Source organism: Poecilia reticulata, chromosome 11 (assembly GCF_904066995.2).
Source record: "Poecilia reticulata chromosome 11, P_reticulata-male-v2, whole genome shotgun sequence".
Lineage (NCBI taxonomy): Eukaryota > Metazoa > Chordata > Actinopteri > Cyprinodontiformes > Poeciliidae > Poecilia > Poecilia reticulata.
In genome coordinates, this window is record NC_088840.1 from 22,698,471 (window position 1) to 22,749,279 (window position 50,809).

The following is a 50,809-nucleotide window of genomic DNA, read 5'->3' on the forward strand; positions in this document are numbered from 1 at the left end:
AAATCAGGGGAACTCTACCAACATTAAATTTCAATATACATGCAACCTACATTAGGATTTTATTAAGATTTTTTCCAATAAATTATCTTGCCATATATTGTGTTGCTTTAAATGTCACAAAGTTTATTGAAAAAGAACATAATAAAATGAAGATTAGTTAAAAAAAAAACCAAACTTATTTACAAATACAATTTTTTTTTTTTACAAAAATATCATGACCAACGCTAAACTACAGAGCTACGCTGTGCTCCAAACACTATAGAGAGCTCATAAATAAATGAAGCAAACTATGTATGGTCATCATCGCTTTGAAATCTCAAAGACACAACAAAGACGTTCTTCAAAAACAAAAAAGAAGTTTATATTTAATTGCAGGCAGCCATCATCATCATCATCAATGTCAGAGAAGCCAGTAGGTAAAGTTAAAAAAATACAACTTTGTATGTACATAGAAAAGGGTTGGTTTTGCAAAGCTTATAAAAATAACTAACACAAACAGCTGGTCTCAGGTTGAAGGAGAAGTGGGGGGTGGCAGGCAGCTGAGAGAATACATGTGATCGATCCGAGTACAGTGAAGTTCAGCAACACGAACCGGACCAACATGTGTTTGGCTTCAGGGGATTCAAATCCAACATAACTGTAAACTCCTTCATGTTCAAAAGGTTCCTGTAGGTGCGCATGAATTTCATTTATTGAGTTTTTACTAACTGATTGAGAGAAAATTCAGTTTTTTTGCAAGAAAAAGCCAAAACAGTCCTAAATGAGGTTAGTAGTACTTCATTTTACTGCAGGATTGTTCCACAACTTGTTTTTTTACAAACCGTAAAGTTGTAAACAGGTTGTTCTGCTTCAGTTTGTGGTGGTAACCATCTGTAAACTTAACTGAGATGAGAAAGTTGATGCCCTTATACAGATTTCACAGAGACGCACCGATCGAGTTGGAATCAGCCAATATCTCCTCAATAAGCTCTGATCAGCAGATCTGTTCTATTCTTTACATCAAATTGTAGAACCATTTTTTGGTTGAGAAATGATTAACCACAAACATGTCATTTGCAGTTTAGCAATAATTAAATTACACATTTTCACTTGTATGAGTCAAAAAAAAAGAGAAATTGGTCAAAATCTGAACCTGAAATAGCAAGGGAGAGCCTGATCAGTGCATCTCTAACGTCAACCATTTTGATAAAAATCACAACAAAACAACGAGTTTCAACACAAACCACAAATCATACTGCAAAAACACAAAATCATAAGTATCTGTATCTGTTTTAGTGTATATATTCCAGAAGACTTGAAATAAAACAAAACAAAATTACAAATAACTTTTCAGCAAGATACAATTAATTAATATAGATGAAAAAGAACCAATTCCACTGGCAAATTATTTCATTTATAAGAAAAGTATCTTAATATAAATGAAATAATCTGCCAATTGAACTAGTACTTTTATTAATCAATATTTTGCTCAAACATTACATTTTCCTTCTTTAAAGTGTACTTGGATGTTTGGACTAGAAACTAGACCAAACTTAGTTGGTAGGATTTTGTGTTTTTGCAGTGTAATCAAGCTTAGAGCCAACATCCAGACCCTCCTGAAGCCTCAAACATTCATGCATCAGGCCTTCAGAAACACTGTGCTGCTGTTTGTCACAGAGCTGGTTCCAAACCAGAACCGCAGACAACGCTGCAGAATTGGATGAAGATCAAAGATTAGGTGGAGAATGCACGGACAAAAGGAAGACATCAAGTATTTTTCAGCTTCTCGAGGGAAAACCTTCTCCTTTACTGCCTGTAACAGTTGATCTGGGTTCACCTTTAATATACACAACAGTTTAGGGCTAACCTTTTGACAGTTTGTTGGTCTACTGCACAGAAGACGACTGAATAACTCGAGGTTTAATTAAAATGTTTTAACTGTCTGAGTGGGTTTTCTGTTAGGATAAACATGTAATAAAATATCTGTGTAACTGCTAAGTTAGTATGGTATTAAATAATTTAATATTGCAATATAATGGGTTCAATCATGGCAAAAACATAAAAATCTTACCAAGTAGTTTTGGTCTAGTTTCTGGTGCAAATATCTTGGAACACTTGAAATAAGACAAAATTAAGTTACAAGTAACTTTTCAGCAAAACTTAGTAGCTTGTTTTAAGTCAGTAATCCCTTTTTATTACTTTTTATTGATGAAAATGTTCTAGTTCCACGGGCAAGAGGGACTAAAGCCGTTACCTAGCAACCTTAGCCCAGCCCAGCCCGTTACTTAGCAACCAGTTTTAGTTCCACCGGCAGATTATTTCACTTATAACAGGATATTTTTCCATGTTAAAAGTAAAATAATCTGCTAGTGAAACTTGTATTTTTCATCAATATCAAACCAGCTCTTAAATCTTTTTTAAAAAGTTATTTAAAAGTTAGTTTTGTTTAGTTTCAAAACAAAACTAACACAAGAAACTAGACCAAAACTAAAACTACCTGGTAAGATTTTGTGTTTTTGCGGTGATGACAGATCTGAATTTCATGTTGAATATGATGAAATCCCCTCCAAATGCACCAAACATGAAGATCACATTACAAGGAATCACTGCAGTGTCTCGATAATCGCTCAGTTATGGCCACACCAGGTCAGCTAACTTTGGGATTCACTAAATTAAACGACAAAAACAGAACATAATACATGTTTTAGAAAAAAAACAAAAACAAAAGGGTCTGATGGAATAGTTATTGGCCTTCAAAAAGAAGACATACTTAGAGAGTATTAGGGCCACGTTAAGAAATTATAATAAAAATTAAAATTACGAGTATAAAATCATAGGATAAGGAGAATAAAGTCAAAATAACAAGAGCATAGAGTTGAAAGAAAAGGATAGTCATAAAATTACAAGATCAAAGTCTTAATGGTCCAAGAATGAAATTATACTACATGAATTAAGTCAAAATAATATGAGAATAAAGTCCTAATATGAGAACAATTCATATTATTACAAGAACTAAATCAAAATAATATGAGGATAAATTCTAAATCATGACAATAAAGTCATATTACCACAATAAAATGGTAATATGACTTTATACTTTTATTATTTAGACTTTATTCTCAGGTGATTTTAAATCTATTCCTGTACAACTTTCTCATATTATTTCATCTTTATTCCTGTATTATTTCACATTTATTTTTGTATAATTTTGACTTTATTCTTGTCATATGAGTTTAATCTTATATTATGACAGTTGTATTATTTCAGCTTTATTCACATAATGTTTTGACTTTAATCTTGTGATTTTATATATTTTTATTTCCTAGCGTGGCTCTGATTCTCCGATGTTCAAACTTGAATTAGGCCAAACTGAAGGTCTAAGTTTCTGTTGAGTCACATTTCGAATAGGGAAGAGGGATGTAGTTCTATCAGGAACAGAAACGTTCGCCTCCATGCCGAATCGCTCCCACATTTCCTCACACTGAACTTCGCAGACGGATGACAACGTAAAGCAAACGCGACATGAAGGTCCATGTCAGCTCATGCATCTTTTCCCTTTCTGTTGGATTGCATCGAAGCGACGGTCAGCTGATCTGTCAGCATCCGGTCATTCTGGGGCTTAAGATGAAGCAGAGCTGGACTTTCCTGGCCGGTCCGTCTCTCTGTAAGGAATCCATCTTGACTCGGATGCTCTGTATTTCCTGTAGTGAGTCAGCTGCTTCCCTCCGTCTCAGTTAAATGAGTCCAATCAGCCGCCTCCTGTTACGATGCGTCTCCTCCTGCGTTAGGAGCTGACCTGCGTCGCCTCGCCGCCCGTCTCCACCAGCGTCACCTGACCTTCCTCCCCTTCCATGATGATTCCCCCTTCCTGCAGTACCACCATCTCTCCCTCCTCCTCCACTACGCCGACGGCGCCCTCCTCCTCGTCCTCCCCTCCCACCACCTCCTCCGGGCTGGCAGCGTTGGCGCCGGCCGCGGCGTTGCCGTTGCTGGTGTTGGCCTGACTCTGGGCCATGGCCTCCAGCTTCATGCGGTACTCCTCGGCTTCCTGCTCCTTACGGAGGAGCTGCTGCCGGTACTCCTGAGCCTTCCTGTTAGCTTCCTGCAGCTGTCTCTGCAGCAGCTCCTGAAGAGCGAAGAAGAAGAAACGTTTACAATGAAAACAGACAAAATAGAGAACCGAACCAACCAGTAAATCCCATCAGAACCAGATAATCCAAAGTTTGTTTTCCGTTTCTTTTTTAATTTCTCCACATTCACCAGTCAGTCAGTTCTGGTGTTCCACATGGTGCTGTACTTGGGCAAGTTTGATTTAGCCTTTAATATCTCCAAAATGCATTTATTCATAACTGAAATATTCAATTTAGCAGCTCGTGATCCAATTAGAATTTTTTATTGAACATAATTTAAATAACACACATCCAGATGAATCTTGTTTATTAGATTAAGGAAGTTTTTACACCTGATAGTTCAGTAGAGAGCCAAATTAATTACAAGAACCTGTTCCCCCCTCCTCTCCTGTGGGGGAGCTGTACCAAGAGCTACTGAAGGAAACGGCATGAAAACCTCTGAAGAAGACAAGAACTCAACTTCCTTCTTCTGCAGAGGATCACGTTACATTGCTTAGCCAATCAGAGCTGCGGAGGAGCCCTGATTGAAGGAGTTCCACTCTTTTTACCAAATTCTATAGTCTAAATCTACTCCTTAGTCGGATCTTTTTGGGGTTGCTACTGCCTCTAGTGGCGAGGGGGTGGTAACACAGCTAATATAATTACATTACTAAATCAGAATACCGCAAAGTATGTTGTGGGGGGGGGGGGGGGGGAGATAAGAAGAAGGGTTCGGTGAATGCGCATATGAAACTGGGGGGTTCGGTACCTCAAAAAAGGTTAAGAACCACTGCCCTAGACGCTTGCGTTAGTTTTTATTGTATTTACCCAGAATTCCCTGCTTTACAATAAAATATCTGGAGGGACATTTTGATCACTCAATTAAATTAGATCACCTCAAACAGACAGATGTGAGTGTAAATAAATGTCTTTTACTTTGCAATAACCCTGTGTTAAATGTAATTCAGCTACGTAAACAGGAAGTACTCACAGTCTCTCCTGTGTCGTTGTGATTGTTGGTCACCTCCAGCTTCCTCTTCCTGGAGGGTGGAGGCTGCGGCTCCTCTGTTACCACCTCCTCCGTCACCGTGTTGGCCGGCACTGCGAGCACTGACAGAAAAAAGAACAAACCAATAATTATCGGCACACAAACCGTCCTGCAGCCTCCAGCCCTCAGCCTGGGACTTACTCTGCTGTCCGTGCTGCATCGTGACAAAGAAGGGCTGGGACATCCCCCCCGTGGTCTGAAGGTTGCCATGTTGGTCCGTTACGATTGTGATGACCCGCTGACCACTCTCATTCACCACCGCGGCATGCTGGATGTTGGAGTCCAGAGCGCTAGCTGCCATCGCCTCCTCCGACTCTCCTGCAGAGCAAAAACATTTCAGAGAGAGAAATCGCTTCAGCTGGAGGCCCCGACATTACAACCAGCTGAAATAAATATTTATACATTTGAAACTTTAAATCAAAAGGTCAAGAAAATATTTCTAAAAATTTACATCAAGCAAATAAAGTAGCCCGAATTTTTTCCTGCACGAAATAGATTTTACTAGTTATTGTCATTGCACAAAGGCAACAATGTACAATGAGTACGTATAAAAAAATACTGAAAAACACAAAATACAAGCGTTACTGGTACAGATAAATAATAAAATACACATAAATCTAGACTAAATATAAAATAATATATTGATATATGAGACAAAAATCTAACAAAGATTTAGCACATTTCTGTATTAAAAATCTAGTTTTCAGTTTGTTCTTAACTTAATTAAATAAATTGATTAAAAACAGGATTTCAGTCACTTTCTTTCAAAACGCCTGCTATAATTAGCCAAGTTTAATAAATTAAATGAAAGATGATTTGGGCTCAGCAAAGTCGACATTTCAGTAAAAGTTTATAGTTCTGTTAATCATAAAAGCTTCTAACACAAAGACAAATACTTTGTGTCGTACTTTACATTTTCTACTGTAGGAAACCTTGAACACCCCCGATGAAAACTTTTTCTCATGTTTTCATGTCACAGTAACAAACTTCACTCCTTGGCCTGAGAAGGCTTCAGTTCCTCGTCTTCTCCAGGTCAGAGTATTTAAACGCCGTTGAACTGTGGCGTTTCTGTTCTCACCTGCGCTGGCCTTGTTCAGCAGCTCCGCCAGATTCACCACGCCCCCAGGGATGGCGGGAATTCCCTGGATTATGAACTGCGGTTGGTTGGTGGTGCTGCTCGTCTCCACGTTCATGCTCACCTGGTTCATGTTAACCTGGTTCTGCATGCTCTCCTGTAAGCAGACACCAGCAAACATCTGGCTAATTAGCTCCTACAGTGGATTCATTTAAAATTATTCTGTTGGTGCAGATCTTAAGTTGGCACTTTGATGCGGCATCCAGCAGAAAGAGTAAATGTTTAAGATGCTTTGCAGCTGCAGTGATAATTAAAAGCAACTTAATTTGGCAGAAGAAGGCAAAGCTGACTGGATGTCGCAGTTCCTCTCACCTGCAGCATCAGCATCAGCTCCGTGTTCTGGATGTCGGCTGCGATGTCGAACGGCGTCTTGTCGAATTTGCTGCGCGCGTGGACGTCGGCGCCGTGTTTGATGAGGGTGTCGCACACGCCGTGGTGTCCGTGCTGCGCCGCCCAATGGAGGGCCGTCATCTTCAGCATGTCTTTGGCGTTGATGTCCGCACCACTCTGAAGCAGGTTTACCAAAAACGATTTAAAACATTAATTCACATGAATTTATCTGGTCGTCTGCATTTAGAGCAAAGAGTGAAAGTCTTGATGCAACGTTTAGTCGTTTCACACAAACTTTCATGTGATCATTAAAGACTTTTGCTCTTTTTAACTACTTCACAATCATGTTTAAGATTTTATTGTTTGTCTTGTCCTCCACTTCATATTTACTACTTTTAAAGTTTTAGTGGTTTTACATAACTATATAACTAGATTCATTGCTTACAAACTGTTTGTTTTTAATTGCTTTACTGCTTATAAACTAGCTGTTTCATTTTTTAAAAACTAGTTGAATTACTGTTTATAAATTGGTTCATCTATTGCTTATAAACTCGTTATTTTATTGTTTATTCTTTTTAATTTTTAGCATTATCTGTTCCGTCCACTGTTCTGTCTATATACGTTAAACGCACTCTCAGAGTCCAAAAACACAATTCTGTCCAACTATTTTCTGGTCTTTGAATCCACTTGGTGATGTCATAAAGGTAAAGAAAAGATGGCCGACTGAAACAAACTGCAGCCAGTCGGTCCTGAAGTCCCACCCTGATCAGCAGCTCTACGATGACTGTGTGTCCCTCAGCAGCTGCCATATGCAGTGGGGTCCTGTCCACTTTGGTTCGGGCGTCTCTGCTGACGCCAGCTCTCAGCAGGACGTCGGCGGTGGAGTAGTGGCCGTGCTGGGCGGCCAGGTGGAGAGGCGACGTCCCCAACTGTGGAGAAAGAAGAAGAGGAAGAATAAGACGAAGAAGTCACATGCAGATTAAATAACTGTGACGTCACCGCAGTGACTAAACTGGCTGCTTCAGCTGGTCGGTGTGGAAAAGTGAGATCAAAAGCACAAAAAGAGACAAAAGTCATTAAAGTAAATGTTGTTGTAACAGAACAGAATGAATTTAATAAGTTTCTGTTTTGAACAACCTGAACTCTGTATTACATTCTTAATATTAAGATCAAAGTATTCAACTCTTTTCTCCATTTGGTTCCTCAGAAAATATGAAAAAATACATTTAAAAAATTAGTTTTCTGGTGTTTGACTTAAAATTCCAGTAAAATTAGGGCTGAAACAATTATTTGTGATTAACCAATTACTAAAATAATTGTTTACCGATTTAAAAATAAATAAATAGCTAAAAAAATCTGCTACAATTGATAATCGAGTGACAAAAGGTGCCTAAACTTTTTGTCAATCTGTTAATCCAAAAATTATTCAATCAATCTACAAATGATTAAACGTTCACTACAGGAATGCTACGTTATTGCATTTATGCAATAAAGTTTTTATTTTCTTATTTAAAAGAGGAACTGAGTTATTTGTCTGTTTGCATTTTTAATGCATTTCTAATATTGTATTAAAAATTCTTAGAGGCTAAATGAAAAATGTGCCAAATGTTTTTTTTTTATCTGATTAACTGCCCAAATAATCGATTACTAAAATAATTGTTAGTTGCAGCTCTGAATAAAATACATTAAAGTCTGTGGTTGGAAATGACAAAATGATAAAAAAGCTTTACTTTTATCGAGTCATTGCATAATTTAGAGGTAGAACAGATTATTGTAAATTAGTTTTGTGGGCGTCTCACCCAGTCGGTGGTGAACGGCGCTCCGTTGGCCATCAGGTTTCGGACCTCGTCGTCGTTTCCTTTCCTTGCTGCTTCCAGCAGCCGCTTCCCCAGATCCACCAGCGACATCTAACACACATCAGAGCAGCAGCTCATAAAAAACACTTCCAATGCTTATCCTCGTCCAAAATACAGATTTTAGATTAGCAGCATGAGCCACATTCTGTAAATTACTAAATGAATTCTGATGAGGCTCATTTGTCAGATTAAAAGCCTTTTGAACAATTTTTCTAGCAAAGTTTATTGGTCTGATGTAATATCTAATATTAAATGTTGTGTTTTCATTAGCCGTAAGGAGAAAACCATCATAATTAACAAAAATAAAGGGTTGAAAACATCAGTCTGTGGCGTACCTTTCAATAATAATGTAATTTATTGAACATTTATTGAACTGTATTTTCAGTTTATGTTGTGGCTAAAAACATGAAAATGAAACACAGGCAGTGATGGCTACATGAATAAAAACCAAAAATAACTCCAAACTATAACATCTCACTTCTATTAAAAGATACTCATTTAGTTTTTAAGACAGGAAAATGAATTAAGAGCAGTTTAGAAATAGATTAAAGTAAAAACAGTTGCTTTTTTCCAAAAATGTAAAACCTAATCAGTTTTTAAATGGTTACAACAATGGTTTTAATGGTTCGCAAATGTTTTGGGATTTAGTTTCACACATTATCCACATAAACTGATTTATTTATGTCTGAAAATATTCTTTTAATGCTGATGAAAGCTTATAATCTTTAATGATGCCTTCCTTAAGTTCGGTGTGAATATTTAACTAAGCCTAAGAGGATTTATTTATTAAACACCAAAACATAATTAACCTAATTTTATTTCATTGAAACACTCCACAAAAAAAAGTTAAAAATTTATTTAAAAAAAGAAGGGTGTGTTAGCTTCCCCCTCCATTCACTGTAACGGGGTTTCAAAGCTAAATATGTGTCCATTATCGGACAAAACCCCGCCTTTCAGTAACAAACTGCATTTACAACAAAATAAAAACTTGTGCAGTTTCTATAATTTAGTTTAAAAAATAAAAATTGAACAACTTTTCGGGTTCGTGAGCAAATTTATAAAAGCAAATTATGGTCTTATAAACAGGACCACGCATACATAATCATATGTGTCCGATTATGGAATTACTCGCATTCAAGCATTAGCCTATTACCTTCCTTTTTGCTAAAACTATACAGAAACAACACCTTAAGAATCAAAGTGGGACCATTTTGTAAAACGAGTTATTAGTTTGAGGACCTTCTGTGAGTTTATAATGATAATTTAATATTTTTGTAACTGTTAAAAGTCCCGTCCGATAATGGAACTCCTGCGAACAAACAGTATTTGTTATTGCGAAACAGCGGAGCGGGACGAGACTCTGTCTCCGGGGCCGAGGAGCCATTTTACGCGCCTTCACGGCCAGAAAATAGACCGCCATGTGCCACGTACCCCCGTCCCCCCATCTAAGCTGCTTTCTACGGCATTCTACATATAAACATCTCCGTCGGTGCTACCGAGAAATAAACAGAAGCACCGACAGGAAACTGTTTGATATTAAGTTGTTGGTTTTCCGGGGGAAGTCACACAGAAATTTCCTATTTTACACACGGAGAAAAAACTACTTCCACATCCGGTTAAGTTGCATTCTGCAAGCGTGCACCGCCAAAGCGCTTACCGGAGGAGTGTATGATGATATTGTTCCACCTTTTGTGGTTATTTCTGTAATCTTTAAATATAAGAAAGCTCGGAAAATATGAGTCTTCTCCTGGCGTAGGACGGCAGAGCGCTACTTACCGCGTTCAGGTTTGTTCGGGTCCAACCAGGCTGCTCCTCTCTGCTAATGTTAGCAAGCTAGCCGGCTAAGAAGCGCAAACCCCGCCGCGTGAAGAGGATTTGTGCGATTTTTTATGGTTCTCCGAGACGTAGCATGGGCCAGATATGCGAGGAATCTGTTTCAAAATTCTCTAAAAACGGGCATTTGGGACCTCTGTAGCTTGTCGTAGTCCTCAGAGCTTGTTTACTGCTGAAAGTTAGCAATCGGTAGCAGTTACGCAGCCGGAAGTTGATATTGAGCCTTCAAAATAAGAATAGTTCTCGTTATTTCAATTTAAGAAAATTAAATGTCACGAAAATGCAGCTTTTATCTCGTCTTCCAATTTATGCGATTCCGTTAGATTTTAAAATGGTCAAATATTTGAACTCTTGTCAAAATATTTCATATAAATTAGAAGAATACCAGAAATACTTTGTCATTTCAGCTTTAAAGTTCTACTAAGATGTATCGTGTTAAATTCAGAGCTGCACACTATATTGGATCACAACCTGTGCCATGGATACCACTAAAATATTTGACCAATTCTTTGTAGATTTTATTTTGTACAGAAATATTAAAAAGTTATATTATATTCAGTTTTAGTTGCATCAGACTAAACAATATAAAAAATATGGCACAACACTGACTAGAAACTTTTTATCAAAAATAATTAGAAAAATTAACATAACTGCCCACTGACTTTTTGCATTTTACATGTTATAAGTATTTTTTTATATATATTTAACCACTTTTAAAGTAAATATTCTTCCAATATATAAAAAGATACGGTATAAAAATTAAAGCCTTAAAGTGTAGATCATTTTTTGTGAGTCAAAATACGCTGAAGTATTTCACCAAAATACCAGTTTATCACCGCCCCCATTTTATTTTGAAAGTTGTGGCAGGAAATGCGTACTTTTTTCATTCTGCTGTTTACCAGATAACTATGTTAGCAGTTAGCCCGTAAGCGTTCAATGGTTAAAAAGTTAGATTTCGGCTGGTTTTTGCCTCTTTTGCTACCCGGTAAACCCTGTAACCGTATTTCAACAGGGGTGTGTGATCGTCTGGCAGGGATTCACCCGCCGATGAGCCGTTTAAAAACTCTTGATTATTGTGTTTTGTCTGATACAAATATGGCGTCGGCGCGACACCGGAGGTGGAAGCCATAATACGTTAACCTCCCTGTGGGCGGGGCTTAGCCAGCGCGAACCAGAACAGACCAGAGATCAGTTTACTGCAGCGTGTATAACGCTGAGACTCACGCGAAGCCAGAAAACATGCTGATCCCAGAACAGGGGGGCGGGGGGGTTAAGAGCTCTCCTGTCCCTTCTGAGACACTATTTAAAAAATGTCAGACTTGAATTTACCGCAGAGCTGAATTTAATAAAAAATTTAGCTCAACTCCCAAAAATAAACACATTTTTAAACGTGGAAACTACGTGGTTTAGACAATTTGCAAAGTGAGTGTTATCGGTTTTTAAACTTGAAAGGCAAATATGTTACGTTTTTGTGTATTTTTATTTAAAAGCTATATTTTAAACTGTATCAAAAGCAAACAAAAAGAGATCTAGCTAGTTCTGTTTTAAGATTGTTTACTGACCATCTGCGTGGCTCCATGCTACCTGCTTCAATAATCCACGTATCGTTCACGTTTCAAACAGTAGAAATAATATACAACTGGATTTTTCTTTAAGGTGTGAAAACACAATTTTTTTTTTACTTTAGCTTATTTTCTGCTGATAATTTATTTGAATCTTGGGAGAAATGTGATTAGTTTATAAAATTATACAATGTTTTTTTTTTACTCAAATGCCTTCCCGCTCCTCCATGTCATGTAAAAGTAAACAAATGTTGTTGTATTATATATTAAGTTTTGTTGTTTTTTTATTGCTTTAAAATACTTGTTTAATGCAATAAAATACAACTTATTAGAACACACTGTGTGACTGTCTGGATTTTGTTTTGATTCAGTTTTCATGGTGCCTTAGTCTAAACTTACTCCAAATATACTGGATAAGTTTTTTTAATTATCTTAATATTTTACTCAGATTCAATTTTTTTGTGGGGGGATTGATACATTTTAAATAAATCAGACTGGACTCTTAAAAAAAAGGAGCCTTTTATTTCTGGTCTGTTCTGAAGTTTCAGTTTTGCTCAACAGCAAGTGACAAAAATAAATAAATACATGCATAAATAAATAAATAAAAACATGAAGAATTAGCTGTTAGTACAGCGGATCCTAAGAAAATGACAAAAGGCACAAATGTTAACTCGTAAAACAAAAATCAAACTGCAGGATGTTAAATTATTAAAGTCTTATTTCATACCAGATGAATCAGACTAAATGGGACAGGAAGTCGTTTGATCCTGCAGCCAAAATGTGCAGATAGATTAAAATAAACTCATTTATTTTTGATTATGCAAAATATATGAGGTGTTTCTAAGTGTTGCAGTTTGTGAAATCCAAATAATTAAACTTGAACAAACTGAGATGTAAATAAATAACCTTAGATAATCAGGTGAACTTTAGTCTGGTTGCAGAATTAGGAGGTCTAGTCTCAGATTAGTGACGGTTCTGGATGAAGTCGGGCTGATCCGGGTTCAGGTTCTGGTGGGTTCAGGGCAGCAGGTTCAGGTCAGCCAGCAGAGCGTCCACATCAGCGATGGGAGCTCTCCAGTAATTAAAGGAGGAAAACTCGGACAACTCCTCGTCCTGCAGGGAAAACAAGCGTAAAGATGCTGCAGGTTCTGGGACAGGACGACCCAATGAACTCAGAAACGGTTTGCAAACTATCAGCTCGCCTCGTCGTCCTGTCCGCGCAGCTGGGACGTCTTATCCTTCGCCTTGCTGCTGCTGATCGGATCGCCGACGGCGAAACCCAGATCCTCCAACTCCGACAGGTTGAGGGTCGGGATCGGCTGCCTCCAGAAGAGGAACGAGTCGTACTGGCTGCTGGATTTCTCCATCCTGTCGCAGTCTGTAAACAAAAACGTTTAAAATAAACATGAACAGACACGCAGCGCTGTCCAAAGTGAGGCCCAGGGGCCATGTGTGGCGCATGCAGCAGTTCCGTGTGGGCCCTGGACGCAGATTAGCAGAGTTGGATAGAACCTGGTTAGATTTACTTCAGTAACTTTTTGTAAAAATTTATGTTTAGGAATATTTTTAGCACGCTGTACTTCTTACTCTTATTAGAGTAAAATTTCTGGATTTTCTTGCCACTGATTGAAAGACAAACATGTTTTAACCCAAGATTCACCAGACTCAGACACACACCTGCAGGTTTTGTTAAAGTTTCATAAGTTGTTTATTGAAAGAAACCGATTTGTAAAAATATTATTTAGTCTGTTTTTGTCATTTTCTGGCTGCTTATATGAATTATTGTCATTTTCATTTTTAAAATGCCAAAATTTCCACTTTACTCCATATTTTGGTCCATTTAATGATGTAACTTTTAAATATTAAATGATTAATAATTTGATCAGTTACTCAGTATTTGAGCAAACTTTTTACCAAATACTTTTTTACTCCGACTCGAGTAATTTTTTGGACCACGGCATTTTACTTTAATTTCAGTAGAAATATGTTGAAGTAGTGCTACTTTCACCACCTCTTCAGTTTTACTCCAGCAAATGGAGCTGATGCAGACGAAGACTTTTTGTTTTTCTTTGTATGTAATTTTCAATAACAGATGTACATCTTAAATAGAAACTATTCTGCACAAAGCAATTGTTTTTCTCATTTTAGCCATAGTAAATCTAAAGTAATATTTTACTCAAACATAGACAAGTTAAGAGTCAATTTAGTTGCTGAATAATCTAAAGTTGACATCTTGACCAACGAGTTAAGAGTTAAGAAACTGTGCAACTTTCAGTCCCTTTTTCAAACCTTTTACTTAAAATATTAGTTAATTTGTTAAAAAGAAAAGAACACAAAGCAAAATTATTGTGCATTTTTAGTTGAACACGTCAAAATACAAACTTATTTTTTGCAGTGTTTTGGTCTAGTTTCTAATACAAAAATCTTAGTTCCCTTGAAATAAGTTAGTTACTTGTAAGTTAGTAACTTACAAGTAACTTTTAAGCTAAATATAGGAGCTGTTTTAAGTCAATAATTCCTTAATTTTGATTTTAAAAAGTAATAGTTTCACTGATATTGTTACAAGTGAAATAATCTGTAGTGGAACTAGAACTGGTTGCTAGGTGACGGGCTGGGGTTGCTAGGTAACGCCACAGTGCCCGTTGATTGTGAAATGAGTGGAGTAACTTGCCAGTGGAACTAATACTTTTCCATAAATATTAAGGAATTGACCTAAATCAACTTCAGATTTCTTGCTGAAAAGTTACTTTAATGTTGCGTTTGTCTTATTTACAGTGTAATAAAGACAGATCGATCTGTTCACAAGTTAATTATCTCACAACAGAGTGACATGAAATAACAATATTTGTTGATATTTCAACAAATATTTCAAAGAAAAAAAACATTTTATAAAAGGTACGTATTGCAACTTTAACCAGGTCAAACAGCTGAATCCCTGGTAACTCAAACGCAACAAAGATGCTTCAAAAACTCTCCGGCAGCTTGATTCGTTTACCTCTTGTGATGTCATCAACTCCGCAGCTCACAAATCAGCACTAGTAACTTGCTATGCTGTTTATTTTGTAAAATCGTGGCATAAAAACCAATACTACATAACCCGGCCGTGTTTTTATTTTATTGATACATTTATTAGCAATAAAAAAAACACAACAGTGCAGTACATTTAAAGTAAACTAGAATACATTTGTGAAGCCGCAGCATCACAGAGACCAAATAAGACCAAAATGGACGCTCCCGTTTATGGAGCTAAATTAGAAGATGATGGAGGTGATTATTGTTAGCCGGGTGTGGTTCTGCATCAGTCATCCTCTATTCTGTCAAACAGATGCGGATTATTCCTGACACCGACATGAAAAACGGGGTCACCGCAGACGGAAATGCCGCTCAGATTTCTGCGGGTTTTATTTCAGGCTGGTTTTATTCCTGGAAACGCGTCCTGCGTGCGTCAGCTCATTCATATCAGCACCGACAAAAACCTCCAGGCTGCACGGCGTCAAATAAACAAAGACAAAGCGGGTTAAAATCTGCAGCCTGTATCGGTTGTTGGAGATATTGATTATTGGTTTTTGGTGGCGGTGGAGGATCAGCCGCAGATTGAGGCGTTGGCCGGCGCAGAAATCACGACTCGGTCCATAAAATAATAAACAAATCAAAACAGGTTTCACTAAATAAATCAAAACTAGACTGAATAGAGTGTGTAGCTCCTTATTTTAGAAGCGTAATTTTATTTTTAGATTAACCTCATGATGCGGCGAATATTAAAAAGAAACAGGGATAAATACTAAATAAAATTCTTAATCAGCAGAGCAGGTAAATATTTTTCTACCTGTTTGTACCAGGATGCTTCCCTCTCCTTTTGTTCCGCTGGTTTCTTTTTGTAGCCGGTGGGTCAGGTGGTGCCGCTGAGGTTCTGCCGCAGCTTTAATGAGCTCAGCGTCAGGTTAGGAGTTTTATACAGAAGAACTTCCGGTTGAGCACTTCAAAATAAGAGAGGAAGACCCTTTACCCCATCAGTCCAGCCAAATAAAACGGATTTAGAGCCGCAAATATTACCTAGCCTTTTGAAAAGTGATATGGCTGCAGTTTTTAGGTGTTGCTGATGTTTTAGTTTCCATCCACATAGCAAGAAAAATAGATCTTAATACAAATTAAATGTACTGTTAGTGTAAATTAAGTGCAATTATTCCATGAAAATATCCATCCATCCATCCATCCATCCATCCATCCATCCATCCATCCATCCATCCAATTTCTTGACACCCTTGTCCCTTCTGGGTTTGGTAATGAGCGCACGCTGGTACCCGCACGAACCTATTTACATGTGTGCACCATGTGGCCACATAACGAGGTTAAAATTCTAATATTAACTAAATTAACTCATTAGTTTATTTATTTTATGTTGCTCAAGAAGCAAGAAGAGCTGGATGAAGGCGCGGTTGGCTAAACAAATAAACAGCTGTTCTATTCTATTCTCTGAAAAAATGGAAAATCTCCGGCTTTTGAAACTCGTAAAAATACCTTGGGGTTTTTTTTCTATCAAATTTCAGATTCAGAAATGTTCTTATATTTTCTAGACAACGTTCCTCTTTTCAAACTCAGAAATTACCTTGTTTTTTCTAGAAAGTTTCTCATATTAATCTCAAAATTTCTGAAAATCTTTTAGCACATTTTTCACTTTTCATGCTAAGAAATTTCTGAAAATTTGAAGATTAATCTCAATATTATTTTGGTTTTTCTATCAAATTTTCAAATTCAGAAATTTTCTTGGGTTTTTTCTGGAAAATTTCTCAGATTTTTCTGGCAAACGTTGAACTTTTCAAACTCAGAAATTTCTAACTTTTTCAAGAAAATGTCTGAGATGAATCTCAATAATTTAGATTTTTCACCCCCAGCAAAATTTTAAAATGTTCTTATTTTTTCTTAATCTCAAAATGTCAGTTTTTCCTAGCAAATGTTGATATTAATTTCAAAATTTCTGATGTTTTTACTGGTAGATTTTCCACTTTTCAGACTCAGATATTTCCTTAAAATTTCTGAGCTCAGTCTCAAAATGTTTTGGTAGAAATGAACCTTTCCATTTCATCTATAATCTCCCTCGCAGGTTACGCCCAAAAAGAGGTTAACTGTCTTTTTGCGTGTTGTACTCAGATGACTGTCTAACGCCAGAAGGAGGCGCTGTTCGGCCGTTCAGAAGCAGTAAAAAGGGAGGAGAAAAGAGAAAAATGAAGGTCTTCAGTGAAAAAAGAGGGCGGATTTCCTGGTTGGAGCCACACCTCGCACACAGAGAGAGAGAAAGGCAGAGAGTCTGTCAGAAAGCTGCAGCTGGTTCATGATCTCACTCCTTCAGCCGCTCATTGCCTCCCTGCTGCTCCTCTCCGGTGAGTCCGCTGCCTCTTTTTTTTTTTTTACTAAAAATAAGCAACACGAACAATTATTTCATTGTAATTCACCGGAGAAACATGTAAACTGATTAAAATGCATAAAATCTTCAGATGTTAGCTGAAGTTCTCAGGTCAACCACCTCCCTGAAGGACAGATTAATCTGTGAATTATTAATCTACTGTACACAAGAGTCACTTCACGTAATTTAAATGACCCTGCCATGTGGATTGAGACTAGATTAGAGGCTTTTAAATGTTTTCAGATGCCTCTTTGCTCCCATTCGCTTTGGGCAGGAAACATGTTAGTAATTACTGCTTTTCAGGCGCTTTTCTGGTTCAGTTTATATCACCAGCCTTAAAGGTTGTTTACCTCCTGAAATGAAGGTTCAGGTTGTGTTGAAGGTACAAGAGAGCAGAGTGAAGTTTCTAATCGGGTCAGAGAATCCAACGGGTCACAGGATACAGCATACCACCAGAACTCCTGGGAGGAAAACTCCCCTGGGCTTCATTACCCTTCGCTCTCTGGGCTGGATTTCCTGCCTGGACGAGGTGAAATTATCGCACATAATCTATTTTATTCATTTCTCCTCTGTGCACTGCAAAAACACAACATATTACTAAGTAATTTTAGTCTTGTTTCAAGTGGAGATATCTTAGGTTACTTGAAAAAAGGCAAAACTACCGTAGAATAAACGTTTGAGCAAGATGTAGGAGCTTGTTCTGAGTTAATAATTCCTTAATATTGATGAAAAAGTATTAGTGGATTATTTCAAGATTAACGTGGGAAAAAAATGACCACTTTTTAGTTAATAATCAAGAAATATTTACATAAAAATCTCCTATTTCTTGCTGAAAAGTTACTTGATAGTTAGTTTTGTCTTATTTCAAATGTACTAAGACATTTCCACCAGAAAAAAGACCAAAAAAATGACTTGGTAAGATTGTATGTTTTTGCAGTGTAGAGAAATGTCTGTCTGAGTTGTGCACTGCAAAAACACAAAATCTTACCAAGTATTTTCAGTCAAGTTTAGTGCAAATATCTTGATGAACTAAAAATATGACAAAAGTAACTTTTCAAGAAGATATAGAAGCTTTTTGTTTTAAATAATTAATTAATACTGATTAAAAAATGACTGGTTCCACTGAAAGGTTTTTTTCTCTATTAAGAAGTGAATAATGTCTTATTTTTTGTTAACTAATAAAGTATTTTTCATGAATATTAATCAATTATTGACTTAAAAGAAGCTCCCATTTCTTTCTTAAAAGTTACTTGTAAGTTAGTTTTGTCTTAGTCCAAATGTACTAAGATATTTCAACTAAACTAGACCAAAACTTGGTAATATTTTGTGTTTTTGCAGTGCAGTTTGAATAAAGAACCGTAATGAATCAAGAAAAGAGGAAGCTGATCGCTTAGTTCTGTAAAATCTAAATATTTAAATTAATCTGCAGCTAAAAACTCTCCTGAAAAAAAAGACTTTTCTTTTCTTGGACAAAAAACAAAAAGAGCGGAAACAATCAGAAGATTAGAGCGAGAAGGTGGAGGTTAAAGTCAGAGGTCGGAGGTCACAGACGACCCCTCTGCTCAGGATGAGCCAAAAATAACTGCTGGGCTGTGACGGATAGCTTCTAGTTTCTGGGTGCAGATCTATAGATCTGGAGCCAAATTACAGGTCTGCAGAGGGTGTAGAGGCGTGCGGCGAGCGGGAAGGAGGGAAACACTGCAGCGCTCTGTTCCCAGTGTCTGTGGGATGTATTCACAGCGGCACGGCGGTTACGTTAGCAACATGTTTAGTCATTTTTGGAAAGCCCTGACTTTCCACTGGGATTCACGTTTCTCCAGGCAAACATTTCTGGAAAATTAAAAGAAGAAAACCTCTGAGCCAGCAGATATTTCTCATCAGTTCTGCTGCAGCTTTGAGGTTTTAGTCAGTTTTTGTTTTATTGTTGTTGTTGTGCCAAATGCAAATCCAGCGTTTTAAGCTAAACGCTACATTGAGCTGTGACCCAGTTATGGGTTTGACCTCCTCACAGATAACCCAGTTAGTCCTGTTTGCAGCAGCAGGGGGGCTGGTTTCATCTGACTGGGTGTCAAAGTCATGAGAAGATATTTTTTCTTTTAAACGACTGAAGATTACCAGGAAAAGTTAAATACAAGCAGTTTGGCTTCAAGGAAACTGATTTCTGCATCGTTCTTGCTGTTTCTGGACTTGTTGCTGATTGTGTTTTTAGACTTTGTTTCAAAATTGTTCTGAATTAGTTTCATAAATTCGTTCCTGTCTTGTTAATGCTGGATTTTAGTTTCAAAATAGAAGCAGAGAACGGCCTGAAAAGCTGTTTTCAAGATAACGAGATCTAATTTTCTCCATATAAATCCATTCCTTTTTCTAAGTAAAACTATTCTTAGTTATTTTGACCTGGATAAGTTGCTGAAAATTATGCAAACAAGTGAAAATGTCACATAGACATAAAAATAGCATTTTCTTCAGGGTAAAGGTGTTCAAAGTGAAGTTTGGGGGCCAGTTGTGGTCCCTCAGCTGATTTTGTGCGGCCCCCCCTCAAGAGTAAATCATATAAATTAGGAAAAACCTGTGAAATTAAATCTACTTACAAAAATGTTAGATGCCATATAAACTGATAATCTTTTCCAAGCTTCCTGGTTTCTTTCTGTTGTCATGGTAACTAGGACCAGCTCTACTCATTAAGATCTACTCTAAAGTTGTCATTTGGTGGACCTAAATCTGCTTTTTATTGCTCTGTTAAAGCTCAGATGAATGCAGGAAGTGTTTTCAAATGAAGACTGAGCTAGATCCGGTTTCTATCGCTCAAAATAGACAAAAATATAGTTTTACTTTTCTTCAGTTGAGCCCATAAATGAAAAGCAAATTTTCTTTCTTTCATTTAACCAGCAAATCCTATTTTCAGTTTTGGTTCTATGATCCAGTTCCTACAAAAAAATTGGCTTACTTTATTTGATTAAATAAAATAGTTCCTAGATTAAAAGAAATCACAATAACATTTTGGTGATTTTACGTTTTTAAAAATTATATATGTTTTTGTTCTGAGATTATTTCTGAACTGATAATTTTGGCCAACTTTGCAAAAAGTTTGTACACCAATCGAACACTTTGAACAAAAGAGGTTCTTTACCTTTTCTGCAAAAATTGTTCTTAGATAACGAGATTTCACTCTGAACTCTGTACTCGTTCCTGAATTAGCTGTTTTGGCGTCCTGTCGCTTTAAATCCAGATTAACTGCTGCTGGCCACGCCCCCAACTCAGTGTTTACACTCGCACATGAAAACGGCTGCAAACTGATGCTCATTTATACATCTTTGAAAAGCAGAAGTAGAGCCATCTGCACAACCAACAAAAATGCAGCAAATGGTTTCTAGAAGACGACAACAAAAGTTGACTTTTCCAGCAGCCATTGTGCAGCGCATACATCAACAGAAGCTGAGCAAACATGCTGTTCTGCTTTGGTTGCTAGGTAACGGGGCTGGCCTCGGTTGGGGTTGCTAGGTAACGGCACGGCACCCATCGAATGTGACTTAACATTCAGGTGGTTTTTGAAATGGCTCATTTTCCAGATACCAAAAAACTTTAATTTATTGCCAATAAATATCTTAGTGATTGTTTTTAAAGCACTTGGGTTGTTTCTAGAAGAAGTTGAGACCCAAACTGAAAAATAAAAATCTGCAAAATGTGAATTTTTCATAATAGATCCCCTTCAAGGCTGAAACTGATGGTGGAGGCCAAGAAATCTCCTCTGTCTAAAGTGGAAAACTTTTGCCAATCTCATAAATGTTTTGCTGCAGATGAAATGCAGTCAGGATAAACGTTGTTGTGCAACATGTGTTGCGTCAACACAGCTTCTAAAATATGGAGGCTTGAGGTCTGACGTCTTCGCTGAATTGCCTCCCAAATCGTTGGCTGGTTCCCGACTTTAAGGACCCAAAAAGTGGGTTTTGCATGAAACCCTGGAGTAATTATGTGATTACTAAGACATTCCTGTAAGGGTTCTGTCTCAGATGTTTATTTCTGGTTTTCTTTTGTTATCTGGTTCCCACAGTCGGCCCGGTTCACTGACATTAAACGTCAGCTTGGCTGGATTTCAGGTTCTGACAAATATCTCAGAACCAGCAGCGGATGTGTGTGTCATGGAGTCAAACGCTTCACTGAGATCATCCCTTCAACAACCTGCATCCAGTTAAATCACTGCAGGAGGCTTTACTGAACCTTCTCACCAACCCAGAACCAAAACCCAGAACCAAAACCGAGTGTTTTGGTTCTGGGTTCAGAGAGTCTGTTTTGGACTCTCTGAACCAAAACAAAGAGTCTCTGTTTTGGTTCAGAGTCTTTAATGCTTTTATGTGTTTTGCAGGAAATTTGATCCCTGATTTGTAAGAAACTGAGACATTCAAAAGTGGAGTTGGTTTAGACTTGGTGTTTAGATTATCGCTCTGTTGTCGTACTTGGATCAATGAAACCGATTTAAATTTGGAAATTAGGAGAAAATCTCTGCATAGATTTAAGATTTTCTCTTAAATCTATATAAGATCTATATATAGATCTATATATCTACTGTTTTATATCTGATGGATGCACAATAAAAACTTACATCTAATTTGATCTTATGTTTAATTTCAGACTAGAGCTGAAACAATTAGTCGTATCAATCGTGATTAATCAGTTATTTAAATAATCATCAACTTATTTAGTAATTAGTTACTCCTTAACAAACCGAAAAATGGCCATTTGGTGAAAAAAACAACATATTCAGAGCAATAATTGAGCCAAAACTGCACGAAAAAGATATAAAATTAGCATTTATATAAATAAAAACCTTTTGTTTGGGAATATATTCTGCAGAAAACCCATCAAGTAGCACAGTTTTAGTTTTGTTTTAAATTCTGTAAAACACAAAAGTAAAAAAATACTTCTATAAAGCACCTTTTTCTGTCCAATTTATTGATTAATGCAAAAATGTATCAATTAATCTACAAATGCTCACTAAAGGAGCTCTGTGTTATCCTATTACAGGCAATGTAATGTTAATTTAAAAGAGGCTGATGATGTAAATTTATACATTTTTGCTAGTTATTTTCTGTAAAAATAAATAAAAAAAGAGTTTTCTGGTCTATAAAAACCGAACAAAGTTAGGGCTGAAACAATTAATCAGATCGATTGTGATTAATCGATTACTCAAAGAATTGTCAGCTAATATTTGGCTAATGGTTGACTGGAGTGTACAGACTGAAAACCACACTCAGAGCTAAAACTGTAAAAAATAATTTGTGTGGAAATGTATTTTACCCAGAATTCCTCCAGTGCCGTAGTTTTAGATTCACTCTGTTCAAAATCTGTAAGAAAGAAACAAAACAACAACATTTTATATTAACAACCTTTTGCTATCCAATTATTAATCGATTAATTCAAAAACGTACCAATTAAATGATCAAACGTACACTAAAGGAATGCTATGCTGTTTCGTAAGCCATAAAATGTTTTCTTAATTTTAAAAAGTAACTGAATTATTTGCTTATTTGCATCTTTTAATCCTTCTTCTAATACTGCATGAAAGAAGATTTAAGTGGTTAAATAAAAAACGTGCAAACGGTTCTTATGTCTGATGGTTGGAATAATCAGTGGAGCGTTTTGAATCGGCGTTATTGTTCAGTGTGAACCTGAAGGCTTGCGTCACTTTGAGGTGTGTTAACTTTCTGCTTCCCGGGGGAGAGAAGTGAAAGCTGCTCGTTGTGTCAGAACAGGAGGGTCGCCCGTTAACCGGCTGGAAAGTTTTCTACCTTTAAACGTCTGGATGAAAAGGCGCCATTGTGAAGCTGGACTCCAGCTGTAGCCGCTCCGCTTTCTGCCACCTTAAACGCCCTGTCTTCATATTCGGGGGTCGACGCTTTCCTGTCGTAAAGAAGCATTTTTTAAAAAGGGAAAGCTGAGAGGGACGTCCTGTTGGCTGGTGTTTACTCTGCGCTAACATGAAAAGGTTTTATTTTACAGCTCTCACTTACCTGCGCAAACAGAAAGTCCAAGAAGTTCACTGACAACCTGATAAGGAGTTCAGGACTTTGGCTCATTAAAAATCATTTTTGTAAACACTTACAACAACCAATAGTTTCATAAATGTAGCACAACACGTCGTCGTTCAGAATTAGCTGGAACAATAAGTACATAGCGTTAAAAGGAACATTAATAAAGGCTGTCACTTTGACAAAGTCCCAAATATGTTCCAGCATTATCATCACACCCTTTTAATTGTTTTACAGCTTGGAAAAAATGGTTTTGTTTTGCAATAAACAGAAACACCGAGCCAAATGTTTCACTGTGTGATTGTTTATATGATGCTTCCAGGAAGGAAAACTTTCTTTCCACAACGCTGTAAATTTACCAGTAATCTTTATAAGTCAAAGAGCCGTTTTTGCTCTCAGTCCAGTTAAATTAAACTCATTCAGAGCTAAAATTGGGGGGAAACAAGGTCACAATTTTGTTGTCATTTTTAAACAAACACAGTTCTATTTCTGTTTGCATATTAAATAAAAAAGTAAAGATTTGTAAGGGAAAAAGGACAAGTTTTCTTCTGTCAGATGTTGACATTTTTGGAAGATTACGTAAAAAAGATCCTATGAAAAGCAAAAATAAAGAGTGAAAATTGACAATAACTGCAGATAATGCAGAGTAGTAGGAGAAAGTAATACAGAGAGGAAAAGTACCAGGACTCCATAACCTGAAAGTGAAAGAAGCTTTAGGCTCTGTGTGGTTTTGTTTCAGTGAAAGCTTTGTGGGAGTGACGGATGAAAACAGAAGAACAAGCTAAAGGTAAACTAAGAAACATTTGAGTAGTTTAGCTAACCGCGCTGCTCCTCAGGAGGTTAAAGTGACCAGTTCCCTGAACAGGTTAGGACTGGTACAAAACATGATCATTAAATGTTTTTGTTCAAAATCTTTCTTGAATAATAAGATTTCAGTCTGGTCAACTGACTAGTTTGAGTTCCTTTCAGAATTGGCTGTTCTGGAGCCTTCTGTGGTTGCTAGGTAACGAGCTGGGCTTGCCTGGGGTTGCTAGGTAACGGGCGCAGTGCCTCCTGGTTGCATTCTGTGGATTTTAGAAACGAGTCATTTTCCAGACACCAAAACATTAAATGCCCGGGTGGGTTTGGGTTGTGTTTGGAAGCAGCTGAAACCCAAATGGAAGTAAAAGACGCGTGAAATGTGAATTTAGCACAATGTGTCGCCTCTGTTGGATTTCTCTTCCACTGTGTTGCACATTAACAGCCTCATCTTGGCTCACAGCAATAAGGAATAACTTTTGAAGGTATTTCTTAATGATTCTCATGGCCACTTCCTGGAAAACTGCAGAAATCCTGATGAGTAATCCGTTACTTTGTGTATGAACTTTGTAGTCCGTTAGGTCCCTCTGATTTCATCAGATCAGGGCGCTGATTAATCAAAGACGAAAAGTGGTTTTGGTGACGCAGTCTGTCCTTTCCAGCTTTAAATTAACACATAAAAACAAATGATGCATTTTTTTATGGGGACTTTAGGTTTCTTGAGGTCAGTATTAATGAAAATCTGAGAATAAGACGTAATTTCTGCCTGGTAGTCTGGTCAAAAAGGAATCGTTCGCTGCTTTCAGATGACTGATCAGGGAGTAATTAACAGTTTAGCCTCATGTTTAATGTGATGATGGGGTAAAACTGAATGGTGAGGATTCAAAAAACCCTCAATGAATTAAAATACATTCCCTAAATAGTGTCTCTACTTAGAAAAAATGTTAAAAACTGATGTAAAAGTATGAAAATGACAGAGAACGAGTTGCTGCCTTTCAAGTGGTGCCAGTAAAAGAGTCTAACACAACCAGAGCTCTGAGTAAAAGTACCAGGATTTCACAGTTTTTACTCAAAAATGTAAAACAAAAAGGCATAACATCAAAAATGATTGTACTTCTAAATAAAAAGTAATGGAAAATATGCAAATAATAACTATAGTCAAGGTGCAGAGTTGCTTTCTATGTCATTTGTTTGTTGTTATTTAGAACTTGTACTGGAGTAAAAGTCTAAATAATTATCACAAAATCTGTAATATTTTCCAAGTAAAGGTCTGAATCAGTGAAAACTCTTCAGGTTGACATGAATTAATAAAATTCTTATCATAATTAACACTTTATCTTGAGATATTGTCTATGTAAAACAAAATTTTCCCCTGGCAACCAGCTTCTCTGTACGGGATGCCAAAAATGCCAAAAAAAAGAGAGAGATGTAATAAAGAACAAAAAACAATGGGAGTTAATGAAAAGACTGGATTCTTCTGGTTAATTCTTTAAGTTTATTTAGTTTGTACATTATAAAACTAAAATAGTAAATCATCCTGAGAGGATTTTATAGTTTCTTGAAAAGCAACGATACGGAGATTTTGTGAAACCCTAAACCTGGTTTTCCTGGTTCCATCCTTTTTTTCTTCTTCTTGAATCTGAACCCATTTCTTTTTATTCAGCTTGGTTGTCTTTTTGTTTTTGCCTTATCACAGCCTGCTTATGGTCTCAGACAAACGGCAGCAGGAAGTGTGACCAGGTCTGTAAAGGAGGAAGTGGAGCAGAATAACAGCTCAGTCTCTGTTTTATTTAAATGATTCATGTTTTACACGGGGCTTTTTCATAGCTTACAAAATGTCAACTGGCATTTATTTTTTCAGCAATTCCTCAGATTTTTTTCAGTCTTGTTCATAATTTGACATTAAAGGTTTGTTAAAATCAATAATGAAACTCAAAGTTGCTTTTAAACTGGAAATGTATTTGCTTTGTTTTAGCATTAAAATTAATTTCTTGGACTTTAACTTATTCATTAGAGTTTTTCAGTGCAGAAGTGACTAATTCCCACAGAGAAGACAACCAGGTCTCAGTTTTCAGGTTTTTGTCTGGAGGCTTTTCTGACGCTAGTCATCAAGTTCGCCGGGGTCGTTGTGAAACCAGAGGTCAGACGTCTCGGCCGTCTTGTGTAAATAAGCGTTTCTCTCCCGTCTGCTTGAAGTGTGATCGTGTGACCTGCAGCCGCTCGCCTCCAACAGGCGGCCTGTTGTTGTCGTTTTGTGGCGTTTCAGCTGATTCTGCCCTCCAGCTGATTGTCGCTCAGCTGCTCTCACATCAGCAGGCCGGTGGCGACCGTGGCTTTTTGTTTTTATTGTTGTTTTGGTTGTTTGAATGTTTTTGGACTGTCCAGCAGATAAATATGTCACCAAAACTGGAATATAGACCCAATAAAGTAAATAATCATGTATTTTAAGCATGAATCTTTCTGTATTTGTTGAATAGATATTTCAAACAACCAGTCTTTTTTATAATTTGTTAAATTCTCCCTGATCAGTAGGAGCAGGCTTTCTGAAGGCAGCATAATGTTTTATGTTTGACTTTTTGAGAGGATACGTTTGGTTTATTTATTTATTTTTTTCCCATTTGGCTTTCTACCACTTCTAAAATCAACTTTCAAAAACCACCATGCTGTTTTTTTTGGCATTAATTTAATGTTTTTTGGTGTTTGAAAAATCAGCCATTTTAAATATCTCCTGATTAAGTCACATTCATCTGCTCTCCGGCGTTACCTAGCAACACCAGCTAAGCCCAGCCTGTTACCTAGCAACCCATCCGAAGCTCCAGCACGTTTGTTCAGCTGGTTCTACTGCTGTATGTGCCGTACAATGGCTGCTGGAAAGAAACAAGTGTTTTGTCTTTTCCTGCCTTCTTGTTGGTTGTGCAGGAGGCTGCACTTCTGCTTTTCAAAGATGTTCGGTTGTGTAATTGTGCATGTGTTTGCAGCCATTTTCAGGTGTAAACGCTGAGTTTTGGGGCGTGACCAACAGCAGCTTATTGGGATTTAAAGTGACAAGATGATTATGATTAAATGCACTTACTTTATGCAGTTTAAGTATATAAATCATACTTCTTTGTGTCCCAAAAAAGCGCATTACAAATGGGAATGTTCTTCAGCAGCACTGTTTGTGCTTGTGGGACAATAATTACTGCGACACAGTTACCTTAAAAAAGAATTTTAAAATGCTTCTTATGGTCACTTTTACTAAAACGTGGCTGAAATCATTTGGTTTAGGAGTCAAAGACCTTCAGAAAGGCTGGAGAGCTGTAGATCGGTAGCAAAGCTAAATAAATAAACGGGAATTAATCAAGTTTTCTGCGCAGACTGTGGATCCTGCCACCTGCAAACAACACAATGGGAGGCGAGGAGGCAGTTTTACCTCCTCCCAGTGATGTAATGGGACAAAATTTATTACAGCGGACGAACAAACAGACTGCAGGACAGGAAGTTTAGACTGAGTTTGCACCATTGTGCTGCTTATACTCATGAACGGCCATTCGTCTGTCCGTCTATCCACTGCAGACGGCGAAATGTAAATTCCTGAAAACTTGCATCACTTCAAATTCTGACACACAACTGAGCCTCTTTGCTTCCCTTTTCTCCAGTCCTGTCAAAGTCTTCTTTTGTTTATAATAATATTTAACATGAAGCAGAATTTTTCTGCTGTCTCACTGGAAAAATACCAAATCTTGCTTGTAGGGAAAATACTTTAATGCACTTCAAATGAGACAAAACTACCTTATTGGCAACATTTCAGTGAAATTTAGGAGTTTGTTTTTAGTGAATAATTTGTTAATATCCATGAAAAAATATTTAAACTCAAAATAAGACATTTTCCCATGTCAAAAGCAAAATAAAACTGGTTGCTAGGTGACGGCCCGGGCTTGGCTGGGGGTTGCTAGGTAACGGCTTTGTCCCCTTGGCACTGGAACTAGAACGTTTTCGTCAACATTAAGGAATTAGTTACTTAAAACAAGCTACTACATGTTGCTGAAAAGTTACTCATAAGTTAGTTTTGTCTTATTTCAAGTACACTGAGATATTTTAACTAGAAACTAGAAAAAAAGAACTTGGTTAGACTTTGTGTTTTTGCAGTGCAGGTCACATAAAAACTGCAGAAATTAAAGTTTTGTAAATTTAAATTTTATAAAACAAAATGCAGTTTTTAGTCCACCAAACCTCGTCTGTTTCCATTTACACTCTGGTTGTAATCCAGAGGTGAACACGTTTGTTACCAACCCTGAGAGCGAAAGTGTTTACAAACGGAGGTAGAACCATCACACACAGGCGTTTTCTGTCCTGATGAGTCGAAATGATGGTTTGGGTAATTTATGTAAGATTAAGCTCAGACGTGTGGAATGTTTTTCGAGTGATGGCTCGCTCAGACAACACAGGATCTGAGTGCTTGTCTGAGTCCAGATGAAACCAGCTGATGAAGGGAACCAAGTCGTCAAAATGGAAAATAATTTTAAAAAATCCCCAGGATTTGGTGGAGACCTTCAGACTTTTCAGTCTGATGAACTGTTTGATTCCCAAACAGGAAGTCCTCTCCTTGGCGAAGCCGACCCCTCGGGCTGAATTCCTCTCTGCTGATCTTTGTGGATGTCAAGCATGAAGCTACATGTTTCTGGCCTCCACATTCCTCCCTTATCATCTGCTGAAATGTGTTGGAGGGACTCCAGATAGTTTTCTACCAGGCAGAGCCGACTCAGAATAGACGCAGTTGGAGCTTTTGATCGGGACGCAGCAAACTCCTCCCGCCATCCAGCCGAGGTTCGCCTGGTTGAAATACAGAAACAAACGGGGAAAAATCAGATTTATTATCCTTAATTGAACCACGGATAAAAACATCAGGTGGAGATGATTGTGATCCAGATCTGCCACCAGCAACATGTCCAACCATCAGGAAACACTTGATCCCATAAACAAGCTCTGCCCCGAAGGCACAGGTTTCCTGCTCTGGTTGATGAATAATTTTTACATTCGATGCCTGCAGTTGAACATTTTGTGCCTGCTGAAAGCTGATCTTTGATCTTCAAATGTTTTTTTTTTTGTTTTTTTTTTTACATTTCACAGGATTTATTTATTTTCTAAGCAATAAAAGCAGCAATTTATTTTGTTTTGACATTCAGTTGCTTATCTGAACTTCTTTCTCAGATAAGCAAGAAGTTATCTGCTTATCTGCAAGCAACTTTACAATTTACTGCGCAAATTGTAAAAAATTGTTTGTAAAATTTGCAATATTTAGCCTCAAACCGGCTCAGTGCTGCCCTCTGGGTTGAACAGTGGGTACTGCAACCAAAATTTCCCATTGGTTACAGTCCAATTTTTTAGTTTATTTCATTTACAGAGTAACTAAACCCCTAGTCAACCTTTTTTGTTGCAAAAAAGCTGTATAAATTGATTGTTAATGGTACTATCTTCATTTTAATGTGGAAATTGAGACATTTTTTGTAAATTTGTTTATTTTTTGCAATATTTAGACTCAAACCGGCTCAGTGCTGCCCTCTTTGGGTTGAACAGCGGGTACTGCAAACAGTAGAATATTTTTGCTTATTTTGTTTAAAGAATAACTAAACCCCAGTATAATTATTTGTTGCAGATAAGCTGCATAAACTGGTCCTTAGAGGTGCTGTCTTTCACAGCTATTATTACTTTTATTAAATGTAAAAAGATTAAAATTAAATGGATAAGTATGTAGAAATGAGTGGATTATATTTATATTTAATGGCTGCCAAAGCAGCTCCAGTCTATTTTTCTTTTGTTGTGCTTCTAAGTTAAAAATAGCCGCAAATGTTATTAATGCTCACAACACTTGGTAGTTAAAGAACGACTTATTTCAAAATCTGTTCAAAGAGCAAAGAAAAGAGTTAAATATTTTAATGTGAATAAATGTGATGTGTTATTTTCAGGCTGCTGGTTCCTGAGTGTTAGTGAGCCGGAGTAGTTTTCGTGATCTGACCCACCGGCGCCGCTCCTCCAGGCCTGCAGCTCCTGGTGTGCGTGTCTGCTTGTGTTACTTCCTGCTGCTCCGTGTTTGGACCACACCTAATGTTTAGTCACGCTTAATGTTGCTGCCGTGTTGACGTCTCCCAGGGTTTGGTTCCCATGCAGCCCAATGACAGACTGCCTCAACGTCTGCAGACGACTTGCTCATGTTTGAGCATTTCTCCTGGAAATGTGGTGATTTTTGGACCATAAGTGCTATTTAAGCATCTAAAAAATGTAATCACATACGCCGTTAGCGTTTCGCTGACCGAGCCTTATTTGGTAGCTTCATGAATCTCTGCTCTGCATTGAGGCTTTGATTTGGGGCGGTTTTTAAAGAAAAGAACTGAAGGTTAGATGAAGGTCTAGTTGTTTTAAATCAAGCCGTTAGTGCGAGCAGATAAAGCAACCTAATGTGGAGCCATTTAAAGATTGCAGATTGATTGTGGTAATTTAGAAACTTGAGGCCGTTTGAGTCTTTGAGGTGGACATGCAGAGGCATTAAAATAATTCCTGGTCGCTGAGGCATTGAAAGGCGAATAATGTGATAAATAAAAGGAGCAACTTTCAGAACGACGAACCAGAGGACTGAACTTATAACGAGACTAAATTATTTAATGTTCTGAATCTGGAAAAAGAAAAAGTTTGTCATGTTTTTGTTTTTTTGTGTGTGTCTTCGCAGGATGTTTGGATTTCAACGTTTGAATCTTCTGAGGAGTAAATTTTAATTTTAATTTTTTTGCCTGAGGATTTTTCACCAGAGGAAATTTGTGGATATCCTGATTTTCTTTTTTTTCCAATCTGAACCACCTGGAGTCCCTGTAGATTTGTATTTTTTTAATCTACAGTGGGTTTTTTCCAGGGTTTTACCCTCTGACTGTCTACATTTGTGTGGCTTTTTGTCTGGATGCCCCAGGATTATCCACAGACTGCAGTTCCTTCTCGGGCCTGCAGGGCGGCAGCAGAGAGCAACGGCCAGCCGCTGGACAGGCAGACCGTCGGCATGAGCGACTTCTGGCACAAGATGGGCTGCTGCGTTGTAGCCAAGCCTCCTCCGGTGAGAAACCAGCACCTCTGGTTCTGATCCACATGGGAAGCCATTTTAAAGTTACACCGTAAAAAATGTACAGAGTAAATTTGGTGTAAGTAGTCTGTCATAGAGGATAAATATGTAGGAGTTCATTTATAAAATGTCAGAGTTCCAAGTTAAATATTTAATTTGCAAGCTAACTATTCAGTTTACAAAATAAAAATTTTAATAGCTAAATATTTACCTTTAGTTCTAAAGCTAAATATTTAGTTCACAAATAAATGTTTAGGTCTTAGCTAAATACTTATTTTGAATAATAAATATTTAGTTAAAAAAATATTTTGGAGTTAAGTATTTAGTTTGAAAACTAAATATTTATTTAGAAAATAATTAGTTTAAAAAATATTTAATTTGTAGTATTCACAACTAAATGTTTAGTTGAAAATTAAATGTTTAGCTTGGAAATTAATTGCTTACTATCAAATAAATATTTAGTTCTGAACTAAATATTTAGTTTGCAAAAAAATATTTAATTTGTAGATAAATATTTATTTTGAAAACTAAATATTTAGCTCCCACTTAAACATGTACTTAGGAAATTTATATTTTGTGAGAACATATTTTGTTTTAGAAAATAACTTCATGACTTTTTAGTATTCACAAATCAAATATTTGTGAATATTTAATTCCCAAATGTTGTCTTGTGAATTAAATATTTAGTTTGAGACTCCTACATTTGTAAATGTGTCAGTAGCATAGAGGAAAATATGACTTTGAAAAATGAATATCCACATTTTGATTAAACCAAACCAAATTACTGTTCATTATTTACAGTGTAACTTTTAAAAGTTTTTTTTCATAGCAAAACTGCGAAGGAAAACACTTTTTCAAGAAAGTCTGATGATATAAATACATCAGACCTTATATCATTGAGTTGATCAACTCAATGGTTGATCAACCATTGAGTTGATCAAATGGTTAACCATTTGATCAACTCAATGGTTAACCTAAAATAATTTACCAACAATTAGATTGATACACTATTTATTATCACTGAAGATGCACTGAGAAATTGTCTGGTGCCCGTAATCAGCTGATTTTATGCATAACTGGGTCAGATCTGAAACTCTTGGGTGTGGAAATTTTGAAAAAGACTATTTTTAGTTCTGAGGGGAAACTAGATTGTAAATAACGTTTTGTCAGCAGGGTCACGTCGCCCTACAGCCTGAAGTTACAGGAATCTGAATCTGTTGAAACAAAGTTGTTCTTCTTCATCGTTTTGAGGAGCCTATTTCTGGTTATCAGATTATTCTGGATTAGGAAATCCTGGCAGGGTAAGAATTTGCTACCTCTGCTGGGAATACTCACGGGATTGCTGTTAGTAGTGCTAACGTTGCTAATCAAGCTAATCGCTAATATAACAATACTTAAGATTCCTCCAAAAAACACTTATAACAACCTATTTCAATAGTTCAAACACCAAATAGACCTTAATATCCATTGAAACAGCTGGTGGAAACTAAAGTGGTCAGTAAGGACTGAAGAAGACTAAACTGAAGAAGGACTCCTGTCTGTTTCTTGAGTGCAACATTAGCACTAGAAGCTAAAATGTGCTTCTAGTGCATATTTAGGTGCTAACTGTTGCAGTTCAACCAGTTAGCATCCAGGAAAAGAAACAGCCGATGTTGCCTCAAGTAGCTTTGCACATTGTGTGTTATTTTTAAGAATATTTTATAAAGAACTGCAATAGGTGAATTTTCCACAAATAATTTGGAGTTACGTTCCACAGAAAAAAAACATTCAGGAAAACAGATGATTTGGGTAAATTATAGTTACATTAGTAAATAGTTATCTTATTTGCATTTTTTTCTAATTTCTCCAGTCACGTTATATGAGATTTGTTTATTGCACATCTTAAATGTGCATTTAAAGCCTTGTGTAAAGAATATTTGTGGACGAAATGAGAAGGGAGAAAGCTTTAAAGCTAACTTTACCTGAGCGCTGACTGTCGATTCACCTAAACGAGGTTCAAACCTGAAGCATTGTTACTGGATTTGTTCCAACGTGTTGCAGATGTGTCCTCATGATGTCTTCACCAGTGAGAAAACAAAAACAGAACCAGGCTCTCAGTTCCCCCTTTTAAACTTCGTGCCAAAACAGCATACAGTAGTACTGACAGAACCATTTATTCTACAGTCACTGCAGGTGGAAAATATTTAGCTTCTGATGTTTATTAACCTGATTACGATTCAGGTGTTGCTAAGAGAGACAAGAAGAAAACGTGGATGTACGGTTCCATTCAGTCAAATTTCATGCTTTATTGGCATCAATGTCACATTAAAATTGGATTAATAATTGTTTGATTGAATAATTCAATTCCTGTAAGTATCTTTGTCTAGTTTCTAGTGCAAATATCTTGGTACTCTTGAAATAAGACAAAACTATCTTACAAGTAACTTTTCAGTGATAGGAGCTTGTTTTAAGTCAATAATTCTTTAGTATTTATAAAAAGTTCTAGTTCCACTGGCAGATTATTTCACTTATTTCACAATAAACAGGGACTTCGCCGTTACCTAGCAACCCCAGTCAAGCTCAGCACGTCTCCTAGCAACCAAATTCAAGTTCCATTGACAGATTCATTCACTTATTAACATTTTCCCATAAGTAAAATAATCTGCAAGTGGAACTGGAACTTTAAATTTTTTTGACTTAAAACAAGCCCACATCTTTGTCTTATTTCAAGAGTACTAAAATCTCTGATCAACAAACTAGACAAGAAATACCTAGGAAGAGTTTGGGTATTTGCACTATAAGAGCATGTTGGAGTAACTTATTAACCTGGGACTGAGGGAAGAAGTTGGAATACCGGGAGAGAACTCATGCATTCACATTGAGAACAAACTTCAGCAGAAGATTAAAACTCAGGACCTTGTTGCAACAGTGATACCAAATGCACCAAAGTGCAACCTGACACAGAAATCTACAATAAATGAAAATGTGTCTACTCAATTTTAGTTGAGAATCGATTAAAGGTGTATTTTGTGCAGATTTCATCTTGGAAAATTACTTTTTGACTAATTGTGCATTCACACCACCCCTGTATAGTCTGCTCTAGTCGAACTGAAGAAAGTCTGGTTCGTTTGAAGAGGTGTGAATGTGTAATCGAACTCTGATGTGGACTGAAAAGGTGAACCCTGGTCTGCCTAGAAATCAAGGTCTTGGTTCAATTAAAGTGAACTCTGGTGTGATTCCAATGCATATGTGAATGGAAAGCGGACCGGACACCGCTCAGAAAGCAGGAAGTGAAGTAGAGTGCAGGGATTTCTGGGTAAATACAATCAAAACAAACACGCTAGTCTGGCGCTAGTGGAAGAAATGGTTCGTAGTCTTTTACAAAGACCAAAGAGAAATCCTACAACTACTAAAGTCTGATGCTTTTCCACGTTGTGAAAAAGCAAGTTGTCTTCTTCTCTGGTTTTTATGACATTTCCTTCAGTGGTTGTTGTTGTTGCAGCACCACCACAGGCCAGGAGGGGAACGAGTTTTCCAAAGTATTTGGTTTGTTTGACAGTCTGGTGTGAAAGTGAACTGCACCAAATGAAAATGTAACAAATGTTGTAACTTTGATTCCCAATTGAACCCAGTCTACTGGACTATCAGGTGTGAAAACAACCTAAATCATTCCAAACCTAATTCAAAACTCCTTTGTTAATCCCAAAGGGAAATTAAATATGATTTTATTGCAGCTATCCCCATGGTGACTGTATGTGAATGCCTCACCTGAACTGTAATGTTTAACATGTCAAATAGCTAACAGAGTTAGCGTGGGCCCCTGGCACTATGGGCGTGAAACCCCACCACATGTACCTTCACACTGAGCGTACAGACACGGTGCACGCTGGCGGTCCTGGGAGGAAGTTCTGCTCTGCGCTGGTTCCCTCCAGGGACCTCCTCCCTCCTTCCTCCGCCTGTATTTTTAGAGTTTTCTGTTTGTTCCATTGTAGCGCTGCAACAATACACCTTTAACAAACACACAGCAGCCAGCAGGGACTTCACTCTGGAACCAAAAATAGCCGTTTCTCTTTGAGGATCTGGACGGTAAAACTGCAGCTGTTCCAGAAAATGATGTAAAGGAAATTAATGTTTTATCAGACATGAGAAAAAATAAGATTGTCTGTGTTAGTCGTCATTTCAAGCTTCTTCTTTTTTTGTTGCCTCTAAATACATTTTCAAATATTTTTTCTCTAGTTTTTAATGCAAATATCTTAATACATTTGAAAAAAGACAAAACAAACTTACAAGTGACATTTTAGAGAGTGAATAATTCTTCAATCTTGATGAAAAAGTACGGATTATTTCATTTATAAAATGGGAAAATGTCTTGTAATAAGTGAAATAATCTGCATGTGGAACTAGAACTGGTTGCTAGGTGACGGGCTAAGCTTGGCTGGGGTTGCTAGGTAACGGCTCAATGCCAGTTGACTGTCAGTGTAACCAGTATTTTTTTTAATCAATATGAATTAATTATTTACTTAAAAACGTTGCTGTTTAGCAACACATATGTTGCTAAAAAGTTACTTGTAAGTTAGTTTTTGTTTTATTTCAAGTGTACTAATATATTTGTACCATGAAGTAGATCAGAAGTAGGTTGGATTTTGTGTTTTTGCAGTGTATATGTCTTTCTTACTCTTAAACAACCCTTTTTGTCCATTTGAGTCATTTTTTTCAGTTTCAGTTTTGCATCTTTTCCTTTCAGTTTCATTTTGTAATATTATTGATGGGTTTTATTGCAATTTGCACCAAATATTTAGTGATTTTAATTGTTTTTACCTTTCTGTGGTTTGTAAAATTGGTAACTGACTCACACTGGGGGATTCACTGTGAGCTGTTACAGGCAGTAAAGTGGCCTGCAGTCAACACTATTTGTTTGTCGAACAGCTGATGGAGTTCAAACATAACATAGGACCAGGATCAGCTCCAAATGTCTGTGACGTGCTTTTATTTTGAAATTCCATCTTGTTCCTTTGATGTTGGTGACTCAGATTACGTGACGATGATATTTGGGGTGAAGAAGAAGCAGCTGTTTATCAGCCCAACACAAAGGTTGCCAGGAGAGACGTTTTCCCCTCCGCTCCACTTTAATTGCGGCGACTCTGTGTTGCGTAACATAAACTGCTCCAGGATTAGATTAGGCCTCAGTTTGTTGAATCTTAAAGCATACTGCTGCCATTAAAATCTGGCAAAGTCGCAGCTGTGTGAGCAATCCCAAGGTTTTGCTAAATGACCACAAGTAAATCTGAAACAGAGAGCTTCACCAAAGCAAGGAGGGTTTGTGTAACTGTTGAGCTGAAAGTTGCAGCTCCTCGTTGCTGCAGCACCTCAACCCAACTCTCATGTCCTGATGAAATTAAGAGCAAAATTCCTCCCAGTTTGTCCATCAGCGCTGCCCGGTTGCTTTTTTTTAATTACTGTTGCCATGGCGGCAGCTGTAGCTGTGGAGGAGGACGCGTGTAGGCCGAGCGGTGAGTCACTCCCAGCTGGTTGAAGCCGCTGCAGTGTGTGGTCCGAGTCTCCATCTCAGAAAACTTCCCCTGTTTTCTTCAAACATTTGGAACCGCTAATGAAATTAAGAGGGACAGCATTATGTAAGAGCTTGACATCATGTCGTAATGTTACTCCCTCATCGAAAACATGCCTGCAGCGTCAAAACATTTCTGAGAAATCTGTTGGTCTCCATGGCAACCACTCAGCTGCGCAAAACGCCGGGGTGGATCTAGCTCTGCCTTCGAGTCGCAGCTCCTCCTCGCAGCTAACGAGCTTCCCGTCCTGCCCCACTCGGCTCCTTCAGACTAGCCAGCAGCAATTAGCAAACACCTGGTGGGACTGCTGAGCTTGTTCTCAGTGCAACGCTGGTTTAAAGGGGTAACAGAGGAACGACTTCCTGAGGGCTGAGTATCAGAAAGAGCAGGAGTTTTTAAAGAGACAGGGGCCCAATTTCAAGTCAACTTAATTTTGTAACACAATACTGCCCCTTAATATCAAGGTTAAACTAAATGATAAAATACTATAAAGCAGCAGGTGTAACAAGGGTGCAAGCCCCTTCAGCCCTGGTCTTTCTTATGCATTTTCTTTTTTCTCAGCCATTTTTTGCATTTTCTTCACATTGTTTTATTTGTGGGTTTACTTTCCTCTTGAATCTCTTCTTGCGCATTGATAAACCAGTTTCTGACCAGTGTATCTGCACCATTTTTTAAACTTACATTGTGTGAAATGATCCTGCAGCTCCTCTCCCTCCTGCACTCTTTAAGGCTTGTCGCCTCGCTTGTGTTCACCCATCACTTGTAGTTCTGCTGTGTTACATAAAAGCTCTGGATAATCCCGAGCATAAGCCTCTTAAATCACATCTAAATGGTTCTGATTGCGGCTTGGATGTGTTTCCACACAGCGGGGTTTACTGGACTTCGGGAGGCGAACGAGGTTTTAATGAGGGGTTTCATTGGCTGATTCCCAAAATTCCCAGTGTCACTGAATGCACCAAAAGGAGCTGAACTCTGAAGGAGCCTTGCACTGAAACCTAATTTCAGGTGTTGGATGTAATTTCTGAAGTAAAATCTGTTGTAATCGCTGCTTTGAAGTGTGTGGGGTTCCTGTTTGATCGCGGAGGCCTCCTGGTGTTTTTCCTTTTCCTCCGTCTGTTGCGTCACGTTTTGTTGTTCCTACATGATTCAGTGGGGTGATTTGAGACTGAGAGTATGTGGACATGTGGAGACACATCAGGGACAGACCATCGGAGGAACAAAAGAGACGCATCAGAAAGATATGAAAGTATTTCAACATCACAGTCGTCACATTAGGGCAGTGGTCTGCTACACTGCAAAAAATCCTACCAAGTAACTGGTCTAATTCCTAGTACAAGTATCTCAATACACTTGAAATATGTATTTCATATCAACATTAAGAAATCCTTGACTTAAAACCATCTCTTTATCTTGCTGAAAACTTAGTTGTTTTTTTTATTTCAAGCGTATGAAGATAATTGCACTACAAACCGGACTCAAATACCTGTTTTTGCAGTGCACCTGTTGCTCCAGAGCCACATGTGGCTCTTAAGAACCAATAAGGAAATATTTTTGATTATGGATGCAACAAGAAACAAGAGCTGCTCTTTAAATACTTGCGCAAAATTTCATTTGTTCTAAAATCTGAAAATAGAAAATAATTTTAGTTTAATTTTGTTTGACTTCCATAATGAAACATTTTATGTTGCACTGCAAAAACACAAAATCTTGGAGAAGAGTGAGAATTAAAATAAATGCAGAGAAAACAAAAGTATCATAGGCATTAAAAATTGAGACATCATTTAAAGAAAAGACACAAAATAAAACTGAGCGATGACAAAAAGGCACATAAAATAAACTGCTGTTTCCATTAACACCTATAAAGATACATGCACTGCAAAAATGTAAAATCTTACCAAGTATGTTTGGTCTTGTTTCTAGTGGAAATATTTTAACACGCTTGAGATGAGATAACTTACAAATCACTTTTCAGCAAGATCTGAGCTTGTTATATGACAAAAATGTATTAATATTGCTAAAAAATAAAAATACTGGTTACTTACACTGACAATTAACTGGCACTGTGCCGTTACCTAGCAACGCCAGCCATGCCCAGCCCGTTACCTAGCAACCAAATTCTAGTTCCACTGGCAGATTATTTCACTTATAACAAGACATTTTCCCATGTTATAAGTGAAATAACAGAACTGGTACTTTTTTATGAATAAATATTAAGGAATAATTTACTCGTAAGTCAGTTTAGTCTTGTTTCTAGTGAACTATGATGATTGCTCCGGAAACTAGGCCAAAAATACTGCAGTGCAGAGCAACAGGTGCACTATCTGTCCACGTTGTCTATTTCCTTTTAACCTGTTTTCAGTTAAAACCCTGTTATTGTGTCTTTAATGACATTTAACCATAATTTCTGTCTCAAAATGTCCTTTCTCCTTCAGATCCATTGTTGATTTCTCTAAAGTGAAAAATCTCTTGTCTCTGTGTAGAAGAAGAACAGGAGGAAGATCGACCGTAGCATGATCGGCGCGCCGACAAACTTCATCCACCTAACGCACATCGGCTCTGGGGAGATGGGAGACGGCCTGCAGCCGGTGAGATGGCAGCTCCAATCTCTGAGCCTGACCTTTACGGTTTAACTCAGAGGAGAAAGTAAAAGTAAACCTGTGCAGCTTCACGGCAAACGGAGACGGCCAGGCTTCAGTCCAGCATGAGGACAGAGGCGCTCTCTGTGAGCGTGGGTGTCAGGAAGTGTCTTGTGGCACTGCATCCTTCCTGCTTCTATTTTGGCTTTTCTGCCTCACATCTGGCATGTGGAAATCTGCATGGCAGTCACTGAGGTCGTCCTGGACCGGCCTAGAAATCCTGCTCCAGTGTCGTTTGGTGTGAATGCAAGAATACATCAGACTAATGGCTGAGTTTTTCCACCTGAAGTTTACTTAAAGGGGATTTCTGTTGGCGAAATTCACTTTTTATATTTCTATTTTCGTCTCCACTGCTTCTAAAAATGGACCAAAACCTTAAAAAAAAAAAAAAAACAGCCATTTTATTTTGACATAAATTGATGTTTGTTGGTGTTGGAAAAATGAGCCGTTTCAAAAATCTCTTGAATGTTAAGTGAGAATTGACTTGCACACTGCAAAAACACAAAATCCTACCAAGTAATTTTGCTCTGGTTCCCAGTGAAAATAATTTATTACATTTGAAATAAGACAAACTTTTCAGCAAGATCTATAGGCTTGTTTTAAGTAAATAATTCCTTAATACTGATGAAAAGGTTCTAGATCTATTGGCAGATGAATTAACTTTAACATGGGAAAATGTCTTGTTATAAGTTAAATTATTTACCAATCGAACTGGAACTTTTTCATCGATTCATAAGGAATTTTTTTACTTAAAACAAGCCTCTATATCTGGCTAAAAATGTACTTTTAAGTTAGTTTGTCTTATTTCAAGTTTGCTAAACTATTTTTACTAGAAACAAGAGTAAAATTGTTTGGTAAGATTTTGTGTTTTTGCAGTGCAGTGCACCGTTACTTAGCAACCCAAGCGGAACTCCTACACTTTTGATCAGTGCTGTACAATGGCTGCTGATAAAGACGAGCGTTTTATCGTTGGCTTTTCATCCAGAAACCACTTGCTGCATTCTTGTTAAAATATTCATGATGAACAATTAAATGAATCATTATTTTAGATAATCTAAACATATTTATTCCTTCATTTATGTCTAAAATTAACTTCTAAATAATAGATGTATATTTTCTTTTGATGAAAAGTAAGTGTTCAATTTGCTTTTAATGAGTTAATATATTTTATCTTACTAATTTATAAATTTTTATTTTAAACTAACATGCATTATCTAACTTGCTTTCCATAATAACTGGTTTTTTCTCTTGTTTTTATCGTTATCCCTTCCTGTGAGAATAGTTTAATGTGCTGTGTGTCTCCTGTCGGGTGTGACTAAGTGTTTTTCTTGTTTTTTTTAACAGTCAGGGTCTGTTCAGGAGCAGATGAGGTCTAAAGGCCCCAACATGAACTGCAGGAACAGCCTGTTATAGCCGGTAAGGACACAACTCTCACTCTGAGCAGAAAAAACAGAGCAGATTAATGTTGGGTAACTCAGTCTGTGTTACAACCTGCAAAACTGTCGAAAGCATTGTGACTGTGAAACCTTATGATTCATTATTTGTTCAGTAACTCTGACCTTGGATGGCGCTCAGTCTGATCACAGCCGTGTGTCTTTTTGGCAAAATGTTCCTAATTTTTAACCATTAGATATTATTTAGATCCCCAAAATTAAATATTAAGCAAAGTATTAGGAACTGAAGGCTTCAGTGACCATTTTTGCGGCTGCAGGACAAAACAGCTCTCAGGAAAGAGTTTCTATAAAAACGCTGAAAACTCAAAATATTTTACACATTCAGATAAAATTTGTATGTCCTCTGTGACTCTTTTGCAGAACTGAAGCCAAATTACAGCTTATTATTAAGCATAAGCTAGCGTTAGCACTGCTAGCCACCACAGGAATTAAAAAAAGGTCATTTAAAGCTCCGATTGTCATTTAGTTAAAACATCTACACAGAATCTGAGTGTTATTGCACCGGGTTAGAGCAGGATAGAGGTGAAACAGCAACACAACTAAAATCCGAGTCATTATTTATCATTCCGGTTTAGAACACAAGCTAATATTAGCATAAAAGCTAGCAGCTACTTACTACAAAACTGGTTGTTTAAAATTATTTTGTTGCTATAAAATACAACAGAAATAAAAAAATAACACAGCAAAAACCTTATTTCACTCATCATTCCTGCTTATGTTCAAGCTAACAGTTTTGCAGTAATATTAGCGTTGTAGTGCTAGCTACATGCTACATGGGGTTGGAAAGTTGTTCATTTTGTGCAAAAAATGTAAGTCATGTGGAAAAAAGATGTAATATTGCTGTCGATGTCAACTTTCCTTTGTGTTTGAAAACCAGAGTAGTAAAGCCTCCTCTGACAAATGTTTGCATAACAATCACGTAAAAAGCCAATGCAACATCTACTTGTTTTTAATTTTGATTTACACACAAGAACTGCCCTGTTTTGTGTGTGGGAAATATTAAACCTCTAAATGCCTTGATATTAATTAAATGATAAACATTTTCATTGTTTAAAAATGTAAAATTCATGTCTCTAGTTCCTTTTGACTTATCAGCTCTTACACAGATTGAGGATCAACTTCCTCTTGGATTATGACTCTAATGGAGTAAATTACCTGTATGCTGACTACACATTAAACGATTTAATTTGAAGTCTCTGGGTCTCTTTGTTTTCAGGATTGTATTAAATTGACTCAGACCAGCTGACTGACCTCCTCCGCACTCTGAACCTCTGAGCCTGTCCTCCATCATCCAGCCGACGGCTTCATCACCTGCTGCCCTGCTGAAGCAACACTGAGCAACAGTGGCACCTACATGTTAAAATTATACAGCAAATGTCATAATCATAATAATGTTCATTGTTTCTTTTTTTCACCCTGGTCAGGTCTGAAAGTAGGGAGCCAGACAGGAATTGTACGCATTTTGTTTTTGGGTGGTAGATGTGGCACCAGGTCTTTCATCAGTATTAAATTAGACATAACTTTTATTGTATGATCAAAAAAAATCCAAGCAGGAATATATATAAGAACAGCATTTAACTGCTGGTGATTCTAAATTTTCAAAATATTTTATTCTGCTGAACTCTTACACTGCAAAAACGCAAAATAGACCAAAGTATTTCTGGGTCTAGTTTCTAGTTCAAATATCTTGGTACACTTAAAATAAGACAAAACTACCTTTCAAGTAACTTTTCTTTAATTCTTTCAAATTGTTTTTGTTGGCATATTATTTCATTTTTACCTAGGGGGGGGGGGAATAATGTTCGAACTGAAATAATCAGTGGAACTAGAACTTGGTTGCTAGGCGACGGGCTTGGCTGGCTGACTGGCGTTGCTAGGTAACAGCGCAGTTACCGCCTGTTGTTCGTGGGTCTAGTAGGTTCCCATCAATATTAAGGAATTATTCACTTAAAACATGTTAGTTTGTTGCATTTCAAGTGTGCTGAGATATCAGTAGAACAACAACACTTGGTAAGATTTTGTGTTTTTGCAGTGTATTATTCAGCACCTGGTGTTTTGCCCTCTGCTCCCCAATGTTAGACATCTGATGACATCATTGGACTTCATTTCCCAGAATCCTTCAGGTTGGTCGTCACCATCTGGGTGCTCAGTGACGACAGACTCTTGTTTTAAGGAGACAGGAAAGTCCCTTTTTTTTATTTTTTTTTATTTTTGCTACACTGGACTGGAGTGTGTGTGTGTGTTGAGGGGGAGGAGTGTAAGTATGTGTGTGTATGTTTTAATATCTGAACATTGTGAGGAACTTCAGTAATTTTATTTGTGGACATTTATGGTAAGTCCCGGCCTCTGTTTTTAGAGAAACAAATGTGAGGCCATGGGACTTCATGATGTCAGCAGAGGTCCTACAAAAAGGTAGAAAAGATCGCAGACATGTGAATGTGTGTGTCATAGTGTTCCCAGTTTAGTATAAACAACCCACATGTCTGCAAGTTCTCTTTTAATCTTTGTTTTGCTCTAAAAAAAGAAATGCTCGGCCTGCTCCAGTGTTGGCTCGGGACGAGAGAAATGTTTTTCGGCCATCACTGTTTAAGATGTTTCTAGTATTTTAAGACATTTCATGCTGCACCTGGTAGCGGACGTAGAGTTTGACTGCTTTATGTTGTGAGTGCTTGACTTAAAAGAAAATCTGTGTTATTTGTAATTTTATGCTGTTTTGGGGGATTTCATGTGTGATATTTGTTGAATTTATATTGCTCGTTTCTTTGGTATCTCACCCCATCCTGATTATCTTATTTTGCTTATTTAGATTTTTGTTTTAGATTTTAGGCTTTTAATTTTTTACGTGTCAAAATTTCTGTATTTCATGTCTTGAGCAAAGTTTTAAACACTTTGAGATATTGTGAAACTGAAACTATTTTGAGACACTTTGAGCTATAATATTTACTTCAGATGATTTTTTTTAAAAAGCAAAATATATTAAATTTGTTCCAGTTTAATGCTTTTTGGTTAATCGTTTGTTAATTACAGCACTTTGTAAGAATAAAATCTTGTGCAGTGCCAAATAAAACTGTACAGTCCCTTTGAAAAGTATTTTTGAATAATTGAAAGACATTTATGTAAACATTTTATACTTTTCTTTTATATTTTGTACCTACATCAAGGTCCAAACGTGTCAACAGCTCATTGAAACACCATAAAGACACAGAGAAGAGGAATAAAATATGTGTATGTTCACTGATTGTCATGTCACTAAAGTTCTTATATTTTCAAAGTATTAAACCTTCACATATTTAATGGGAGTGAAAATCTAGACTTGTTACAAATTAAACATTCGGTGATTTTTAATTTCTGGTCCAAACATGTAATTAAACAACGCAGAAAAGAGAAAACTATAAATACTTGGGAGACTTTTATCATTTCCATAGGAGTGCAGTTCAATATTATTTTCCTTACAAAATAATATTCAATTGAAGACGAAAAGTTTCTTAGAACTGAATGAGTCCCTGCTGTAAAAGTTTTTGAATAATACAATAATTATTAGGCGTCACACTGTTTTGGAGGAACATGGAAATGGAGAAACTAACACATTTACAACCAAATCTTCCATTAGCATTTATGTTAGCATATGAGCTAGCATTAGCATGACTAGCTGCTACAAACAGAACATTTTGTGGTCGTAATAAATCAGAACTGTTTTTTTAATGTTTGCTTTTAAACATTTCAGCAGATAATTACAGGGTATTTAATAATTGTTGATATTGCAGTACAACATAGCTATCACAGGAAATTGGAAAAGTTGTAATTTAAAAGCCTCGTTAGCCACTGCTATAAAAGTGGTGAGCTGAACCTGTGAAAAAGGGTTTTTTCGCTATGCCATTGCAATACAGATGGACAAAAATAAAAACAGCTGAAACTGAATCTATATTTATTATTCCTGTTTCCACGATAGCTTCAAGTTCAGCTGACATATTGAGCTAAGAGCTCATGAAACAGAACTATTGTCAGTAAGTAAAGGTGTCCTTTGATAGAGTCCCTAATACAGACTTAAATGTTTTGAAGATCAATAGAACTGTTGAAGTATGGTGAGCTCATCTCCGTCTGACCGGTTTGAATTTGTTCATATTAATGACAAAGTTTCCTCACACTCCGTTGTTAGTTATGGAATACCTCAGGGCTCGATGCTCGGGCCACTACTCTTTATCTGATCCACTAAGTAAAATTACTAAACAGCTTTGGATACATTTCTACTTCTAACAATACTGAATGTTAGCTTATCATTCCTGTTGGCATAAAATCTTCTCATGTAAGTGCTGTAGCACAGTCAGCTACAGTAGGTACTTAGAAAAGCAGAAGTCTCCTAATATGTTTTTTTTTTTTGCCAAGTGTCGTGGTTTGCGACTTTTGATTTTAGACATAATTAGCAGTTGCTAGCTAGTTTTGAATATTGCTGAGTTTTCTAACTCCTTAAATTATATTTTAAAAGTTAAATCAGAAACAAAAACAAAAATATATGCGGTAGTACTCCAAAGTGATGAATGTATCGATAACTTACCTGGGGGAAAGTCCCTGGTTTCCATGGAAACCACTGAGTCACTGTGTTTCTCTCCATCTCTGCTGTAGTCATAGCAACCGTCCACTTCCTCCCAGCGGTTGACACAAGCGATGGTGAATTTCCGCTGAAGGGAAAATCTGATTCCTCTCGCTGTGTGAGTTTAGAAATGGCCTCTTATGTTCCTTTTATGGCTCACAGAGACTCTTAATCCAAGTTTTCACCCAAAACCTGCGTGTGTGAAACAGACCTCGAAGCCTCCCGTTAAAATTTTTAAGGTTTTACAGAAGTATTTAAAGAGTCCTCAGCTCAGATGCCTGAACTAATGCAATAAATAGCTGGAATACTTTTGGCTGCGTATTGCAGAGCATTTGGGATCGGCCCATTTGGACGCCACATGTGAGTTTGAAGGTTCTTCCCAGGCTCCTTCAGCCTGCAGAACAAACGGATGAAAAGTTTTCACATTTATGCCGACCTTTTGTCCTCGTCTCCATTTCCCCCCCTCTGATTCGTGGAAACTTTAACCTGTTCTCTGGCTGCTGAAGTGTAGTTCCTTTTGTTTATCTCGACCACAGTTTCTCCCTTCCTGTTCCTCTTCCTGTTTGGTTCCCATCCACTCTTACAGTCCAACAACACTGGAAAACACTTTCCCCTTTGGACTCACCTTAAAGCAGAAATATGATGCTTATCTCTTCCGTCATTATTATGAAACCATCCATGTGCTTTTTGTTGTTTTCTAAAATACTATCGATATTGTCAGAAGGTCACATATCATTGATACACGACTATTGATCACAAAATTCAGAATCAGTCCAAACCAGAAATGAAAAATATGTTTACATGCTTAGAAAACATCCAGATGATCAACTAAAATGTATTATTTTATGAATGATTTGACATCCCCCCAAAAAAGCTGATTTCTGTCAGTCTTTGCGTGTTAAATGTGTTTTTAAACAATCTAAAAAACTTAACTGGTTTCATCTGAAGGCTCGGCTTTGAGGTGTCCATCAAATTTGAACTACTAAGCACACAACATAGGACTGGACAATAAATCAATAACAATACATGTAATCAATAATCATAAATAATAAAATACAATATTCAGTATAGCCTCACAGCATTCTGGGGGATGTAGGCAGAGGAAAGACTTCAGCAGCTCAACCTCTAACAGCCAGTTTAAGCTAAGTTGGTGGAATCAACTGACTCGCTTCGCTCTTTGGTTGCCTAGCAACTCACTCATTCTTTGGTTGCTTAGCAGCAACCTGCTGTGTAACCAATGCAGTAGCAGTTTAAGGTTCCCCCACGGCGCCTCATAACTGCTGAAAAAAAAAAAAAAAACGAGGTGGAGTGAAACTGTGAATAAAAGAGGAAAGGTTTGGCTTATTTCAGATATTTAATACAAAAATCTAATCAATAATTATCGATGTTGACCAATATGAAACTCTTATATTACAATATGTTTTACAGTCATAATGTCAAGCTCTGACAAAACAGATATTAAAAGTTGTTCCAGTGACGGCCTGCTAATTTGGTTTTGGTAGATTTGAGGAAAAAATTAAAACATTTTATTCCTCACCAAGTTAAACTTTTGAGACTTTATCTGAGCTCAACAAACATAAAAAAGAAGGTTGTATTGTTATTTAAAAAATCAGCTGAAAGGCAAAATTGTTGAAATATAATATGATTTTTTTTATCGTTATCAAATCTCAGTTGCCAGTTCAGTATATCATCAAAATACATCAAATGTTCCCCTTGATTACTTTACATCATATGCAGTGATTGTGTTGTATTTTGAACGGGGGGTTTGTGTGTAACTGATGGTAATTTTTTTTCTTTTTTTTTGTATTTTCAGTTTTTGTTTTGTTATGTAACCTGTTCCTCCTTGACAGGACCGGACCCACAGAGTGACTTTATTCTCCTTATGTAATAAATGTCTCATGGGGGCTGAATAAATCTGCTGTTTTCTCCTCCGTCTCTCTGCATCTCTGTGGTGAAAGTCTTCTATTTTAACACCACAATATTTTAGCGAGTGTGGGCAGTAACAGAGATGATCTGCCAGAAAAAAACAACAACATTGTGCCAGTTTTAAATTCTTTAGATATGACTAAATAAAACATTTGAAAGCTGAGACTTTCCTAATTGACAGGAAGTCACTGTAACGTATTCATGGCACTGGAGTTTTGGAAAACCTGCTTCTAAATAAACAGTTGATCATAACAACTTCATAGCCATAAATATTGTATCCCAGCATATTTTAACAACAGCAGAACCATAACCTGCTGCAGCGTTTTTCAAAGTGGGGGCCGCAGTCCCATGGAGGGTCGCCAGAGAGCGCTAAGAGGGGCTCAAAAAGTTGGAGGGAAGATGAGAAAAAGAAAAATGCTTAAACAAAATATTGTCACCAAATGACAAAAAAGAGATTTAGCTCATTATTTTATGAGGGTGATATTGATTCTACTAAAGTTTTTACCATAAATTTTTAATTACAAAGTTTTTCTGATTAGTTTTTCAAACATTATTTTAAAAATATATAAACTAGAATTGCTTCTTGAAATGTTTTTAGCTATGCTCATCTTTCTGATTGGTTGTAGTTAAATTTATTAAGTTACATTGCTCCTCAAGCTAGCACAGCTAGCATAAAATGGAAACATTTCTGACAAAACAAAGACCAAAGAAACCATTAAGCTGCCTTCCTGTTGAGGAAACTAATAAAAAAACAAAAAAAAAAAAAACACAAGAACTACTGGACAACTAAAATCTGAATGAATGAGACCGTATTTACGTTAAACAAATGTTTATGTTTACGTTAAGTGTAATATAAACATGCTTTTATTCATTTGTTAAACATAAACATTATGTTATATAAAACATATGAAAAAATAGCTCAAAAAGTTACATTTTCCTGACATATTTTGTAGCTTTGCCTGCTGCTAAGTGTGGCTAATGTCATTAAAACCTTTTATCAGTCTTGCATGGTTAGAAAAATATGAGCAGAATGTGAGTTTTCTGTAAAGTTGTGCCGTTTCCAGAGTAAAATAAACACTGGTTAAAAAGCTGAGCATGTTTTTCACTGAATTTAAAGCCCTTGGTTTGGCTCCTTGGTGAAGCTAAACTTAAACTACAACTAACTACTTTTTAAAAACAAAAGTATCAAACTTTCGATACTCTTATGTTTTAGCTCTGTGTAGTGCAGTCAGTACTCAGTACAACATGTTTTGACCCAGTTCAAACATGGCATCACACTTCAGGATCACGTTTTATTACAAGCAGCTGCGCTGGAGACCACAGGCCTGAAATAATGACGGTTTAAACTCTGCGTTTCCACGGCAACCAGAGTCCGGCACCGGGGGGACGGGAGGCGGGGTGGGGGGCCCAAAAATGAAAGATGTGGTCGCTGCTGGCTGGCGTTTGGAGCCGGGTGTGCGGGGAAACACATGGAAAAACGGCCAGGACTTTTACAGGACGACTGCAGCTACTCAGTTTACTGCAAAATGAAAACCGCTGTTTAGGAAATTACTCCTTTGGCTGGAAAGAGCGTAAACATTTTGTACGGTGAGAAAGTCCGAGTTGAAAGCGTTTGCTCCTGATTTATGTTGGGCTTTAGTTTTCAATTCGCCAGATGTGGAGAAATAATGTTTATGGGTGTCGTTTCCTAACATTGATCTGCTGACAGAAAACATGGCTGAGTTGATTTAAACTACACAAGCCGAGCATTCTGGGTAAATTTAGCCAAAAACAGACTGTTGGTTCTACATGTCCCATCAGAGGTATCATTTGTTGTCCAACAGGGGTAAAATTCAGGTGTCACATCAACAAGTTAACGTAAAAATAATATAGGAAAATAAGAATGAGAGACTGGACAAATAAAAAAAAAAAATAATAAAAGTTACTACAGTCAGTTCTTGTTTCTTGATGTAAAAGCTCTCCTTTTCTTGAGGAGAGATTTTATTTAATTTTTGTTTTGTTTTGCCTTTTTGATTTACAGTGGCTTACAAATATAAACTTTTCCTTATTTTGTCACATTACAACCACAAACATTAATATATTTCATTGGAAATGATCATTATACAAGACCAAAACAAAGTGGAAACTGAAATTATTACTGCTAATGACCAGGTTTGGGTAGCTACATTTACTCAATTACATTTACTTGAGTAACTCTTTTTGTTACTCTACCCTCTAATGCTAATGGCTAAATAATCCACACGCAAAAAATACCTGGTAATACTTTATGTTTTTAATCAACTTTAGAAGAAAACCATCACATAAGCGAGCCATCCCAGTGCTCCCAGTGTGCTTTAGTTTCTTCCCCATTTTCAGGTTCCCGTTATGCGTTTTACATGCATGTAGGAAAACAGAACCCTGGGGAAAGAGGAACAGAACCAGAAAACGTGACGTACGGCTTCTTCATGCGTTTGAACTGGTTCTGAAAGCGTGAAGCGAACTGGGACCAGCGCATGATCCGCTGTGTGTTCCTGTTTATGGAGTTTCCTCAGCAGCTAGCTCACCTCCTTCCTGTCCAGCTCCGTATCCTGACAAACGGGCTGCGCAGACACATCCTGACATGACCGTAACCTCACTCCAGCTCTGACGTAACCTTCGGTTTTCACGAGACTCTTCTGATTTACGTCGTGGTTTAACTAGCGGGGGAACTTCAGAAAGTGGTTCGGCATATTTAAAGCTTCCACTCTCGGTTACACGCGTTCTGGTTCTTTATTAACGTCCACTTCCTTGGTCAAAGTGACGGTGTTCACATCATGCCGATGTTTTCATAACGATCTGGATCAGAGAAGAACCAGGACATGTTTAGAATGTACAAATGGACCATTGTGCTAAAAATTACCCAACACAAAATCTTATCAAGTATTTTTTGGTCCAGTTTCTAGTGCAAAAATCTTAAGACACTTAAAATAAGGCAAAATTAACTTACAAGTTACTCTTCAGCAACATATAGAAGCTCGTTTTAAGGAACATTTTCCTTATTGATTTTAAACTACTTCCACTGGCAGATTATTTCACTTATAACTCATGGGGAAAACATTTTGGGAAAAATATCTTTCCCAAAATAAGTGAAATAATCAGTGGAACTAGAACTTGGTTGCTAGGTGATGGGCTGGGCTTGGCTGGCGTTGCTAGGTAACAACGCAGGGCCCTTTGCCAATGGAACTGGCACTTTTTCCATCAAGGTTAAGGGATTATTGACTTACAAGAAGCTCCTATGTCTTGCTTTAGAGCTAATTTTAAGTTAGTTTTGCCTTATTTCAAGTGTACTAAAACATTTCCACTCAAAACTAGGCAAAAAATACTTTGTTTTTGCAGCGCATCAGCTGACCCACAACATTCTGCCACCACCACATTTCACTGTGTGGGATTGTATTCTTAAGATTACATGATTTGTGGGATTTTATGCTTGTATCAGAGACGTTCTAGAAACAAAATGGTTTACATTGATTAAAAGAAACAGAA

General features: G+C 37.2%; 3 protein-coding genes and 2 long non-coding RNA genes across 9 annotated transcripts; 1 reads left to right on the plus strand and 4 right to left on the minus strand.

Annotated features, from left to right (window-relative positions):
• Window positions 1-336: 336 nt before the first annotated feature.
• gabpb2a (GA binding protein transcription factor subunit beta 2a) lies at window positions 337-10,536 on the minus strand. Its single transcript, XM_008422256.3, has 8 exons — window positions 10,234-10,536; window positions 8,401-8,508; window positions 7,363-7,530; window positions 6,584-6,778; window positions 6,215-6,368; window positions 5,278-5,454; window positions 5,080-5,198; window positions 337-4,105 (listed from the first exon to the last, which is right to left on the minus strand). Exons 2-8 carry the CDS (start codon window positions 8,506-8,508, stop codon window positions 3,764-3,766), a joined length of 1,263 nt encoding a protein of 420 aa, XP_008420478.1. The 5' UTR covers window positions 10,234-10,536; the 3' UTR covers window positions 337-3,763.
• A 1,818-nt stretch (window positions 10,537-12,354) lies between these two features.
• mllt11 (MLLT11 transcription factor 7 cofactor) lies at window positions 12,355-15,830 on the minus strand. The gene is made up of 3 exons (XM_008422255.3): window positions 15,679-15,830; window positions 13,055-13,230; window positions 12,355-12,965 (listed from the first exon to the last, which is right to left on the minus strand). Exons 2-3 carry the CDS (start codon window positions 13,217-13,219, stop codon window positions 12,870-12,872), a joined length of 261 nt encoding a protein of 86 aa, XP_008420477.2. The 5' UTR covers window positions 13,220-13,230; window positions 15,679-15,830; the 3' UTR covers window positions 12,355-12,869.
• A 1,278-nt stretch (window positions 15,831-17,108) lies between these two features.
• On the plus strand, window positions 17,109-44,028 carry cdc42se1 (CDC42 small effector 1). Of its 2 annotated transcripts, XM_081612440.1 has the most exons (6): window positions 17,131-17,230; window positions 30,020-30,106; window positions 30,778-31,152; window positions 39,185-39,289; window positions 40,685-40,756; window positions 42,011-44,028. In XM_081612440.1, exons 3-5 carry the CDS (start codon window positions 31,003-31,005, stop codon window positions 40,751-40,753), a joined length of 324 nt encoding a protein of 107 aa, XP_081468566.1. In that variant the 5' UTR covers window positions 17,131-17,230; window positions 30,020-30,106; window positions 30,778-31,002; the 3' UTR covers window positions 40,754-40,756; window positions 42,011-44,028. The 2 variants fall into 2 exon arrangements, with proteins under 2 accessions (XP_008420476.1, XP_081468566.1); XM_008422254.2 differs by lacking the exon at window positions 30,020-30,106 and having other exon boundaries at window positions 17,109-17,230.
• On the minus strand, window positions 22,540-23,403 carry LOC103472546 (uncharacterized). Of its 2 annotated transcripts, none has more exons than XR_534888.3 (3): window positions 23,351-23,403; window positions 23,037-23,148; window positions 22,540-22,592 (listed from the first exon to the last, which is right to left on the minus strand). It is a non-coding gene; the product is annotated as an uncharacterized LOC103472546 (long non-coding RNA). The 2 variants fall into 2 exon arrangements; XR_014089716.1 differs by having other exon boundaries at window positions 23,259-23,382.
• LOC103472549 (uncharacterized) lies at window positions 28,558-46,549 on the minus strand. Of its 3 annotated transcripts, none has more exons than XR_014089715.1 (5): window positions 46,460-46,549; window positions 46,316-46,383; window positions 45,869-46,007; window positions 45,347-45,776; window positions 28,558-28,886 (listed from the first exon to the last, which is right to left on the minus strand). It is a non-coding gene; the product is annotated as an uncharacterized LOC103472549 (long non-coding RNA). The 3 variants fall into 3 exon arrangements; XR_014089713.1 differs by having other exon boundaries at window positions 46,316-46,364; window positions 46,460-46,545; XR_014089714.1 differs by lacking the exon at window positions 46,316-46,383 and having other exon boundaries at window positions 46,460-46,544.
• Window positions 46,550-50,809: the final 4,260 nt, after the last annotated feature.

Excerpts from the sequence above, each read along its gene's own strand:
- gabpb2a (XM_008422256.3), bottom strand. The coding sequence starts at position 8,508 with ATGTCGCTGGTGGATCTGGGGAAGCGGCTGCTGGAAGCAGCAAGGAAA. Across the intron at positions 6,779-7,362 it reads TCGTAGAGCTGCTGATCAGG|AGTGGTGCGGACATCAACGC; the intron begins GTGGGACTTCAG and ends AACCTGCTTCAG. Across the intron at positions 5,455-6,214 it reads GCTGAACAAGGCCAGCGCAG|GAGAGTCGGAGGAGGCGATG; the intron begins GTGAGAACAGAA and ends TTTGCTCTGCAG.
- mllt11 (XM_008422255.3), bottom strand. The coding sequence starts at position 13,219 with ATGGAGAAATCCAGCAGCCAGTACGACTCGTTCCTCTTCTGGAGGCAG. Across the intron at positions 12,966-13,054 it reads TGCGCGGACAGGACGACGAG|GACGAGGAGTTGTCCGAGTT; the intron begins GCGAGCTGATAG and ends TTTTCCCTGCAG.
- cdc42se1 (XM_008422254.2), top strand. The coding sequence starts at position 31,003 with ATGCCCCAGGATTATCCACAGACTGCAGTTCCTTCTCGGGCCTGCAGG. Across the intron at positions 31,153-39,184 it reads TTGTAGCCAAGCCTCCTCCG|AAGAAGAACAGGAGGAAGAT; the intron begins GTGAGAAACCAG and ends GTCTCTGTGTAG. Across the intron at positions 39,290-40,684 it reads TGGGAGACGGCCTGCAGCCG|TCAGGGTCTGTTCAGGAGCA; the intron begins GTGAGATGGCAG and ends TTTTTTTAACAG.